Source organism: Spinacia oleracea, chromosome 6 (assembly GCF_020520425.1).
Source record: "Spinacia oleracea cultivar Varoflay chromosome 6, BTI_SOV_V1, whole genome shotgun sequence".
Classification (NCBI taxonomy): domain Eukaryota; kingdom Viridiplantae; phylum Streptophyta; class Magnoliopsida; order Caryophyllales; family Amaranthaceae; genus Spinacia; species Spinacia oleracea.
In genome coordinates, this window is record NC_079492.1 from 55,267,561 (window position 1) to 55,339,649 (window position 72,089).

Below are 72,089 nucleotides of genomic sequence, written 5' to 3' on the forward strand. Positions count from 1 at the left end.
ACTACACCAAGTTCTCCTATGAACTTCCTTAGCCATATAGCTTCCTTTGCTGCTTCATGTGCAGCAATGTACTCCGCTTCAGTTGTAGAATCCGCAATGGTGCTTTGCTTAGCACTTTTCCAGCTTACTGCTCCTCCGTTGAGGCAGAAGACAAACCCAGACTGTGATCTAAAATCATCTTTGTCGGTTTGGAAACTTGCGTCCGTATAGCCTTTAACAATTAATTCATCATCTCCACCATAGACCAGGAAGTCATCTTTGTGCCTTTTCAGGTACTTCAGAATATTCTTGGCAGCAGTCCAATGCGCCTCTCCTGGGTCTGACTGGTATCTGCTCGTAGCACTGAGTGCGTACGCAACATCTGGGCGTGTACATATCATAGCATACATTATTGAACCAATCAATGATGCATATGGAATCCCATTCATTCGTCTACGCTCATCAGGTGTTTTTGGGCACTGAGTCTTGCTTAGAGTCATTCCATGAGACATGGGTAGGTAGCCTCGCTTGGAGTCCGCCATCTTGAACCTATCAAGCACCTTATTGATATAAGTGCTTTGACTAAGTCCAATCATCTTTTTAGATCTATCTCTGTAAATCTTGATGCCCAATATGTACTGTGCTTCTCCTAGATCCTTCATCGAAAAACATTTCCCAAGCCAAATCTTGACAGAGTTCAACATAGGAATGTCATTTCCGATAAGCAATATGTCGTCGACATATAATACTAGGAAAGCAATTTTGCTCCCACTGACCTTCTTGTATACACAAGATTCGTCCGCGTTCTTGATGAAACCAAAGTCACTGACTGCTTCATCAAAACGTATATTCCAGCTCCTGGATGCCTGCTTCAATCCGTAGATTGACTTCTTTAGCTTGCATACCTTTTTAGCATTCTTTGGATCCTCAAAACCTTCAGGCTGTGTCATAAACACAGTTTTTGTTAAAACGCCGTTTAAGAAAGCAGTTTTGACATCCATCTGCCATATTTCGTAATCGTAATATGCAGCGATTGCTAACATTATTCGAATTGACTTTAGCATTGCAACTGGTGAAAAGGTTTCATCGTAATCCACACCGTGGACTTGCCTGTAACCTTTTGCGACCAATCTAGCTTTGAAAACTTCAAGTTTCCCATCCTTGTCCTTTTTCAGTTTGAAAACCCATTTGCTTCCAATGGCTTGGTAGCCATCTGGCAAATCGACCAAATCCCATACTTGGTTTTCAGACATGGAGTCTAATTCAGATTGCATGGCTTCTTGCCATTGCTTGGAGCTAGGGCTCGTCATAGCTTGTTTGTAAGTCGCAGGTTCATCACTTTCAAGTAATAGAACGTCATAGCTCTCGTTCGTCAAAATACCTAAGTACCTTTCCGGTTGAGATCTATATCTTTGCGATCTACGCGGGGTAACATTACTAGATTGACCATGATTCTCACCAGATTCTTCTAAAGATCTCTGAGTTTCATCCTGAATGTCATCTTGAGCATTCTCTAGAGTTTGTTGTTCGACTCGAATTTCTTCGAGGTCTACTTTTCTCCCACTTGTCATTTTGGAAATGTGATCCTTCTCCAAAAAGACACCATCTCGAGCAACAAACACTTTGTTCTCAGATGTATTGTAGAAGTAATACCCCTTTGTTTCCTTTGGATAGCCCACAAGGATACATTTGTCAGATTTTGGATGAAGTTTGTCTGATATTAATCGTTTGACGTATACTTCACATCCCCAAATCTTAAGAAAAGACACATTTGGAGGCTTTCCAAACCATAATTCGTATGGAGTCTTTTCGACATCTTTAGACGGAGCTCTATTTATAGTGAGTGCAGCTGTATTTAGTGCATGTCCCCAAAATTCTAATGGAAGTTCGGCCTGACCCATCATTGACCTGACCATGTCTAGCAAGGTTCTGTTCCTCCGTTCTGACACACCGTTCCATTGTGGTGTTCCAGGAGGAGTCAATTCTGATAGAATTCCACATTCTTTCAGATGGTCATCAAATTCATAGCTCAGATATTCACCGCCTCTATCAGACCGCAGTGCCTTAATCTTCTTGCCTAATTGATTCTCTACTTCACTCTGAAATTCCTTGAATTTGTCAAAGGATTCAGACTTATGCTTCATTAGGTAGACATAACCATACCTATTGAAGTCATCAGTGAAAGTGATAAAGTAGCTGAAACCACCTCTAGCATTTGTACTCATTGGTCCACATACATCTGTATGGATTAAACCCAATAGTTCATTTGCTCTTTCTCCAACTTTAGAGAAAGGTTGCTTTGTCATTTTGCCAAGTAAACATGATTCGCATTTACCATAATCCTCTAAGTCAAATGGCTCTAGAATTCCTTCCTTTTGAAGTCTTTCTAAGCGTTTCAAGTTTATATGGCCTAATCGACAATGCCACAGATAGGTGAGATCTGAATCATCCTTTTTGGCCTTTTTGGTATTTATGTTATATACTTGTTTGTCGTGATCTAATAAATAAAGTCCATTGACTAATCTAGCAGATCCATAAAACATCTCTTTAAAATAAAACGAACAACTATTGTCTTTTATTAAAAAGGAAAATCCCTTAGCATCTAAGCAAGAAACTGAAATGATGTTTTTAGTAAGACTTGGAACATGGAAACATTCTTCCAGTTCCAAAACTAGCCCGGAGGGCAACGACAAATAGTAAGTTCCTACGGCTAATGCAGCAATCCGTGCTCCATTTCCCACTCGTAGGTCGACTTCACCCTTGCTTAACTTTCTACTTCTTCTTAGTCCCTGTGGATTGGAACATAAGTGTGAGCCACAACCTGTATCTAATACCCAAGAAGTTGAATTAGCAAGTATACAGTCTATAACGAAAATACCTGAAGATGGAACGACTGTTCCGTTCTTCTGATCTTCCTTTAGCTTCAAGCAATCTCTCTTCCAATGCCCCTTCTTCTTGCAGTAGAAGCATTCGGATTCAGAAGTGGGTTGACTGACCTTCCTCTTTGAAGATTTGGCGCCAGTTTGCTTAGTTGGGCTGGCCTTGTTGCCACCTTTCTTAGCATTCCTCTTCTTTCCAGATTTCTTGAACTTGCCCCCACGCACCATAAGCACATCCTGCTTATCACTTTTGAGCGTCTTTTCAGCGGTCTTCAGCATACCGTGAAGCTCAGTGAGCGTTTTGTCCAGACTATTCATACTGTAGTTCAGTTTGAACTGATCATACCCGCTATGAAGAGAATGGAGGATGGTGTCTATAGCCATTTCCTGAGAAAATTGCTGATCCAGCCGACTCATATTCTCAATGAGTCCAATCATTTTGAGAACATGTGGACTTACGGGCTCGCCTTTCTTAAGTTTGGTCTCAATAATTTGCCTATGAGTCTCGAATCTTTCGACTCGAGCCAGATCTTGGAACATGTTCTTCAACTCACTGATGATTGTGAAAGCATCTGAGTTGATGAACGTTTTCTGCAGATCCGCACTCATGGTGGCGAGCATTAGACATTTCACATCCTTGTTGGCATCAATCCAACGATTGAGGGCTGCCTGAGTGACCCCGTCGCCTGCAGCTTCGGGCATCGCCTCATCTAGGACATACTCCTTTTCTTCCTGCATAAGAACTATTTGCAAGTTCCTTTGCCAGTCAAGGAAGTTTTTCCCGTTCAACTTCTCCTTTTCGAGAATTGATCGAATGTTGAATGAATTGTTGTTTGCCATATTAAAAACTACAATTGAAAAGAATAAACAAATAAAAAACCATTCACAGTTTCTCTTAATAAACTTAAATTCTAGCATACATGCATAATTCAATGTTTATTAAGCATTTTATTCAAATTATGTGTTCCGGCAGGTGTGAATAAAATGATTCCAAGATCCTAAAATCATTGAAGAACTAAGCACAGTTTGTCGACTTAATCCTAGAACATCTTAGGTAAGCAAAATCCTTTTGCTAATAGTCTAGAAACTATTCTTGGTTGATAGGTACGTCTAAGAACTTATTAGGTAAACCTATCGAATTTGCCACGACATAAAAGGACTCCTTACTTATATCGTTGAGTTTCACCAAAACTAACATGTACTCACAATTATTTGTGTACCTTGCCCCTTTAGGACCAATAAGTAACACCTCGCTGAGCGAAAACTATTACTAGATTGATGTAAAGGATATCCAAGCAAGTGTATATTTTGGCATGGCACCTTTTAACTCAATTTTTAAGTTTGGAACTTAAGGCTCTTACTATGTTGGTTAGATTTTAAGTGAACTAAAATCCTTAATCATGCAACATAATCAAGCTTTTGATCTCATGCATTTTAAGACATATTTAAAACAATAAATAACTTAAAGCATGCATAAGATAAATGTGATCTAGTATGGCCCGACTTCATCTTGAAGCTTTGACTTCAAAGTCCGTCTTGAAAATCTCCGTGGGAGGCACCATTTTCTTCAAATAGGATAAGCTATAACTAATTACAACTATTTGATGGTTCGCAGACCATATTTGAATTGAAAAACAACTTTGGTACTTTAGACCAATTACATTCAAATTAATGGTACGCAGACCATATTTTCTATCCTATTTGGGCCATACTAGTCACTTCATAACCTGCAAAACAGTACATATACAATATATACCATTCACCCATTCATTATCATGAATGGCCCACATAGCTGGTTAGTAAAACACATTATGCATCACGTAAACATTTGCAGCAATTAATCAAGGGCACCAATAATCTACCAATTATTCAGTCCTTATTAATTCTAATCAAGTTGTTTTAACCTTAAGGATTTGTAGACCTAATCAAGAGTTTATGACTAAAAAGCGCTCCCACTTAAACCAATAAATTTATATGCTTTACTAATTTTAAACATAAAAATGTATTTCTAGTCTAACCGGAAACATACAAATTTAATTAAAATTTAAAGCTCATATAAATTTATAATTGAATCCAAAAATTTAATTTAATTTCAGTCGTATTTAAATTAATTCATGATTTTAATTTTAGTAAAATAATTAGAATAAATAAAATTTATTATAATTACAATATTCAAAATTAAAATCCAAGAAAATAATTTAAATTATTAATTTTAAAATTAATTAAAATTACGTGAACTGGAATTTTCAAATTAAACATTCAAAACGATCTTTAATCGTAACGCAAACACCCTACGCGTTGCACGCCCATGGGCCGCACGCACACAGCCATTGCTGGCCATGTGTGCGCAGCCCATGCGCTCGTCGCATAGCTGCTGCATCCCCATCGCAAGCCTCCGCACGCATTGGTGCTCGCTGCGCGCGCCAGCGCTCATCGCACGCGAGCTATCGCTCGCAGTGCGGGCGCGACATCGCTCGCTGGGCGCGCGACATCGCTCGCTGGGCGGGCGAGCAATGCTGGGCGCAGCGCTCGTGGCACGCGAGCTTGCGCTCGCTGCGCGCGAGGCTGCGCGCTCTTGTGCGAGGCAGCGCGCGTTGTGGCGCAGCTCGCTTGCTGCCCACACGCGACTGCCTTGGCTCGCCCTTCGCCCATGCCCATTCGTCCATTGCTCGTGGCACACGACACAAGGCAGGGCTGCTGCCTTGTGCTCGTGCACTACGCCCTTGCTCATTGCATTCGTGCCGCACGGGCGACGAGCTCCCTTGCTCGTCGTCGCATGCCCGCATTATACAACACCCCTTAAGGGTAACACGAAGCGTCCATTGCTTCGTGCGTGCAAGTTTTATGAACAAATCGCATAAAAATTTAAAATTTATATTTAAAATTAATGACAAATTAATAAATAATATTAATTTCATAATTTTAGGGCGAAAAAATCGAAAATTTATTATCCAATTGATTTCCGATTGTTATGGATTCAAGTCTAGGTCATAAAAATTTAAAATTTATCATAAATTTACAATTTTTATGGTGGTTTTTAATCATAGGTTTCTAATTAAATTACAATTAATTATGAAAATCAAATTAATTCTAAATTATTCTAATTTTCAACAAATTAATCATAATTACAAATTAGATTGCATAATTAACAAGACTAGGCATTCAAACTTGTTAAACATATGCAGTAGGTCAATCAAAAATTCAAGATTTATCAACAAGAATCGCAAATATTTAATTTAACATCTTAAATTTACGAAATTTTGCATTCGAAAAACTAAAACCTTCGAAAAGTCATAGTTAGGCTTCGACTTTGAGAATTCTGGGTTCGGCAGAAAAATATTATTTTTGTCAAAATTTTAGAATGCCTTTTACATGCGGAATTGACACAAAAATCACTCAATTCGGATGAGTAACGAAGAAACTGCCGAAAAACTGCGTACGTATAATTAAATAAACGCAATTTGCAATTAATTAACAATTACGAAAATTAATCACCCCTTTTAATTCTTGCAAATTTGTAATATTTAACCATGTTCATGCAATTTAGATTATGAAAATAATAAGGGGCTCGTGATACCACTGTTAGGTTATGATACATATGACATTACATAGATCATGCGGAAACAACCATTAACCCAGGACAACATATTATTTACACATAATCATATAGCATAATTTAGATGCATACTCTTTGTTGCGTGCCCTCCCTAGCTGCGCCCGAACCGAACAAGAACAAGTCTTTAGGACTCCAAGTGTCGTCCCTCCGTAGATAGTCCACAGCACGTCCGGATCCACCTTAAGATTGACCAACTAGAATCGCCCTTAAGGTACTAGAAAATTTCGGCACTTTATGAGCAAGATGTGTGTTTTAATTTTCTCTCAAAAACTCACTTTTTGAATACTTTGAAAACTTGTTATAAATTGTGAGCCCTAGCCTCATATTTATAGGGGTATGGAAAGGGAATCGAAATCCTATTCAGATACAAATTAATTAAACCTAGAATCCTACAAGAACTCTAATTTAATTAATTTATCAAATAGAATTAGGAATTTAATCATTAACCGAACTCTGCATGTTTTAGGAAACGTGCACGAACACAAACACTTGCACACACACGCACGGCAGCCACGATGGGCCCCTATGCGTGCGCGCGAGCAGCAGCCCACGCAGCGCCCGCGCGCGCTGCGCGCTGCGCGTGCTGTGCGCGCTGTGCGCGCTGCGCAGCCTGCTGGGCCTGGCCTTGCGCTGGGCCTGGCGTGGCTGTTTGTGCGGCGCGCTTGGCTTGCTGGGCGATGGCCTGGCTTCGTGCTGGGCCTCGTCCGGCAGGCCTCGTCCGATGCTTATTCGTACGATGCGCTTCCGATTAAATTTTTCCGATTCCGGAATTCATTTCCGATACGAACAATATTTAATATTTCCGATTCCGGAATTAATTTCCGTTTCGAACAAATATTTAATATTTCCGTTTCCGGAATTATTTTCCGATTCCGGTAATATTTCCGATTCTGACAATATTTCCGTTTCCGGCAATATTTTCGATTCTGGCAATATTTCCATTTCCGATAATATTTTCCGATACGTACCATGTTTCCGTTTCCGGCAACATCTACGACTTGGATAATATTTATATTTCCGATACGATCCATATTTCCGTTTCCGGCAATATCATCGTTTCCGGAGTATTCATTTCTTGCCTGTGACGATCTTAGCTCCCACTGAAACCAAGATCCGTCGGTTCCGAATATTCATAGATGGAGTATTTAATGCCATTAAATACTTGATCCGTTTACGTACTATTTGTGTGACCCTACGGGTTCAGTCAAGAGTAAGCTGTGGATTAATATCATTAATTCCACTTGAACTGAAGCGGCCTCTAGCTAGGCATTCAGCTCACTTGATCTCACTGAATTATTAACTTGTTAATTAATACTGAACCGCATTTATTAGACTTAACATAGAATGCATACTTGGACCAAGGGCATTATTTCCTTCAAAGATGACTAGTAGTTCTGTTTCTTGAACTATGTGGACATGGCAATGTCATAATCATTTGCATAGATACTTACTTTGGGAAGACTAGTATCGGACAAGACCTATGAAACTTTACTGTAAGAGATGAAAATCTGTCATAAGTAAATTTCATTAAAATTATTAGACACTAAATCCTCAATACCTGAGTGATTTGAGATTACTTGTTTGAGAACTAGTTGCTTTGACGTTGACCAACCGTCGCACCGTAAAAGGAGGCTATAAAGGCAACGCTCAGGTAATCACCTATCAAACGAAGTCTAATCTCAAGATCGCAAGATTGGGAGTGTCCTCCCATAAATCGGGATGAGATGCTTAAAAGTTGTACAAGGCCACTCGGAGAGCTAGAAACTGTGAAATGCATGGCCGTGCTCGGATGAATCATAGGCTATGATTATCTGTTTATTTGATCAGTTGAACTTTGAAACCGAGGAACACCTCTGGACATAATAAGGATGACAACTCTTACCTTATGTTCAAGAGCAAGCATCGAGCGACAAAGGAATTAGGAAATGCACACTTGTCCCTAAGGACAAGTGGGAGATTGAAGGAAATAATGCCCTTGGTCCAAGTATGCATTCAATGTTAAGTCTAATAAATGCGGTTCAGTGTTAATTAACAAGTTAATAATTCAGTGAGATCAAGTGAGCTGAATGCCTGGCTAGAGGCCGCTTCAGTTCAAGTGGAATTAATGATATTAATCCACAGCTTACTCTTGACTGAACCCGTAGGGTCACACAAATAGTACGTAAACGGATCAAGTATTTAATGGCATTAAATACTCCATCTATGGATATTCGGAATCGACGGATCTTGGTTCCAGTGGGAGCTGAGATCGTCAAAGGCAAGCAAATGAATACTCCGGAAACGATGATATTGCCGGAAATGGAAATATGGATCGTATCGGAAATATAAATATTATCCAAGTCGTAGATGTTGCCGGAAACGGAAACATGGTACGTATCGGAAAATATTATCGGAAATAGAAATATTGCCGGAATCGGAAATATTGCCGGAAACGGAAATATTGTCTGAATCGGAAATATTATCGGAATCGGAAAATAATTCCGGAAACGGAAATATTAAATATTTGTTCGAAACGGAAATTAATTCCGGAATCGGAAATATTAAATATTGTTCGTATCGGAAATAAATTCCGGAATCGAGAATTTAATCGGAAGCGTATCGTACGAATTAGCATCGGACGAGGCCTGCCAGACGAAGGCCCAGCACAAAGCCGGGGCCATCGCCCAGCAAGCCAAGCGCAACAACCACACGCCAAGCATGCGACCAGGCCCACCGCAAAAGCCAGGCCCAGCCGAAGCTTGGGCGCGCGCGCGGGGCTGCGACGAGTGGGCTGGCGCTGTGCGTGGGCCGCAAGGCCTGCGTGCGGTGCTAGCGTATTACTCGAAGTGTGTTACTCGAATCCTAAAGCGTATAGAATTCGTTTAATGATTAAATTCCTAATCCTAAAAGATAAATTAATTAAATAAGAGTTCCACTAGGATTCTAATTTAATTAATTCGTATCCTAGTAGGATTCCAATTCTCTTTCCATACCCCTATAAATATGTGGCCTGGGTTCACAATTTATAACGAGTTTTCAAGTATTCAAAGTGAGTTTTTGAGAGAAAAATTCAGTCACATACCTTGCCTAAAAGTGCCGAAATTATTAGTACCTTAAGGGCGATTTTAGTTGGTCAATCTTAAGGCGGATCCGGACGTGCTGTGGACTATCTGCGGAGGGACGACACTTGGAGTCCTAAAGACTTGTTCTTGTTCGGTTCGGGCGCAGCTAGGGAAGGCACACAACAAAGAGTATGCATCTAAACTATGCTATATGATTATGTGTAAATAATATGTATTCCTGGCTTAATGGTTGTTTCCGCATGATTTATGAATTGTCATATGTATCATAACCTAACAGATATTTCTTTCTTCTTTACAGCAGTCTATGGTTTGCATACCATTGAAACTAGGAAGGATCTTTGGCACACCCTTGTGCTTATTCTCCCTAGTGTTGGTTCTCACCCTTGGCTCTTATCTGGTGACTTTAATTCCCTCTTGTCTGACACTGATAGGATTAATGGCTCTCAGGTTTCTATTGCTGAAACCAAAGATTTTAATGAGTTCATTTTGACTGCTGGTCTTTGTCCCCTGCAAAGTGTGGGTCACTATTTCTCATGGCATAAAGGTTCTGGTGATGGGAAAACAGCTAGTAGAATTGATTGGGGGCTTGGTAATGCTGGTTGGATCCATAAGTTTAGTGGTGTTCCTGTTCAATATCTCAACTCTTCCATTTCTGACCACTCTCCACTCTTGGTGAACTGTTTACCTGATAAAATGGAGGGAGGCAAACCTTTTAGATTCCTGAATTACCTTGCAGATCATAGTAAGTTTGCTTCTCTGATAGAGAATAGTTGGGGTACTAGAGGGAAAACAGGTTCTGCTATGTTTAGTTTGTGGTCTAATTTGAACCTTGTGAAGCACAAGTTGAAATCTCTGCATTCTGGAGAGTTTGCTGGCATCAAAGAGAGAATTGAAATGGCTAGATCTCTGCTAGAGATAGTTCAAACCTCTCTTCAAACTACTCCTTCTCCTGAGTTGTTTGAACAAGAGAGAACTTTCACTGATAATTTGAGGAAATGGCTTAGGGTGGATGAAATTGCTTTGAGGCAAAAATCAAGAATTCAATGGCTCCAAGTGGGGGACTCTAATCACCATTTCTTCTTCTCTTCTGTCAAGGAAAGGAATAGGCAAAACAGGATTACAGTTCTGTTTGATGATTGTGGAAACAAATTGGTTGAAGCTGATGCTATTCAGGGTGAAATTGTTGGTTTTTATAAAAAATTGCTTGGGTCAGCTGCTCAGTCCTTGCCTGCAGTTCACATTCCTACTTTGAGAAGTGGTAGTACTCTCAGTATTCCTGCTAAACAATGGCTATCCAGAGAGGTAACCACTTTAGAAATTGACCAAGCTCTTAAAGGGATTGGTGATGATAAAGCCCTTGGCCTTGATGGGTTCAATGCTGTTTTCTTTAAAAGAACTTGGCATGTTATTAAGGCTGATGTGTATAAAGCTGTACTTAAAGTTTTCAGAACTAACACTATGCTGCCTCAATTCAACTGTACTTCCATTACTCTTGTCCCTAAGGTTCCTAACCCTTCTAAGGTTAAGGATTTTAGGCCTATAGCTTGCTGTACTGTTATCTATAAGCTAGTGGCAAAGATTCTCACAACCAGGATGCAGAGTGTTATTGGTGATGTTGTGAATGAAGCTCAATCTGGCTTTATTCCTGGCAGGCAAATCTCTGATAATATTCTCCTAGCAACTGAGCTGATCAAAGGTTATACCAGAACTCACATCTCTCCAAGGTGTCTCATAAAGGTGGATTTGAAGAAAGCTTATGATTCCATTGAGTGGTCTTATCTGAAAAGTGTTATGGTGGAACTTGGGTTTCCTGTGTGCTTTGTGAGGTGGGTTTTCACCTGTATCTCTACTGTTTCTTATAGCATTTTGATCAATGGGAAGCCATCACAACCCTTCAGAGCAAAGAAGGGATTGAGACAGGGTGATCCAATGTCTCCATTTCTCTTTGCTATTGGTATGGAATATCTTACAAGACACTTACAGCAGCTGCAGAATTTGCCAGATTTCAATTTCCACCCTAAGTGTGAGAAGTTGGCCCTCACACACTTGATGTTTGCTGATGATCTTCTTATGTTCTCAAGAGCTGATACTCTGTCAGTTGAGATGCTTTTTGCTGCTTTCAATAATTTTTCAAGAGCTTCAGGTGTTGAAGCTAATTTGGACAATAGTAACATTTACATTGGTGGGGTTTCTGCTGCTACCAAAGCTGCTATTCTTGATGCAGTTCATATTCCAGAGGGGCAATTCCCCTTTAGGTATCTTGGTGTTCCACTTTCTACTAAAAAACTTGTTTATAACCAATGCAGAACTTTGATTGACAAGGTGGTGGCTAGAGCTAAGTCTTGGACAGCTAGGCATCTCTCTTATGCTGGTAGACTTCAGTTGGTTCAAGCAATCTTGCTTAGTTTGCAAGCTTTCTGGTGTCAAATCTTTATTTTACCTAAGAAAGTGTTAAAGGAAATCCAGAACTTCTGTAGGATTTTCCTTTGGACTGGTCTTACTGATCCTTCCAAAAGATCCCTGGTGGCATGGCACTCTCTTTGTCTTCCTAGAAGTACTGGTGGGTGGAACCTTAAGGAAATGGGGTTATGGAATAAAGCTGCTGTGTCTAAGCTGCTTTGGGCTCTAACTCACAAAAAAGACAGATTGTGGAGCAGATGGGTTCACACCTATTACATTAAAAACAGGCCTCTTTCCACTCAATGGCCAGCTACAATCTCTTGGTCACTGAGGAAGATTCTGGATTCTCACACTCTGATTGATGATGTTGGTGGATGGGATGCTGTTGTGCAGAAAGGGAAATTCTCCATTAAATTGATGTATAAACATCTCCTTGGTGTTCATGAAAAAGTTCCCTGGAAAAGAGTGGTCTGTAATAATAAAGCTTCCCCTAAGAGTGTGTTTATCACTTGGCTTGCACTGTGGAACAGACTTCCCACCAGAGATAGGCTGCTAGCTTGGAAGATTGTCACTGCTAACAGTTGTCCACTTTGCTCAACCATGCCTGAATCTACTGGTCACCTATTTTTTGAGTGCTCATATTCTGCTGCTGTGTGGGGAAAGATCCTTCAACAGTTGCAGTTTCACAGAAATCCTGCTCCATTTGATCAGGAACTTGCTTGGATATTGAAAGCTACTAAAAGAACTGGTGATAGATATAAATTGCTGCTGATGTTCTTCTCTGAAAGTGTTTCTAGCATTTGGCTTCAGAGAAATGAGATGGTGTTTAACCAACAATGCAGAAGCCCTGCTGATTTAGTGCATGATATCTAGTTTAGGGTGGCTTGTAGGGCCACTGACAGTCAGAAGCTGCTATGCTGAGTTTGTGTTAGAGGTGTCCTTTTTTGCTAGTGTTTAGCTTTGTGCTTGTTGTTTTTTGGTGTTCTGGTGGCTTGTGCCTAACACTGTGCTAGTTCTTTTACTAGCCCTCTCCTTTTGGTAATAAAATAACTTTATTTGCCAAAAAAAAAAAAAAAAAAAAAATAAGTAATGGATAAAAAGTAATAATAAATAATATATAATAAAAATATTAGTAAATAATAATTTGTAATAATAAATATGGTAATTAGTATAAATTATTAAATCGGTTAATGTTCAATAATGCACTATTTAATAAATACCTTTTTAATATTAGATGGTGGGCTTTCGTTATCTAAACGTTGAAGTTATAAAACGTAAACGTGTCCAGGACTCCGGACAACGACATACGAGATCGCGAAACGTGACAGCTTTGCGTAGGCGGGAAAGACAACCTTCGGATAGCAATGTGGCGTCGCAGTTTCTGTCCGTTCCTCAGCAACAACAGCAGTCTGTGTTATTGCCTCAGCAGCAGCGTCATGGGAGAGTGTGAGGCAGTTGCCCGGATTTAGGCTGCCGCAGGTTGCTCAGCATGCGGATATCCCATATGACCCAGCACATGTCACCCATTCAGCGCAGTCCTTCCATTCTTCACCGTCCTTGCACTCGTCACATTCGTACCATTCTTCGGAGCGCAGATCTTCGTCTCATCGGTCAGGTGAAGAGGATGAGGTTGCCGATGATGCGTATGATGATGATTACGATTCTGGGATTGGTCAGGGGATTATACTTGATGTTAGAGGTGGTCAGGATCAGGTTGAGGGACAGGTTCAGGATCGGGGTCAGGATCAGGATCAGGGTCAGGGTTTGATTTTGGATCTAGGGCTGGGTAATCCGGGACATTTTTCGGCGGGTAATCCGGGACATTGTTCGGTGTACCCGAAGGCGGTAAAACCAGTGGGGAGATCTGTTCTTTGTAGATTTGTTTCTTTAGCTGAGGAGGGCGCCATAGGCGCGGGGGGTAGTACGAGGGCGAGTAGGAGAAGGGACACGAGTTGGTTAGTTTCGGGACCGATGGGTGGAGGTCCTGAGGATGGTAGTGTTATTCCATGCTTCGCGGGTCACATTGCATCTCGCTTATGGGAGGGCCCATTAGAGGGGGAAGACAGCGTAGATCGAGGTTGTATTAGGTGCCAGAGTCGAGGCTTATTGTGTGCTGAGCTACAGACCTTGTTCGAGGGGATGCCTGAAGGGGTGAAGAAACTTATAGCTGATACCGGTTTATCTCACCTGCCGTGGGTTACGACAGGCCGTCAACTAGGACTCGAAAGTGATCTGCATCCTGTGCGGTCTCCTCGAGGAACTGGGGAATATTCTCCCCTTCCCCAATCCCCAAGGTCTTCCAAAATGGATCAATCAAATCAATGTACAATCCAACACCACCTTGAATAGCTGTGAAAATGGTGCAAGCACATGGGAGTCCGTGGGTCGTCAACAAAGCACAACCGCAACGCTCATACACTTCAACACTCAACTCCCACATCCTTTTCTGCTCTTCTAAAATAAGGTGCAAAGCATGATGTGAAACACGACCGGTAAGATGTTGAAACAGAAATCCGTCGTACTTCACACCATGTTTCCGTCTCGAGCTCTCTAAGCGATTTTTAATCTCAATGAACTGGTTCTCAACTGCAGTATGCACCTTTCTGAACACAGTATCCAATGCCCCATGTGAACTGCCAAGCCAACTCTTCAAAACTGAATGTTGGCTCTCGACCCTACAAGTTGTTCTGTTTCCGAAGTGAAGAACTTTGTTTGTTTCATATCGAACGAACTTCTCTTTATGTTTAATCCATGTACCATGGACATATGTCATAATTGCCGGCCATCTTGACCAATTCTCTTCCATGTCTGCGACTGCCGCATTATACGCAGCCTCTGAAGTAGCATTCATGATTCTCTTCCACACCCCGTTCTTGAAATATTCACCATTCAACTTGTTTCCACAAATCTTCCCAACATGAGCCTCTACATCATTGTTGATATGCCATGTACACAACAAGTGAGCTGTGTTGGGAAACACCTCAGCAACCGGTTTCAACAGGCCCGGTTCTTTATCCGTCAGGATTGCCTTTGGGCTCACCGAGGCCCCGAGGAGCATCTTCAACTTTTCCAACACCCATCGATAGTTGTCTGTCGTCTCATCTTTCATAATTGCATAAGCGATCAGAAAATTCTGATTTGTCGGTGTCACACCAACAATCTCCAAGAAAGGAAATCCATATTTGTTAGTCTTGTACGTCGTGTCCATGCCAATGACCAATGGGTATGTACGTAGAACTTCCACCATTGAAGGGTGGGCAACGAACGCGTGAGTTACCGCCCTACTCCCCTCTTCGACGGCGATCCATTGAACATACTTGTGCTCTTTCGCCAGGTGCAAGAATTGTTGAGCGGGATTTCTTCCTTCATTTGCATCCCGTCTAATTTAATTTTATCGTTGTAGTTGTAAATGTGCCTCATATTAGGATGATCATCTGGATACTCTGTTTGCATGGCGGACATAATCACTTTTGGCTTGGCGTGCGCATTGTTCATCTGACGAATGAGATTCTTAGCTCCTGGACTTAGACCACTTATGCCTCGATGACCCTCTTCATACACAACCAAACTGTGATTGTGCGTGCCATGACCTTCACGCTTAACAATTTGCCACGCAAAATCCATGCGTTGGACACATTTCACTTCAAATTTACAACCGCACGCCTTAGTTTTCGTGTCTAGTCGTTCCGCCGCCTCCATATCTCGAGCACTTTTTCTCCTACCTCGGTCGCATTTCAAATAACGATACCCTCGACCATCCTTGAATTGTTTGTACGACATTTTTGTCAACAAGAAACCCAGCCCAATAGCCACTTGTTTAGCCCATTCTGCCGCTTCTTCAAAACTCGGGAAAATGTCATTTGTAACAAAATGATCAGAATAGTCTTTACCATCACCACCATAATCATCAGGCAACGGAATCTGAGCATTAAATAATAACCCAAGTTATTAATGCACAATAACTTAAAACTATATAATTCGATATTAAACTTTTAAACTTAATTTAAATAATAACCCAAGTCATTAATAAAATCAATTTACATTTTTTTTTAACAAAACATATTTAATATTTTTTATATCAAATAATTATATTTTTTTTATTTACCTGAAAACAAACCAATATGATGCACGTAATACATATTAGTCGACAAAAAACTTAATTCTAGTTAGCGAGTAAACAAACTAAATGTTACAAACTAATTAAGAAAAAGCCAAAAATTAAAGCCTATGATATCTTTCCTTAAAAAAATAAACAAAAAGCCAAGAATCTTAAACAAGTATGTCGGTGGAGTCGTGGACACATGAATAAAACATAAAAAGAATGGAATAGGGCTCAAACCCCTATTCCTTCCCTAGGACAAAATAGGAGTCTCAACCCTATTCCCATCCTAGGCTGGAATAGGGATCTGAATCCTATTCCATCTTTTGTTTCCAATTACCCAACACGGAATAGGGCTCATTTCCCAATCCCACCCTAGGACAAAATAAGAATCTAAGCCCTATTCCGTGCTATCATTTTTGTCGCACCCACCGACACGGAATAGGGCCCTTATTCCAATTCCAGCCCTAGGACAAGATAGGGATCTCATCCCTATTCCGTGTTTAACATTTTTTTTGTTCCTATCCAAAACACGGAATAGGGCTCCCAACCCAATTCCCACCCTAGGACAACAAGATAGGGATATCAACCATATTCCGTGTTTTTTTTATTTTTGCTACCTGCGTTCCTTAACCAATTCTTTGTCAAATTTATTATAGTTAATATTCTAATATTTTTTTATTATGTTTTCATAATTTATTATTAAATAGGTTATTTTTAAAAAGTCATTTATTAATTTTATCATCAATAAATAATTTGTCCAAATAAATAAAACTGAACATTTTTTACTTATCTAATTATTAACTTAGTTATAATCAAGAAATAAACAAACAATTTTAATCATGGTCAACAAATAAACAATTAATTTAATTCTAGTCAACAAATTAACAAAACTAAATTAAAAACTAATTAAAGAAATTAAGGAAAAACGGATTTTATATTTCTGAAATGGGATTATCATCCTTATTCCTTGTCTAGGAAGAATTGGAAAAACAATCCCATTCCATTGAATTAGATTCCCTCTTATGCATGGAATAGGGTTAGTAATACTACTTCTATGCCGAGGAGGAATGGGATTTCCAGCCCTATTCCCTTGTTTTCTTGGAAAAAAATTATTTTACCTCCCAAGTTGCTGCTGAAGCCGACGACAACGACAGAGGCGTTGAAGGAAGGTCGTCGTCCATTTACGTTCTCAGCCTAAATTTCACTACAATCACAATGATGACGACATCGGTGGTGGTGGTGGCGGTGGCGGCGACGGTGGTGGTGCTAGTGGTTGAGCTCACTGAGTGGAGAGAGTGACAATAATATGAATTGAGGTGGTGGTGGTGGTGGCCCAACCAATTATGGCGGTGGCTAAGGTGGAGACGACAAAAATAGTGGTGGCCGGAATTTTGTGTTGGGTCTAGTGAGAGAAAGTGGGGTAAGTGGGGTAAGTGGGTGGGAAAGTGGGGTGAGTGAGGGTGAGAGGGACAAGAGGGACATTTACTTAAATAGAGGTGGGCGTTTTGCATAAATGCTGGCGACGAATAGTAACACCCATAATTTAAACTACTACGGAGTACGTAGTACATAAGTCGATAGCACGAGATTATACTCTGGATTATACTTTATTTTTATTTTTAAGGGCGTACTCTGAATATTATCTAAATGACTTGCAATAAACTGTCACCTAATTTGTGATCGACCTCTTTCTATAATTTGTCTCTATTTGCTTGAATTCAACTCCCTCTAACAACTTAATGAATGTTCTAATAATGCATCCAAAGAGTAGGAACTAGGAAGTTGCAAGAGAACAGAAAACTGTTAGGTCCACCTGTTTATTTGGTCCACCTTGGTTATCAATAACTCAATAAGATAAATGTAATCCCAAATTTAATTTCCAATCAAATATTATTTCCTATACTCGCAAAATTAACTTCTCCTGATTTTCATTTACTCCGGTATTTGATTATTAAGGCCCTGTTTAGTTTACCTTATTTCTCTGATCTGATCTGAACTTATTTTTTCTGATCTGGTCTGAACTTATTTTTTCTGATCTGATTTGGTCTGGTCTGGTCTGGTCTGATCTGATCTGATCTGATTCTTCAGAATTAAGTTTAAACAAAAATCTACATTTATTAATATTAAACGACTTACGTGTAAAATAAATGTTACACAAATTTATAATATTGTTATTATTTACTTGACTTTGCTGATGATTTAACTATTCCTTATATTAGATAGACCTATACATGATCTAGATAGATCGGTTATGATCTAGACATATAAGTTCTAATCTGGATATGATATGTACAGATCGGTTCTGATCTAAACATGATTTGTACAGATCAGTTATGATATGGACATCATGTCCAGATTAGTTCTGATCTGGACATGATATGTACAGTTCAGTTATGATCTAGACATGATCTGGACATGATCTGTACAGATCAGTTCTGATCTGGACATGATATGTATAGTTCAGTTCTGATCTAGACATGATCTGAACATGATTTCTACAGATTAGTTCTGATCTGGACATGATCTGTACAGATCAGTTCTGATCTAGACATGATCTGTATAGATTAGTTCTGACCTGGACATGATATGTACAGTTCAGTTCTGATCTAGACGTGATCTGGACATAATCTGTATAGATCAGTTCTGATCTGGACATGATCTGTACAGATCAGTTCTGATATGATCATGATCTGTACACACTAGTTTTTATCTGGACATGATCTTTGCAGATCAATTCGGATCTGAACATCTGTATAGAGTCGATATCTAGACCAGTTATAATTTGGACATATCGATTCTGATCTGGACATGATCTGTACAAATCGGTTTTGACCTGAACATATTGGTTTCGTAAGGATCGGTTCTGATGTAGACAAGATCTTTGCAGATTTGAACATGATCTGGACATGATCTGTACATATCAGTTATGATCTGGATATTATCTGATCCTATCAGTTCTAGTCTGGATGTGTAATGGTTCTGATCTATAAAAATCAGTTCTGATATGGACATGACCGACCTGATCATATCGTTTATGATCTGGACTTAATGGTTTTAATTTGGACATGATCAATTTGAATGTTTTGTTAATGTTTTTTTATGCCTTAAATAATAATTTTAATTGCACCAACAACAACAATATTTTTTATAAAAGCAATAATAGTAATAAAATATTAAATATAATAACAATGATATAAACATATACCAATAATAATAATAATAATAATAATAATAATAATAATAATATGGTCTGATCTGGTCTGGTCTGATCTGAACTGATCTGATCTTATTTTTTCTGATCTGATCTAAACTTATTTTTTCTGATTTGATATGATCTGGTCTGGTCTGATCTGATCTGATTAGATCTGAAATAAATAATAAAGTCCTGAAATAAGATGAACTAAACAGGGCCTAAGAGTTAAAAGTTACCCGTATTTAGAAGGGTATTCTAACTATTCCTAATGACTACACGTGTATAGGTTTTCTTTAAAATGTTGATATGATCTCAATATATATTGCAAAAAGGAATAAGAGAAGGAAAAAACAGTTGTTGCTGCCCAGGATCGAACTGGGGACCTTTAGTGTGTAAAACTAACGTGATAACCACTGCACCACAGCAACTAATTGATAATTTATTTTTTGAGGGAATTAATTGTTAATTATAATACTTATATAGTTATACGCATATAATCAAAAGAGTGATCTTATATTCATATCTATTATTTTTTTCTCATCTTTTACGTTGAAGTAACTTTCACTGAATACCTCATGTACCTTTTCTGAAATAGACAAAAACAAAGTTGTTATGCCATCCAATAAAAAAATTCAATACACAAAATAATTCGTTTAAAAAAAGAAAGGATATAGTACTTCTTTCTAGTTTCGACATTAAAAATCAATCTTAGACACTGTCTGATTTAACTTACTTTGAACGACATAAATTCTCAACATATAATGCTAATAAATACCAAGGGCCCAAATCTTATCAGAGTATATCTCAATTCTTAAAAATGACCTTTGAATCTTTGCTACTAAAAACTTCAATTAAAAGCTGGCTACCTGGAGGCTGGAGCTCTTTCCTCCTCTCTTGGTTCACTTTTAGTGTAGGGCTCTTTTTCATTTGAAGTTGAAATGAAAGGAACAAGAGGTAGTATAACCAAAATAACTAACCTTTTAACTAACTTCTGCCTCAAAAGTCAAAACTATAAAAGTTCCATCGGTTATTAATTTATTATGTGCTTGCCTAACATCCAAGGCAATGTTTTATCATGAAATATTATTATTCATTGTTTCTTGGAAATTTCTATACAATACCTCAATCTTTAAAACATATTTTTTTTTTAAATGATATTAGAGGTGGATAATTACTAAAAATATATCAATTTAACGTGTCATGTTCATCTTGACTTTAGAGGTAATTAATAGCCAGTAGCGAATCTAGAAATTCTAGATAGCGGGGTCACTATTTAAAAATAGATGAAACTTTCACTAAAATTATATATTTTTAAAAAAAAATTGAAATTTTAACTATAAAAAAAGAAAAATAAAATTTCAACTGGGGTCAAGGACCCCTCAAAGAGGTATGTGGCTCCGCCACTGGTAATAGCTCGATCAATTTAGGTTTAACGAATGTTGGACTAAAAGCGTTAGAGACTAATTAACTACGTATAGTGCAATGACAAGTAGCGTACCTAGTATTTCCTCGTATTTTGTAAGCATGATCAAACTTTTCAAACTTGATCAGAGTAAAATCTTAACTTTGCACCCGGGCTGCTTTCTATATATGGGTACACTTCCTACCCTCCATGCTTTCTTCAACCCTCACTTTTACGACTTAACCAAACTTGAGGCGAGGTGCGAATGTGCGATAAGCCGATTCGCACCTCGCTAATTCCAATTACTACCCTTAAATGTAACTCCCTAAGTTAATTAAGAGGGAAAAAGCAGAAGATGGGCCTCTGGATTTAGTATTGCAAATTGTAGCAGCCCAATCCAAAAAACTCATGGAAGTGGTTTGGCAAATCCAGACAATCGGGTGATCTATATCTTAAGGCCCCAAGTACCAAACGAAGGATATGAACCTACTGAGCCAGTGAGCCCAATCAACAAGTACATTTGTATGACTCTATGTCTCTATTTTTTTTTTATTTTTTTTTTAAGGTAAGATGAAGTGCCCTATCGGGTCGGAATCCCGTACGGGCCAACCCGCTCGGGTTAGCAGGCTAGAAACTTTGAGAGTGGGGGGGGATGATAAGGGGAATCCACCTTCAAAGTACCCCTAGTGGGGATTGAACCCCCAACCTTTTTGTTGGAAGGTGGAATCTTTTCCGCTAGGCCAAGACATTGCTTGGTTCTATGTCTCTATATGGCTCCAATTTTATTTACTTTTTTGTTATTTTCTTGTGTCAATAATCTATACTATTATCTATACTAATATATTAAAAGGCGTTGATAAACAAGCCTATGTGTCACGTGGCACTCGCACTAATCTCATTTCAATGTTCCATGTCATACACAATTATTTTAAAATGATAAATATGTGTGGTGCAAGCCTTGAACCGTGACCTCTAATTGTAAACCAAACAATTAACCACTACTCCAAATCAAATTATATGTCATTTTTTCATAACAAAATATAATAAATGACAATTTAATAATACAAAGTATTGAATTTATTTAAAGTTTTTATACGTGTATCAACCTGGGGCATCGCCCGGGCCCAAATACTAGTTAAAACTTACATGTCGCCACCATTAGATGGCAAGTGACATGACACCAAGTCATAGTCACATTGAGATAATATTTTCTTACAAAAACATGAATAAATGCAAACATCAATGCTTGAGCCCATGACCTCATATTCATGAGCTTGAACTTTAACCACTAATCCAATGACACAACTTATGATATTTAAGCAATTCAAAACATATAACTTATGTTTATTAATACTATATATTAAAAGTTTAATGCCTACCATAATTATACATTTTAATAATATTTTATGAAACTAAACTATACTTACATTTTTTTTTTCATTTATATATTCATTTAGGTTTATTTACGATTACGATTTTTTCGCAGGCCAAGTCATTTACATTTACAGACCTATAAAAAAGAGTAATTGCAATTTACACATAGGAAACAAGTACTCCGTCTTCTATCTTTAATTTAAATTTAGTTTGCTAAGATATTTAACCATTTATATTGAATCACCCTTACATAAATAAAATATAAAAATAAATTATGCACAAATATTTATCTCATATTATATGTAAATATTTAAATATCAAAATATTGTAATTATTTTTATTTATGTAACTCAAATTTTATCAATCAATTCTAAAAATCATCGGGCATCTCTCGGGTGGCAATAACTAGTTATCCTTTATTTCCGAGTCTTAAGATTCTTAACGGCTTTCATGTTTCATATGACAACATGTGGGCCAGATTACCAACATATGGTCATAACCAATGATGTTGAATTGTAACGTTGCTCAAGAGGAACTGGTTTGTGACGATTCTTCATGTGAAAAATGATACCAACAAGGGTTGCCCACGGTCTTGATGATATTGCGCGAAGGATGTCTATAGCCAAGGCTTATCACTTCCAGCCACCACCTAATGTTCGTGAAGATTATGAGAAGGAGTTGGGGCCTCAGACAGATGCCTAACTTCGGTTATATTCGGAGTGGCAGGATGAAGTACAGTACGTGAATATAATATAATGCTAACATGTCTAACTTCTCCTATTTTGCTTTTGTATAATGCTAAACTCTTTAGGCTAAGTATTCCTCTCAGTCATGGCTTTATCTACTAGTTTTTGCGATTAGCCATGAGCTGCTTTTGCTACTTATGTAAGACAACTTCTTTTGCTACTTAGGTAAGACAACTACTTCCCTTTTGAGGTTTTAATCACCTCTTTATAATATATTTTCTACTCCTGTGTAAATAAAAAGATTACCAACATATGATTGTATATATTAAGTGGTAAGCAACTTGATGTCGTTTGAGTTTTACCGTATGCAGAACCTCTTATTGGGAGATTCGCTCACCCATTGTTAGGTGTGTGATCCAACTATTACTTATAGATGAAAGTTATATTATAAAAATAAAATTTTGTTGAGCTATCTGACTTTGAGAACCTAATCTTTTGGGATTTTTTTATTTTACCAATCACGACCACAACATAAAATTATAATAATAGATCATCCATACTAAACGAATTATACCTAAATCAATATCAGACGAAAATACAAACAATTGAAGACTTGATTAACCTATATTAAACACCATTTGGTCGAACAATCAACATAAATCGACTATAAAACCGTTAGTCAGACCAGACAAGTGAAACAACCGACAACTGATTGTCAAACAAGACCGTAATAAAACTAACCGGGTTTTTTAACAATAGTTTGCCAAAATCGTACCTCTCACATAACATGGATTTGGATCCATCCAGGATTCAAACACCAAAAATAGACCTAGAAATAGTTTGTGATAAAATTATGGAGAGATGATGAACTTCCCATCTAGAGAAACGCAAATTTGATGGTGCAGGCGTGTGCACCGTGCTCTAGGTGCACCTGAAACAAAACGACATAAAAAACACATAAAACGCGCGTGTTTCATTAAATCCTGGGAACAAAAGAACATTTTCCTTGAACAAAAGAACAATACCCTAGAACAAAAGAACATTAAAGGCTCTGTTCTTTTCAGCTCTGTTTTTCGCGATTTTTATTCGATTTGCTTTCTTCTTGCGATATATATTCTTCTAGATTTTATGTTTTGAACTCAAATTGTGAAGAGGAAAGAGAAAGTATGAACTAGGTTTTCTAAAATAGTTCTTAGAGAGAGAAAGTAGTGAAAATTCCCAAAAATTCGTTGATTTTTCTGCTTCAACATCCAATTAAATCGATTCTTCTTCTTCAAATCTGAATTCTGCAGCTGATAATCAGATTTTGGGAGGTAATTTTTCAATTTTGAAAAAATAAATTCTAGGTTTTGAAGATTTTGATTTTGTAATAATCGTATGTTTGATGATTTTGATGATTTTGTTTTTGTAATAATCGAGTTTTGGTGGTTTTGATGATTTTAATGAATCAAATTATGTAACAACACGTTGATTTCATTGAAATCGCTGATTTTGAAGATTTGGATTATGTAATTACGATTTTTTTCCAGAAATGAACAGTTTTACGTAATAAAGAACATATGCTTGTATTAAAAGAACAGTTTCTTTATGCTCGTATTAAAAGAACAGTTTCATTATAGTAGAAAAATAGACCATTTTCGTTTCATAATTTGTTCTTTCATTCTATTGTGTTCTTCTTTTTTATTATTTTCAATTTCATTTGTGTTTCATAACTTGTTCTTTTTATTTTATTGTGTTATTTTTCTTCTTACTTTTTATTTATCCTTTGTTCTTTTGGTTGCGTTCTTTTTCTTGGTTTAATACATGTTAACCTATTATTTTTTCAGATATTATGAATAATGTGCTTGATAATTCATAATAGAATGATGAAAATGATGATTCCGAATCATATATTATTGTTGAACAAGGTACTTGACTTGTTCTTTTAGTCTCTCTATTTGTTCTTTTAGTCTTTTCATTTGTTCTTTTTATAATATTCTGTTAAAAGAACAAAATAAAAACACGTGCATAGTTCTCATTATGCACTCTTTAAGAATTTTTTCTTTCTCCTTCTCTGTTATTCTTTGATTCTACTTCCTATTTTTTTCATTTTCTATTTTTCAGCAACTATATATATAATAATTGTACTTATGGATCATAACCATTAGTCATTTTATAAATACATTTTAGAGACCGAAGGAGAAGAGGATTTATATTCTCTCAACATAAGAGAGATTTTTTGAGAGAGAAAGAGTGAGATGGTGAGTGAAAGAGTAAAAAATATATTTTCTCCTTATTCTCTCTCTAAAATTCCTTCTGAATGTTTCTCCTTTGTTGAAAAATGAGTGAATTAAGAAAAACATTAGTTCAATTTGGCTAGTTTTCAAAGCAAGAGAATATCTGGAGAGCGTGATATTTTTCGAGGATTGAGAACAGTTTTTTAAGATTTATTAAAAGATATTGCTGCTCCTGATAAATGTTGATCAAGTGTTTAAGGTACGTTTCCTTGTTCTTTCTCTAATGTTCTTTTCAAATTGTAATGTTCTTTTCACAACTTTACTTTTATTGTGGCATCAACATAGTTTGTTCTTTTAAATCAAAATAGTTTGTTCTTTTATATCAACGTACATATATTGTTAAAAAAAGAACATATAATGGTTTGAAAAGAACAGATAACACTTAAAAAAGAACATAGTCTGATTCGTGGTAAAAGAACAAAAATACTTTTTTTTAAAATATAGATTTAGTTTTAAGTGCATCAAAAAATCGTCGTTTCGTCTTTTTTTAATTAGAACATAAAATCGTTTGAATAGAACAAATAACACTTAATAAAAGAACATAGATATGATGCGTTGGATAAGAACAAAAATACATTTAAATATAGATCTCGTTTTAAGTGCATCAAAATTTCGTCGTTTTTGTCTTTTTAATTAGAACACTAAGTGGTTTGGTTTGAAAAGAACAAATACAACTAATAAAAGAACATAGATTTGTTGTTCTTTTCGTCCCTTTCATTATGTTCTTTTGTTTGATAAGGAAAAAGAAAATGTTGTTCTTTTTCATGTGTTTTGTTCTCTTGTTCTTTTTTTTGTTGTCTTTTTCTTAATTTTTTTTGAGTTTTTGTTATTTTATTTTTCTTTTGATTTTGTTCTTTGTGTTTTCTAAAAAAGTTGTTGTTCTTTTTTTAATTATTTTGTGTTCTTTTTAACTTTTTAACTTTTTTTACTGTTTTTTAATTTTTTATAATATTATCGATAATATTTTTTTTTTCTGTTGCATTTTTCACATGATGTTCTTTTTGTAAAATAATTGTTCTTTTTATAGTGTATCAGAAGAGAGAATATGTTATTTTCAATTTTGTACATTTTCTTTAGTTTTTTAACATTAGTGTTCTTTTCAGCTTTTGGTTAATGTTCTTTTCGTTTACTCTATTATGTTCTTTCTGTTTAGTTTCTTATGTTCTTTTTGTATTTTTTTATTTTTTGCGTTTTGGTGCAGGTGCACGTAGATCTACGTGCAGGCCCCTGCACGTACCGCGCGTTGCTAGAGAAAGGCTATAGTAGGCCTATGAATATGGTGTGTGACAGGAAATGGCGTAAGCAAAAGTAGACTAACAATGCCTTGCCTCTAATCTTGATCCCCACACGCAACCTCTCTGTCCTCAAGCGTACATCTTTCCTGCTTTCACCTGCTGCATCTCCCTCCCCTCCTCTAAACCGCGTTCTTTCTCTCTCCTCGTCCGTAAGTCTTTCTTTCTCTCTCTCTCCTCCCCTAACTCTCTCAATTTCTCCCCGAATTCCCCCCCCCCTCCCCTTTAGAATCAATTGCGTCTAAATCATGTTCATTTCTTACCTTATGATATGAATTGGGTGGTAATTTTGTGCTTTTATTACCTAATTTTCGGTAATTATAATTGGGTTTTCTTTGATGTGTTCAGTTTTAGGAGAAAATTGAAAGAACCCCACTTAAATTTTGGCCAAAGATGTGATCTTTTCAGTCTGAATTTTTGTGGGGTTTTCTTGTTTGATGTTGTTCATGTTTGTGGGTGTTTAATTGATAATTATGATCTATGATTATGTAGATTTGGTTTTGATTAAAATGTAATCTGACAATTGTGTTATTGGGTTTTTTTTTTATTGATTGTTGTTCAGTTGTGACAAGTATTCTCTGCGCGTGTCCCATTCCTTCTCCAATTTGTTCTGTATCCCACAAAATTTCAATTTCGGAAACCCTAACCCTAAAAAAAAACCCCAAATTTTTGTAACGAGCTTTTCCTAAAAAAACCCACATAGTGTAACCCAAGATGGAAGTGAAACTATGGAATGATAAGCGTGAAAGAGAAATGTATGAGAATTTTGCCGAGCTTTTCGCCATTATTAAAGCTACTGAGAAGCTTGAAAAGGCTTACATTAGGGATGTTATTGCACCTTCAGACTATGAAACTGAGTGCCTTAAACTGATTGCCCACTTCAAAACCCTTTCATCATCGTTGAAAGACACTGTCCCAAGCATTGAGAGCTTTGCTGATACATATAAAATGGATTGCCGGGCCGCGTTAAATAGGCTGGTAACTTCTGGGGTTCCTGCTACAGTGGAACACAGATCAGCTGCTGCTTCTTCTTCCACAAATTCAGCTGCCACTGTTGCAGAGTGTGTTCAGAACTTCATCACATCCATGGACTCATTGAAATTGAACATGGTGGCGGTTGATCAGGTTTATCCCCTGCTTTCGGACCTCTCAACGTCGTTGAACAAGCTCAGTTTATTGCCGCCTGATTTTGAAGGGAAGACCAAAATGAAAGAGTGGCTCGGACGGTTGTCTAAGATGGGAGCTTCTGATGAGCTGACTGAGCAACAAGCAAGACAGCTTCACTTTGATCTCGAGTCTTCGTACAACTCTTTCATGGCTGCGTTGCCTCATGCTGGAAATTGATTCGTTTGGGGTGAGCTTGTAAATAATAATTATGAATCTATTTATTTATTTTGCTCTTTGTATTAATTAAGTAGGTGATTCATATGTTGTGGTTACTTTTGCTAGAATGGGAAAAGATGGTGTTGTTTCCTTTCAAATGGATTTCATGATGCTGGTGGTGGTGTGTGTAGGAGAGAATTTTTTGTACCTGTGAATTGACCTCATATGTTGAATACACTTTGCTCCTTGTTCTGATCTATATGTCTTTCTGAGAGTTAAAAGCAGTCCGATTTGAATTGGTTTTTATCTTTGCAAGTGTTGCAAAAGTGCGCTTAATCCGTATGCGTTCTCTCAATAATTGTAAAAGCCAGCCTACATTTGTGGTATATTGTTAGTATAATTAGTTATGTTGATACTCTCGTATGCGTTCTTTCCCGTTCTTGTTTTTCCCTTTATTTTATATATCCTATGAATTGGCTTATATTGCTACCTTGGAAAAGATCATCATTGTTTCTAGAAATGATTTCCTGGATGTTCTTGCCCTGTTCTTTAAGTTGATGAGTGGAGTTGTACATTTCAGTTTGATGAACTTTATGTTCATCTGGTATGCTTTGGAGTGATTTAGTGAATTGGTAAAGTTTGTAATTTGGCTGTCTTGTTGGTTACTTGGATTTTCTTGTATGTCTTTTGGAACTTAGAAGAAATCCCTCTTTTAAAGCTGGGTCCGTGAAAGTGAGTCGTTGCCGGCCCGATTGGGCCCGAGTACAATAGAAAGCTTTGACGCCGCGCCTTATCGCATTGGCGCGAGTATAAATTCAGGAAGTTCATATTATATCGGGCAAACTCTCCCAGCCCCATCTGGCCCGAACACCAATCCTTGGTTCATGGACTTCTTCCTTTGCGGCCCAACTAACTCCATTGGGCCTTGCATTTGCTTCCAAGGGTCCTTAGAGATGACTGATGGTTTGTGGCTATGTTTAGTTATCACTGGTTGGGAATTTGGGACGAGCAAATGGAAATCTTTTAGGGTCTTCGACTTTTCCCCTCCCTTTTGGGTCTTTTCGATTTTACGGAATCAAATCTTATTAAAGCACTATTTGTGCATGGAGGAGTATATGATTTGTATGTTAGTATTGGTAATTTTTATTGCATACTTGAGCATTTTAAAATATTTGCACGTATCACGTTCTAGTAGTGTATTGATAATTAGTGGAAAATGTGTAAGGGATGGGGAGTGGTGAGTGGTGAGTGAGGTATGTGAATTTTTAAATGATTTTTTGTAAGGAATAGTGGTGTAGGTGGGTTAGTAGTTAAGTGTGAGAAATAATATAATATTGGTGATAATTTCCATTTATAGAAACGATGCAAATATTAAGGGACGGCCCGAAAAAAAAGCGGTGCAAGTATTAAGGGTCGGAGAGAGTATTATTGTACATCGGGAAGCTTCTAACTTATGCCTGAAAGGTAGTGGTAAAATGACCAACACAATGCCATAACCCTGTCACAACTCACAATATAAACAGTTACCAACAATTAAAACTTGGTGTTTTAAAAGCTTTCTCAGCTTTCATGGAATGAACTAAGATTGCAAATTGACTTCCATCAAACTTCAAAGGTACCCCTTTTCCCCTCAGTTCTCCTTCCAATCCTCGAGCGCCTCTTCCTTCCACCGCACTCATTTGGTAGTTTCCTCCTCCCTTAGGAGCCTTCAAACTCAACTTTGACGGTTCAAGCAAAACCTCTTCCGCGACAACATGCATTGTCATCATCAGAGATTCACAAGGTGTGTGTCTCATCATGCACTTTCAACCTAGGTACTATTCAAGCATTTATGGCTAAAGCACTTGCTAAAGAAATTCAAGCTCTTAATCTGAACATCAAACATCTTCACATTGTCAGCCTTTTCTTTCATAATTTAGATAAAGGATTTTTCTTTACTTAATCTAGACAACTAGTAAAGAAAAATCTTCTGTTCATATCCAGACCAATTGGCTAGTCTCCATTTCATCTCTCATTTGGGGTAAATCTAGTTGACTGTCAATTTATTTGAACTTGGTTCAAATATATTGTTTTTTTTGGAATTTGTCATGAAGGTTTTGCCATGTTTGGCTTGGCTTTGGTTACATCAGCCCCACCCCATTGACATCCCTAGTTAGTTATGCAGATTGGTTTTCTTAGTGTATTTTCTTGGTTTACATCTTCTATAGTGTAGTGTAGTGTCAGGCTTCGGATTTGTATTCTTCCGGAGGATGGAGCGTCATCATATATCGTTCGGCTAATCGTCAATCTTTGAAGTCCATTCACCAAATTTACTTGGAACTGGGGCTGGGGTAGTTCGAGGTTAGAGCGTAATTTCATTGTATGTTCTATTCTACACGTATTTTATTAGCGCGAAATCATTGTATGTAATTCACCCATTCGAAAAGATGGTGTCAGGTAGTCTGCCTAGATTTTCTTTCCTTATAAAAAAAATAAAAAAAAATCTTCACATTGTAGGGGACAATCTACTTGTTATTAATTCCATAAAATTATTGTAGTCCATCCCCTGAAAACTACAGCACGTCATCATTGCCATCGAGACTCTGCCACACTCCCTAAATTCTTGGGAAATCAAGCATGTTTTCGAAAAGCTAACAAAGCAACGGATTGGATAGCAAAGCAAATGTAAGACACTTAAGTTGTAATGGTATATAAATTGATCCTTATAAAAGTCCAGAATTATCTTTGATTGTTCAAAACAATCACTTGGAAATTCCCCTCGTGCGGAGGGTTTTCTAAGTTTATTTTTCTTATCTTATAAAACAAAATTAAAACATCTATTAACTCTCCGGTACACGTACACCACACCTGGGATCTCCTTTAAATTATTTTTCGAATTCTCTGGATATTAAAAGTACACCACAATATACTGATGACTTTCATTCATAAAGATTTAATCCAATTACACCATGAATATGTATCATCAGAAGTCTACAACCGTAGTTCGAATGTAAATGTCAAATTTATAAGCAATTACACACAATCGTTGATCAAATGAGGCATCAAATTGATGAATATTGGTAAAAACTCGTGATCAATTGTTAAATCAGAAGGGGGGATGTATTGTATACAATTTACTTAAAGCGGGGGACAAAATAGAGTAGCTAAACCCTGATCAATGGTAATTTGAAGATTACCATAAGACATCAAGGTTTTCTCGTCACACTTGTATGTACCATTACCTCTGGCCAACACCTCGCCGTCAGAGTCTATGATTCCTCCCTTTGTAGAGTCCTTGGTACGGGAACCAGGCTCCAAAATAAAGGATTTTACCTAATACCAAAACAAACAGTAACATTAAGTTTCTATTTATTTATGGACATATGTGAAAATAAGGTATTTCAATTTGTAACTTGACAGTTCCTATTATGAATGAAGAGAGGAGTTCAGCTTATATCTGCTCTGTAATGGAGAACATGAAGATATGTTAGAATCCCAATTTCCTACGAGCATCTAATCCTGCTTTTTTTGACACCCCACTCGTTATCGCTTTTGGGTCAATTGGAAACAACCTCTCTGCAATTGCAGGGGTAAGGTTGCGTACGTCCGACCCGGCGACCCCCCCTTACCCCACTTCTTGCGGGAGCCTCTTTGAGGCAATGGGGGTAATGATAATGATGAACTCTCTCAATAGTAGATGCATTAGTTATTACTTAAACTTAGTAGCCATTGTTTAAGCCAAAGGATGGAACCATCCCAATTGAGGGAAAAATGAAACAAGAAAATAGCATTTTATAGTATGACAACCAGAAGAACTCACCTTAAAGTACAAGACATGTGGCGATTTCACATGATCTCCGTTGCTCAAACTAGTCAATATTGACAGCAAACCCAATTTCGGGCAATCTTTCATAAGGATTACATCTAAATAACCATCTGAAAACTGCATGTTGCCAGAGTAATAAACAAGAGGTGTGAATTGACATACAGAGAAAGAAAATTAGACATTTACTAGATATAATCACAAGAGTAGAAATGCAACTCAAACTAATTCCTTGATAACTCCTATAGAGGAATATGGAGAGAGTGTAAATCCTTGACTTTTCATGTTATACAATACTCAAAAGAGACTTCACCAGCATATAAGATTTCGCCATGGTTTCAAATAAAGAGTAAAAGATGGCATCAAAAAGTGAGTTAGCTTTATCTGTCAAAGAATACCAACCTTGGCACTAGGAGCTGGCTTTGAACTTTCACTACCCCAAGGTACATTTTGGATCCAAACTGAAATGAATGGTCCTTCTATGGTCTGCCAGTTCATGTTTTCCAGGTCAACATTAGGCCCTAGATAGCCACTTTCTTGAGCATTGGTCTGCTTTTTACTCGAACTGCAAAACGGCACGTCTTGAACTGATGTAACTTTATGGCTTATTTTCTCTGTATAATCTTCAAAATCAGGTGCTGGGACGAAATGAACACGTCCATTATATTTCCTCAATTGAAGTATTCTTTTTACGGCCTAGGAAATAAGAAAAAACGAACAGTGTTACACTGTCAGGAAAGCCATACTTTCATGCAAGAGAAACTATTTAAACCAAGCAAGTATAGAATATACAACTTCAAGGACCAAATAAAACAGCTAGACCAGTAATTTGAGTTATTCAGGAAATGTCGATTGCTAGCTACTAGCTAGCGTCTGCTGTTATTACTTCCCTATGACTAACATTAGTAACTTACATTTGACAAGATATCTACCTCAGTAAGTAATGCTGTAGATCTACCAAGAACCCAATTTTTCCTTCAAAAGCTTGCAGAACTTAAAAACTTATTTTTAACACAAATAGACACTATTCTAGTCTCAACAGAAAATATCCCCTACAACCGTTGTAAATGCCAAGTGGTACACGCTTCTCAACCAAGAAAAAAAAATAACCAATTTTTTTATAAAACAAAATTCTCAAAACCCCCCTATTTTTCCTGCTATGTGAGAGGGTTGTAAATCAACGTGGCGCAACAGTTGTTTGAGAAAACCTTTGTATTCTCAATTGCAAACACCTCAGCATTGTAGTAGAGCTCATTTGGACACAATGGTGGAGGAACCTAAAATTCATATTTACAATTTACACTAATCCTTCATTGACCATGTACTAACCAAATAGACTGATAAAATCAGCAATATCATTTCTCAGCCATGAGAATGAGAAGATAAGAAAGGTAGATGAGGTAATCATGGTTACAGTAAAATTATATTAATAATGAGTTAATGACCCATAATTATGGCCACCACCACTAACCACACCCCTTATGATCCCACTGTTGGCAAATATGCATAGGTCAACATGCATTTTATGCAGTATTACCATAAACCAGTTTAAATCAATAGAGATTTGAAAGGATTACAATGCTAGAAGAGAAATTGAGAGGACTTTAGTACAACATACATATAAATCTAAACGGGCCCCTCCCATCCACCTCCATACTTCTGATTCAATGTCTATGTCTGCCACAAGACCTAGCACAATCAACATTCAATGAAAGGGGGTAAATAATTGAAGCACGCAAAGATACTTATAGAAGCACACATGACATAGTACCGATTTCGCTATGTTACTCAAACTCAGCTTTTTTTTTATATACAATTTTGCATGTTCTGTGTCCACAAATAGAGTCAACTGTCCATACAAAAACCAGGATATCAAGTATCAAAACAGATACTTGAAGTCAAAAGAAGAGTTTGAGTAACATAGCACAGTACAACCTGAAAGAATGGCCATCTCATACCCCACGCAAGCATTAAGACACTATAAAACCTTGTTTTCCCTTGCGAAATAGTAGCAACATCGAGGGATGTTTTGTGCCCTGTCACAGAAGAAACACCAATTCATTGGACGAGAAATTAACACGAAGTGAAAGGCGATATTGTTTTACAGCAGAATAGTACTAACCCCGAATGATAGCAACAGTGGCATTAACTACAGTACAAGGATCTCCAACTGAATCCAACAAAGATTTTGCCACACCATTTCCAGTACCTACATCCAGCAAAGGTTCACCAGAAGTGTGAAAAAAGTATAGCTACAGACTACAGTATTGACATTTCTTATCCACAGCTAATCAATTCATGCCGAGCTATATGCAGTGAAGACCATAAGAAGCACCATACTGAATCCTATATTATATACACATTAAACATATGACTGTTTATAAAGTTCAGATGGGTTTCTAGAACTTATGTTGTGGTGAAATCTAGAGATCTGGTAATTTCTCCAAAAAACTATGACATTAACTTCAAAGTGAAATTCAACAGTCCGACTTGGTTACTGTTTCATTCTCTTTGGCCAGTTGTTAAACTCTTAGAGCATGTACATTGGTTGGCTCTTCAAAAGAGCTCTTGGAGGACTCTCCCCTCTCTCTCTACCACTATCTCTCTACAAGACACACTCAAGAATTCATTCTTAAAAACACCCAACATTGGTTGGTTACTCAAATGAGCTCTCCATTATCATTTTTACCATTTGGTGGTCCATAATTAATTGTGTTTTTAACCAAAGTTACTATCCAATTTTCAAAGTTACTCCCCACTTTTCAACAAGAATCAACTCTTGGAGGGCTCTTGGGCAAGAGCTACCTTGAAGTAGCTCTCCATGAAGAGCTACTCAAGAGCCCCTCAAGAACCACTCAAGAGCCCAAATGTTGGCCAAGAGATAGTTCTGGTTAGAGAGCTACTTGGAGAGCCACTCCAAGAGCCCCAATGTACATGCTCTTAGTTTTCACGACCAATGAAATTTAAAATAGATGTCCAAAACTTATCAATGCACTCAAATTGACAGCTTCCCAAATTGCACTTTCAAACAAATACAGAATACTAATGTGCTTCATGAATCAGTGCAGAATCCATACAACAAAGTTTACACCTTTTGATAGGATTTCAAGAATACAACTAAAAAATAAAAACAGGATTTCAAGCATTAACTGAGATGTTCAACTCAGAGTCACAGATACACATTAATAAGAGAATACAATAAGTACCTGCAGGAATCACTCCAATAGGCATCTTTATTGCAGTATCCCAATCATCTCTTTGCAGCAAGCCATTTACTACCTACTAAAGTTCAGAACGCCTGTAAATAACACATCTAATGCTGTAAAAAAGAGCATTTATATCAAAGAAACTGAACATTAGATCTAAAATATGCTGAGATTTCTTGGTGCTACAATTGTAGTTACGTCGTTTCATAGTGATTGCCCTACTCTCCATGTTAGTTATGTTACCTGACTCATGTGAAGGTATCGTGTATGGAACGGCATTGAGTGTGTGATACAGTAACTATATAGTCATATCCTAAGTTAGCCATGTATTGTTAATATAAGTATAATTCCCTATTCAACAAAGTCGATGAACAAAAATGTCTTCCACAAGTCACAGTGTAACCTAAAAGGTTGAGCATGAAAGCTGAGCAAGATGCTTTTTTAATCCAAATGGCACTCCTTGTAAAAGAAATCTTCTTCCCCATCCCTGTGCACATTTCTACATAAGGAGTTCGAAACGTCCCAACATTTTGATCCTTTTCTATATTTATGTAATACTTTTAATACTTTTAATTCTTCCATATTCGAGTTATCCAATGATATCCTTAACCAAATAATCTAACAACTCTAATACATACTATTGGTGGCATGACGTGCAAAAACTAACTTAAAGAGAACAGTTATGGTACTTCTACTCGAATCCTTAAAAAATGACTTTCAATCAATGACGCCAATTATTTAGGGTGGAGGGAATAGTATATTTTGGTGTGGCGCAATGTAACATAGATTAATCTTTACAATGAAGCATACAGTCTGCAAAAGGAACAATAACAATTGAGAGCACGATTTCAAAGATGAAATTAACATATTTCCCAACAAAACAATTACATCAGTCAAGAGGTGGAGACAGAGACAAAGAGACTCAGGCAACATTAGCAATTGGACCTTCATTTAGCCTCTAAAATGCAAATTTCTCATACTGTGTATAATCTCAAATGCCATAACAAGCAACGAATAAATCTATATATAAGGTCTTCTTTGGTATAGGTTTATGTCGCCCTTTTAATAATTTTAATATTAATACTTCTATAGCACCTATGAAACAAAAAATGTATCACCAAACCCTACAATGCACACTACTCAAAGTATCATGCACACAGATTTCATGTGTAAATTTTATTTGAAAACGTTAAATGATTAGCTAGTGCCCAACAACATACCTCAACCAAGATGCCATCCCCACTAACACAAACGACACCATCGTACTTGGTAAGATCTAGTTCACAAGCAAGTTCCTTTGCATGTAGCTGATGTTTAGTTTCTATTCAACAACATCAACACAATCACCAGCACAACATAAGTAAACTAAGGGATAAACTATCCACGCAACAGAATGTAACTGAGGAAAACAAATGTACAAACCTTGCAATGTAAATTGGATTTCGGCATCCTCAAGCAATGGCTGCATGGTCTCAACAAATATCTTTGATGCGGACTTCTTCCCACCATATGGGTTCACCAAAATATACAGCCTTTTTGGTCGACCTACATTCAAGTTAACAGAAAAACCGTTTCCCTTAATGATCATATTTGCAAGATTTGCCAGATTATATTAGTACAACCTATATCAATTAAGAATGCCCAAATATCACATTGTGCTCCTAGCCTGTTATCAATCCCTAAAGAATTACATCTTGGAAGTAAAGTAGCTGAATTTATACTCCCTCCGTTCTAGAATAGGTGTTACAGTGCAATGTTCTCCTAAGATCTTGCTGGATTTGTTTCGATATATATTTTCAAAATCTCACGCTTTTGTTTTAAATTCCGACTCATACTGTCATACATTGTATAAATTGATGGTTAAAGGTGTGCATTGACCACAGCGGAAAATCAAGTAGAACAAAAATCAAACAGGCAGTAGTGAATCACACTAGAACAAAAGATAAATCACACTCATAAATAAAGTTGATTAAGTACAAATAACCAACAAATCAAAGAGAAATTACCAAGAGAATCTATAAATTCTCGAAGCTTCCGAAACCAAATCTGAAGAGCCTCCTGGGACGAACTCTCCAAAACTAAACTCTTCCTCACCAAATCTTCAGTGGAGGAACAATTGAGAATCCCACCACCACTGCCACTACTCTTAACAGCACATTTCAGGATAATTCTGGAATCTTCCATGGAAACTCCTAGAACCTCCTTCTCTAACGACAAACACTTTTCATTGTCGCCATCAACCCACCGGAGGGTTCCGTCGGAGTTGAAGGTCAACGGAATTAGGGTTCCGTTAAGTGTGATGCTTTCGGAGTTGATAATTAAAGTCTCTTCTTCTGATTTATCCATTGATTTATTAGTTTAGGAGGAAATCAGGGTAATATTGAATTGAATTGGGAGAAATTGGATGATGATTTTGAGGTGGGTTTCAGATTGAAGGAGGAAGTTGGTGGAATTTGGGGGAGTTTGAATGAAAAAACACGACATTTTGGGGGTTTATAAATTAGGAATTTTAGCCGGCAAAATAGGAAACAGTGATGAAGTTGCACCCACGCAATGATTGTATTGAAAGTTGAAACGTTCGAAAACTCTATCTCTATCTCTATCAGGTGCTTCTAAAATCTGAAGTGGTAAGTTCTACAGTTGTGTCTCGTGTGACCTGCGTTTTAGACTTTCTTCAGGTCACCCTTTGATCCTTTGATTACGGTGGTCCACTCTCACCCGAGTGTAATATGACATGTCATGTGATTGAAGTTTTATTCATGGAAAATTCTCGAGGAATTGCAATGTTAATTGGGGTATTTTGACGTTGTTGATTTTACTTCAAGTGCAATTTCACTTATCTAAGGAACTAGTTAATCACATCCTAAATGTAGATCGAATTATTAAATTGGAATTGTAAAGTGGAAAATAGCATAGTTGAAAATATGAATGTACTTTTAGTGAATGGTTAGACTAAATCCTCTCTCTATGCACCAAAGAAAGAGTAATCAAACTTGTTTGTACTGGAGTATATAAGATTTGATTCAGAATGTGGATTGATTTTATAGTGATTGTCCATATTAGAACTTTATACGACTAGGTAAGTCTAACATCATACATTGTTTGATTTATTTTTATTATTTTAGAGGGGATGGTATGAGTTTTATTTAAATCAATACAAAGGATGAAATAAATAATTGATCCAAAATCAATAATTATTAGTGAATTTAAAGGAGTTTTGGACGACCAATGAAATAGGAAAGATAATATTGTTACCAACTCCAAAGCATTAAGTAGCATTTCGTGGATTACGTTCCCACAACATACTACATCGATCAATCAAACTTTACTTTCGATCAATCAAACTTTACTTTATTTTTCTTAGATAAAAATATTTGGAAAAATTGACATAAATAATCCCAACTTTCACACATCTTCTAAAAATAATCTCAACTTTGGATTATTTTAGAATAATCCAAACTTTAGGGGTTACCTTCTCAAAATATTCCGAAGTCTTTTTTTCTTGTCATTACTAATCCATTTTGGGTCTATTGTAAATAGGCAAATTGATAGTTTGGATTATTTTGAGAACGTAACCCCTAAAGTTTGAATTATTCTAAAATAATCCAACGTTGGGGTTATTTTGAGAAGATGAGTGAAATGTGGTATTACTTATGTCAATTTTTCCATTATAAAAAATAAAAAGCAAATCATGCAAGACAAACTTTGTCCGGCGACTAATGAAAAACCAACTGGCGAACTACGACCTTCCTCAATCTTATGAGAACTCTTACTGTTAGAAGTCAAAAAAAGTCTCATCAACCATCCCATTCCATCCCATTGAATGGGATCAAGCACATCTTCAACTTGATCCTTCTATTTAGGAAACCGAAGTCCACTAACTTTCATTTATGTAAGAGAGGCACGATCCGAAAATAACACGACTTTTTCTCAGGTACGAGGCACACGAGGCACGTGGGCTCACTGTTTGATAAAGTGAGACCCTAATTTGTTTACCTTATTTCCACTTATTTTAGATAAAATAAGTTCGGATAGTACAAATTCAGAAACAAATAAGAATCATACGAAGTATAATTTATAACTAAAATAGTTCATGATCGATTATAACTATATAAGTGAAATTAGGTAAATGTAGGATATGTATGGAAACTGATGCAATTAACGTGGTAGACGTTGTTATGAATGGTAAATGTGATCTTACTCCGATACATCTCATCTATGATGATATTAAGAATGATAGTTTATATTTCGATTCTTTGAATATCTCTCATGTGCATATAATAGTGACATAGTGTATATATCTAGTGGCAAGGTGGGACACTAGTGTTTATTCTGAATACGTCTGTGTTGATACGTTTCCACAAATTATTTCTATTTTGACGAAAATTAATTTTAATTAATAAAATGCCCGTGCAATCTTCACCTTCTGGAAAAAGAAAAAAAAATAAAAAATGTACCGCCTTTAATGTCACACCATCTTTTACACAAGAATGACAATCGGGCTCTAAGGAAAGCTAGGTCTAGAAGGCCAAAAACCCAAAAGAAAAACCACAAACAAATTTCACTCCTTCCTTCCCCAGTCTCTCTCCTTCTTCTCATTCTTCTGGGAAGGTGGCAATGAAATCGGAGGCGGAAGGCGCGGTGGTGGGGAAGCCGCCGGTGAACAACTCGCAGCATATCAGCAAGAGAGCTCTTCGCAACAAATCTCTCTCCGTCTCTTTCAACGAAAAAGATTTAAGGTAGCCCTCAAATTTTCAATTATATTTGAATTCATGGTTGTTAACTTATGTGTTAATTAAAGTGATTCAATGGTGAATTTTATGAGTTTCTAAACCATATTATTAGTTTTAAGAAGCATAAATTATGCCCGAGATAGCACTTAATTTATTTTTATTAATCACTATTTAGCTCTAAATTGAACTGTGTTGATGAGGTATGATTTGGGTTGGTTTATAAATTTTTGATTACTGGGAGAAATTATTGACAAATGCTGATTTTGTTTCTCGAATTAGGCTAAATACTTAAAAAAATTGATTGTGTTTGCTTAGAATTGTTAGGTTATTGATGAATATTGGGTTATTTGAAGAAAAGTAGTAAGGATTGGAAGAAGGTTAATAGCAATAGCAGTAACTGGAAATGCTAGTGGAAATTACCAAACTGAATGGTGAGGTGAGGAACATGACAATATATTGAAGAATGATAATATCGAAATAAGTATAAATTGATGAAGTAATATTCGGTAACGATGATGGTAAATCATCTCCTCTGCCTTTGGATAACAGGCTCCATCAGCTTGACTCTGGTACCAATATTATTCTTATCTTCTTGAAGGGTTGAAAACTCAAAATACAGCATTGTTCGTAACTTATAGAAAAAGGAGTTGAAGTACATTACAAGTTCTGAAATATAGCTGAAACTGTGGAACTGAACAATCCAACTCAATTTGAGTTTCATGACAGTAACAAAAAGTAGAGTTACATTGAAGATTAATAGCGCGGAGTAAAAAATTAGGAAATAACTGTTGCAGCAGAAAGCTTCTACCTTTCATCTTGTTTTTCAGTCGAAATTCAGTGGATCAAGCTTGGATTTGTAATTAGAGTTTCGTTCTTGAGTAACTACTGCATTCCCCAGGACTAGTAGTCTAGCACTCGTAGCATGGAGCATTGCTTCTCAAAAGTGTTCAAAACTTCAAATCTATCCTGTCTTTAGGATTACATTTCTTCATTCTATTCTTTCTATTATGACCATGAACCCAAAGTAGCTTCTTCAGTTCCTCCATCAGTATCTTGTGGTTTTGTGCACGATTAAGTTTTAACAATATGGATAGCGAATAACCTGTGTGTCTCAGCCTGGGTTCACTTGCTTACCTTTGCTGAAATAAGAAAATTTGGCTCAGGTCTTTAGGCGATATGAATTTAAGGATTTGATGAGCGAAGAACTTGTTGAGGCTTGAGAGATAACTATGGTTTCAATTGGAACAGGGACTATGTAGGTGGATTCCACAAACGAAAGAAGAAGAGGAGAAAGGAAGCTCTAAAGCAGCAAGGAGAAGCAGAAAGACGCAAGCGCCTCGAGAATCGTAAGAAGGTGGATATTTATTCTGTTTAATGTCATTATAACCCTTTTTTTATGTGACTATTGGTGTACTTTGACTGTTCATTTTCCAATTATCATACATTTTGAGTTACTGAGAACAGAATGCTGAAAGGCGTACTTCAGTATAGATTTTTTTGATATTTGTATGGATTTTTAGCCATACTTGAGATACACTCCTTGTTGTTATCTTTGTGTGTGTATTGTAATTGTCACGGAGGCTTCACTATTCAATATATGTAGGAGAGGAAGGGAAAAGACGCACGCGCTCGCAAAACTTGCCTTGGTTCGGGAAAGAGAAAGGAAAATGATAATTAAATGGAAAGATTTGACTCTTTTGGGGTGATAAGTCTCTAGGGAAAAAGGCTTCCACAAGAGGTTAGCTGAGTACAACACCTAGTAATTAGGAACTAGGCTAACCCATGGTCATAACAATATTTTGTTTGATTATAAGCTCACTGGGTATGAGGTTTCAGTGAATGATTTCAGCTATCTTAACTAAGACATTCTTTTGGTTATGCTGTGAAAGGCATCTAGATAATCTTGAGCTATAAGAAATAAAGGGATATGAACTGAAGGAACTAAGGATATAACCAATAGAACTCCACCTCCTCAGGTAATTCCTTCAATGAATCACTGGTTCAGACAACTGGGCGATTAACCTTACTGGAGAAAGCAAACACTCTTAGGGGGCGTTTGGTTCGCAGATTTTCTGGAGAAAGCAAACACTCTTAGGGGGCAAAATCTATACCTTGTGTTTGGTTTAGAAAATGAAAATTTCTAAACCCATACCTCAAACCCACAAGTATGGGTTTCAGAAACCCAATGGGAAGGTGGGTATGACTCATACCACACCTTTAAGTATCAAATAAAACAAAAATATTCATTCCCGTATATACCAAACACATGGAATTGGGAATGAAGTTCCAACTCCATACCACCATTGTTTCATTCCTGATTCTAAACCCATACCACTATGCGAACGAAACGCTCCCTTAAGGGTATGAGTGTATAACTTATGGCAATAAGGTTACTTATTTGACCACCCTAATTTTGATTTTTAGGATTATGATTTCAGAATTCAGTTTCGGAGAACATGTTCGCAACTCTTTTCATATATTCACCTCATCTCACTGAAAAATAATCTTGGGAGTTGAGCTACCAAATCTTCTTGAATCCTTGTGAAGCTCTAATGATATCATCATTTCTTCTTAGTCTGTCCCTTTGTCCCTTCAGGGTTGATTAAAATTCATATTGTGAGCTTCAAAACTCATTCATCATCCTAAAGCGTAACCAAGTTAGATTAGATGAGCATGCTAATCTGGACCTGCATGCTTGAGTTTCATGGGACTGTTTTAACAGTTAACACCTGTTCCATGTTTGTTCTTTCTTTTTTGTAGGAACTGCATCATTTATCTTTTTATCTCCATATTGTCCCATTTCAGATCTGAACTAAGTGTAACTTTTACAACCTCTGTTTCACAATACGTGCATTGTATTTCTTTTTGGGATGTTTCATAACACCTACATTGTTTCCTTTTTTAGTACTTCCTTTGACCCAGAAAGGTGTTTGCACTCACCTTTGCCCATTGTTTTAGTTGTAAGTGGTTGTTTGATTGAACGAGAGAGGTTGTCGAGACCAAACATTTTAGTAGTGGCGAGTAGGAAGATAGAGGTATTAAAATATTGGTGGTGCCGTTCCTAAAATGGAAGTGTAAACAATATTTTGCGACGTTTCAAAAAGGGAAGTTAAAATAATATTTTGGGACGGGAGGGAGTAATTTATTTTGGTGAAATGACCTAACTACCTTCACTTTTCCCTTTATAAAAATACTTGCTTTCTCTCTCCTCCAATCACATGGGCAAAGAAATGGTGCAAGTATTGTGAAATGGTGGTAGTATTTTGTATGCTTGAAATCTTGCTTATTTATGTTGTTGAAAGATTTAAGTTAAAGCTTTGGAGGTGGAATTGTGTGGGGGCAAAGTGATGTCCACCAGAGAAATAAAAAGAAGTTCCTTGAGATTTGTTTGTTTTTTCCGTATTGCTTTGTACTCCGTATTTCACTCTATGAGAAAGTGAATGTATGCCAAATTAAACATGGATGTGTGAAGATCCTTGTGTTTTTAGATGTCTAGTTCCTCCACTACCTAAATGCATTGGAGCACCATACTTTAAGTTTTTGATGTATACAACATCCAGCTCCTATTACGATATCGTGTCTTTAGGATACAGGCTGACTAACACCACGTTTATGAAACTTGAAGTGTAAATTGTGCTCTGCCTTGTCATAAAGCGCAATGTTTAGACCATATGTTGGTGAACTATCGACCTTAGGGAATATTCTTCTTATTCCTTTAGGAGATATAATAGGCATTACAGGAATATTTTTGGAATTTCTGGTAAGTTGGGCAATGGTTTGTCGGCCAAAAGAAGAAGAGGGTCTGGGCTTTGGGAAGGTGGTGTCAAAAAATATCACTCTGGTGGGGAAATGGTTGTGACTCTAAGTCATAAAGAGCAAACATGGCTTGCAACCAAATGGGTTTTGTGCTCAAGTTTTCAGACTTATCTTTCCTTTAGTGAAGTTCAAAGTGGGAATGGTTGTAGTGTCGTTATTGGGAAAATGTTTGGAGGGGAGAGCAACCTTCATGCGTTCAATTTCCTCAATTATTCCGGTTGACGTTTCTACACAACTCACACTCAGTTTCTATGGTGACAACGCATGGGATTTACATTTTTGAAGGCCACCACTTGATAGGGAGTTAGAGGAGCTTCCTTCGCTGCTAGGGGATCTGGATCTACAATTAGCTACAGTAGCGAATGCTAGAGTGGGGATTCATCAGGGTTGTTCTTGCAAATCTTTTCTGGTTCACTTGAATCGACCCCCTAAGTTCCACCTTTTTCTAGTAGCAAATTTCATTTGGAAGGCCAAGGTACCTGCAAAGGTAAGGGCCTTTGTGTGGAGATTGGCGTTAGGTATTATCAACACTAATGACATGCTCCAAAAGCGTAGGCCAGGTTTGGTTATTTCACCGGATATGTGCTTGCTTTGTCGCTCTAATAGTGAGTTATGTTCACATGTTTTCTAACATTGTAAAATGGAAAGTTACCTTTGGAGGAGGTTGTTTGCGCCTCATGAGGAAAATTGGGCTTTCCCTTTCAAATATTCTTCAGGGGGTTTGGTAAGGGTAAGGACAAGAGATTGTTATGGCACAATGCTTTCATGACAATTGTGTGATGTGTGTGGTTGGATAGAAACCCGAAGGTCTTTTCATGTGGCTCGTTACCTTCCGAGTTGTTGTGGAACAAAGTCACTTTTTTAGGCAGGCGCCTTTTAGCATCTTTATGGGCCAAGGCCAGTGGATCTTTCAAAACTTACTCGGTTTGGGAGGTATAAAGAAATTGGGGAAATCTGTAATTTTGCTTTCTTGTTCAGAGGACAGCTTGTCCTCTTACTGTTAATATAATATTATCTCTTTTCTTATATAATTTTTTTTATTACTCGGAATATGTTCTACAAGGTTTCGTTTTTAAAATTGTATATTAGCTTGCAAAATGGGCTTAAATGTTGTATAGCTTTTCCAGTCCTATTTTATGAACAAATGAAAGCTCTGTTAGATAATGGAATTGCCTATCAGTTTTTTTGCTTGATTCAGCTCCTTGCTTGAAGTTAATCCTTTGAGAGATGATGATTTCTAAGCAGATCTAGACCAGCCTTTTATTTTTGGTGTTGTAAGACTTGAAACTTGGTTTCCTCTTTGTCACAGATGAGGGCGGATAAAGAATTTGCACTTTATGGTGGTGCACCTCCTGAAGATGATGCTAAATCTGTTGGTGAAGATCCGGAGCAAAATGATGCAGTGGAGCTGAACCCATTGGTTTCTGGTATTGTCTCATAATCTCTGGTTCTTTAATCTTTCATTATACAAAATTTCTTCATTTTGTGTGCGGCTTTAACGAAAGAAATAACTGATGCCATGTTCCATTAATTGTTTTTGACTCGTATGATTGATTGTAGCTTTTGGTCAATATTTCAGTGAGATGTCTCTTTTAGATGGATCGCTTTAACATCAAAACATGGGAGTGTTGGACACTCAAATGTTAGGGTTTCAAGTTTTAAGGTCTAGTAGAACGATAACATCGGGAAATTGTAGCATACATTAGTAAATAGTACGGAGTATGATTTAAGCATATTTCATCATATAAAATGACAATTTTTAGTTTGAGTATTATTAAAACTGAGTTATTCTGCTTAGGGGTTCCGAAGTATTGAACCACAATCGAGTATCCATGTAACTAGTAGAATTAATGTTCCATTCATCTCTCTATGGTAACGTTGAGAAATAACGCACTTATTGAGGAAACCCATGTGACGAGAGAGGGATGGGAAACTTTTCCCACGTATAGAGACGGACATAGAGAAATCATCTACCAAAAAAGTATGTTAACTCTATTGTGAAACAAACAAAAGACAAAGTTTACTTAAATTAAAAAGACAAATAGAGTATAATGTATGTTTAAGGAATTTGTATGTAATCACATCTATAGTACTCACTGATATTTTTGTGTCCCATTTGCTTATTCGGCTCACATCTGACAGTTAATATCTTTAATTGTTTCAATAAAATTATAAAAAGTTGATAATACACATTAAAACAAACTTAACAAGTCCCAATTTCCACATGATGTTTTTTTTCTCTTCTACATCCAAATAATTGAGGCTGAGGAGTAGGGTGTCGTAGTATTGTCTTTAAGGGAAGGCAATCCAACGCTTCGACTTGGGGAGAAAAGCTTTTTCTTATATAGTTTAAAAGTTTCTTTCCGTTGCTTCTTTTGGTAATATTCCCCATATTTCGAAGTCAGCAATGAATACTTAGATCTTCTTACTGATGACGGTAAACCAATCAACAACGAATACCTAGATCTTCTTACTGATGGCAGTAAACCAGTCAGCAATGAATACTTTGATCTTCTTACTGATGACAGTAAACCAATCAAAGGTACTTGAATGATTCATATATATTTTGTATACTCCAGTCCACCGAACTTTGATGTGTGTCGTCGTTGGCAACCTCGAAAAGAAACTTTTGTTAAAGTTTCAGATGCCAAAGTTGATAGTGACAAGATTCTTATCTAAAAAAGCAGATTATATATCCTTTCAGATGAATGATTTCCTTCAAATTCTCCTAGGATACTCTTGCTGGGATTTTGTGTTTTAACATAACATAGTTGGGGTGCATGTGAGAGATATAAGTCTCCTTTAGCAAAAGTAGATGCCTCAGATTGAGGGATAAAACAAAATCATCTATTATTCCTAGTCTGTGGAGACTTGTGCTTTACACGATTAGATTTTAAATTTAACACCTTTTTTTTGCACTTTCTTTTTTTGTTTAAAGGGACAACATCATATGAAAATGGTGATACGATGGTCACAGTTACTACAAGTGAGATCTCACACAAAGAAGAAGATAATCCAATTGAAAAGTCGGCGCCACTATCAGTGGTGTCTGCTGGAGCAGCGGTTAAAAAGCAAAATATTCCTGTAATCAAGACGAAACCCTTTAAGAAATCGACTAAAGGTAAAACCCGGACAAAGCTAGTTAACAAAAGGGAGAAAAGAAAAGGCAGGATACATGGTAAGAAGAAGAAAAAGCATTAGCTTGTAATCTCTATTTTGTAACTTTAGAATAGTTATTGAAGGCCTACATTTTCTTCATATTTATGCTTGCAAAAATTACCAAGGGAATCAACAAAGTTTGTGTAATGAAAATTTTTCTTTACACAATGTGGTCCATGAAGGATATTGTTGATTTGGTCGACCCATTTGGCAACCATGCCGATGACATTGAGTGGCAATTTGATGTCCGTGTTACACGACTAGGGTTTGGTTTCCCCAGCTTAGGTGGACGACTGGACGGGCATGTAGCTTACGACCTCACCGTGTAGTTGACTGCTCAAAAGGATCTGGCTGCCATTAAAGTTGGGCAACCTGTGTTTAATCTAGACTGTATTTACTTGTTTGACATCGGCGAAACTTACAGAGAACACGTATTTGTAGAAACCAATAGTCGTGAATCGTGATCGTTTTTGAACTAGGTTAAAACTAGTACATCTGATGCTATCCTTTTATCATGACAACAACAACAACAAAAACATGCAAGTAAACCAAATCCCGTATATGAGATAGTTATGGACTTAAGACCATTTAAAGTGCGTATTCCTTTGAGGGGGAGTTTGGTATGCAGAATGGGAGTTTGAGGATTAGAGGATGGGATGAAAATTACGAGTTAGTTGTTGGGAATTCATGAAAATATGACAAATACTCCATACATCCTTTGGTGGTTGATGGAAATATGTAGGAATAAATGAAGAATTTACAAAGTTAACCTTACTAACAATTTTACTCTACTTTTCTCATTAATGGGCCTAATGCCGATTTAGTCTTTTTTTAGTGTTAACACCCGGTTCACCCTTAAAACTAATCCGGATTCGGGGCGAGTTATGGGTGAATAGGTTTCAGTCCTCTCTCAATTGTTGTTGCGGGAGATCACACACGCGGTACTCCCTACCAAGTTTAGTCTCAATCACCACTGAACCAACATACGATTTTCGATTTAGTCATTTTGTCCCCCTCCTAATTCTCATCTCATGATGCCATCCTCCCTAGGTGTTATTTCGTATTTTTCGGGGATGTAAGGTTTTTATTCTCAATTCTTCCCTCCCTTATAATTCCAACTCACATAACAAATGTGATGTTTTGTTGCAGTTGGAATTAAAACTTTCATTCCCTCAAAACAAACACCCCCGAATCTAGAGGCGCCCTACACCCTGCGTTCCACATAACAAATGATTTTTGTTTTCAACACATCCTATTGGGCTACCATTTCTCATGGCACACCCTCTAGAGGCACCCTACGCCCTACCCCGTTGGTCAGAATCGAACCCGATCCATAGCCACTCCCATATGGGTGGAGAATGAATGACTTGCCATTCTTTGTTGTTGACTTGTTGGCATGGTGAAATTAATGTTAATTGGTGCACACAAGTTTCAGAAAATATTTCCAGTGATATTGTAGGGTTGCATTAATAGGTTGCGCATCTGGCTTCCCAATTTCTAGGGTTAAAATAAACGCAATTGTATCCTAAAGCCAAGCTGAATCCACATGCACAACTAAGTTTGTTTATTAGGAACCTAAACCCTATGCTTTGAATGTGCATCTGTCAAATGTCAATCCCATTCTTCTCAATTAATGCCTTCCGCATCTTTACACCAAATATTATCATGATGGATTGGTGGGGGTGGCTGCAAATCACTATAACTTGATGTAATCTAGGGAGGACTATTTATTAGTTTTATCTATCTTTTAAGCAACTAATTATAAGGATTGACCTATCTTGACTTGACTAATACTTTTATTCAACCAACCAACCAACCAACTAACTAACTAACTAACCCTTTCTATTGAACCCAATTTTAGAGATTTAGTAGACCTGTCAGATGGGTCGATTGATTCGGGTTTTAATAAATTACTTTCGGGATTGGGTTAATTCGGAGCGGCGACTTTTGGGCTCTGGTTTATAAATACCTAGAAATTTCGGGTTTGGGTCGACCCAACGGGTTAAGTGATTTTAAAACTTGGTGATATGTTTCATTAATTTGCGTAATAAACATAACCAATATCTTAATATAATATATAACATATGTGCAGAAAGTTACAAATGATCCTATATGAGTTTATATGTAGTCAAATTCAACCGTAAAATTGCATATAATTTCAAATCAAAATCATATTACACTTAACTACGTGTTATCTCTAGCGACATGAGAACAAACACTAGTAACAAAGCTCAAATAAGGTAATTGTGTATAAAGTTATTCATAATTTCATATATTGCTACAAGTATTTTTCAATCGGTTGGGTCAAAAATAGATTCGGTTAATATTGACTCATTACTTTTTGGATTGCTTAGGTTCAGATAAAATCCTGCCTCGGGCACAATCCATAAGCTTAGCCAAAAGGTTATGAGTATAACCTTTTTTTGTAGAAAATTTGTAATTATTAATCCAACATTTACCCGGTTTTCTTTTATTAAGCCTACCTATGCGATATTTCTAAATAATCCAACCTTTATGACCCAACTACTATTGTTAAGCCTGGATGACCGGTTACCTGCTACAAAATCAATGTTAAAAACGTACGTTAAAAACGTTGACAACCTAAAGTTGGTTTCCCTCCTAAAATATTGGACACGTCATCATCACTTGCTACCTAAACAAGGATTTCATTTTTTTTTCTTCAAAAAACCCTTAACCCTTCTCTTCTCTGTACCGTGTTTCAATTCCTCTCTCCTCCATTACTACTGCTTCAATCACAATTGTACTGGTTCATGACATTATCAGCGATTTTCTTGTGGAAATAGGTGACTTTATCCACACGCATTCAAATTTCGTCTCCAGAATCGTACAATTGAAGGTGAACTTACGAACCCTTGCGCTTTTGTTCCTTTGTTGGTAAATTTTTTAATATTGAGCTTCCTTGATGATCAGTTCATAAAAACTCTAGCTGTTGCAATAATATAGTTTTTTTTTTTTTATGTTGTGGGATGTTGGTTATTGTGGTCTTGTTGAAAATTTAGAAAAAAAAACCTTGAATTTGAAGAAGATCCAGATTCATTAGGCAATTGCTTTACCCCAGCCATAACAATTGCTGAATATTTTTGATGAACTTCGAATGGGGAGGCATGAGGGATCAACAATGGCGGAGAAGAGAAATAATGGAGAGGAGTGCAGAGATGAAGTAGAAAATCGCAGAGGAGAGAAGAACGAAAATTAAACAACAAATAAAGAAAAGGAGGGGAAAAAAAAATTATAGTTGTTATATGCCACGTAAGGATGAATACCGCATACAACAGGTTAGTAACTTGTTTGGCTTAATAATAATAGTTGGGTCATAAAAGTTGGATTATTTAGAAATATCACATAGGTAGACTTAATTAAAGAAAACCGGATAAATATTGGATTAATAATTACAAATTTTCCTTTTTTTTTTTACTGGGGTTATGAGTACAAATTAAGAATGACAAAATCTACTCGTATTAATTAATCTATTGTGACTTAATTAGTGCCACAAAGACTATTATTATGTTCCTGTGGGGAGGTCATGTGCTCCAATGTGTTTAAAAATATTTAAATATTCAATAATTAGCCACCCCATTTGAAGGTCTTCTTTGGACAATACGCCATCATCATTATTAAGTACTTCCTCCGTTGTTTTTGTTTTTCTATTTTGACTGTGATATGTCAATACATATTTTTACTATTTGTATTATTAATTTCATATTACTTCCTCCGTCCCTTTTTATTCTTTACGTTTGGTATTATACATGTGATTTAACGAACAAAAGTTTTTGTGTAAGACCGTCTAACGGTTAGACCACTTTTTTGGTATTAACTAAATTAGTGTAAAACATAACTAAAAGTAATAAAATCATAACTAATTGAATAACAAAATAGTTAAGGTATAAAGACAAATAGTAAAATTTATGAGTTGAATAATTATTATTTTTTAACAAACTTATTATTAACTAAAACTCATAAAATCTTAATTAATTGATCTCATTGCTTAACTAATCAGTTTCATTGTTTAACTAATTGGTCCAGTGCTTAACTAATTGGTTCGGTTGCATAACTAATTGGTTTCGTTGCTAACTAATTAAATTTCAGACTTAACTAATTGGCTATTAGGTGATAACAAGGCGGTGTTGTTGTTAGATTGTCTTTCCTAAAAGTTTGTATTTAACGAATAATTTGCATTGAAATTTCTCTATTTTTATTATTTAAACAAGGCAAATTGCATTTATTTATAATGTTTTCATTTAAATCAAATATCTAACATTGGGAAAATGAGAAAGATTTAGTGTCCCAATAGAAAAGTGTGAGAGATTAAATGCCCCAATGAATTTAATTGGTCGAACTAATTATTCGGTAGAAATTTGATAGAATATTAATATAAGAGGAAAGATTCTCAATGTAAAGAACAAAATGAGACACCCGAAATGAAATACGTAAAAAATAAAAAGGGACAGAGGGAGTAGTAAAAATTATTCCCTTCGCCTTTTTTTTAAGAGTCACACCGACACAAGTATTAAGGAAACATAGTTGAATTTGATATAATGATGATGCAAGTGGGGAGTTGACAATAAAGAAGTATATATATATATATATATATATATATATATATATATATATATATATATATATATATATATATATATATATATATATATATATATATATATATATATAAGGAGAAATAGTACATTATGAGCCCCTCCGCACAAGGGTTACTCCTAAGTAATCACTATCTAAAATGGAAAGTAACTAGGGGCTAATACAAGAATCAATGCACATAGTGTTGCTAACAGGATGACCCACATTTGCTATCCAATTTGCGGCTCGATTGTCTTCCCTGAAGACTTGCTTTATATCCCAGTTGTCGAAAAAGTTGAGAATATCCAGAATGTCTTGAATAATGAACTGGAGTTTCCACGGGATTCTCCAAGTTCCTTTTACTGCATTGATGACCATCAGGTTGTCCACTTCAATGCTTAGATGCTTGATGTTGAGCTTTCTTGCTTCTTCAATACCTTTGTGAAGAGCACAAGCTTCTGCCATGAAAGCTTGCGTATTTCCTAGATTATAAGTATGAGTGCTGATAAGAGTGCCATTGTAGTCTCAAATGATGAAATTAACCAACAGCCGTTGAATAACTTTTGCAAGAACCGTCAAAGTTGAGTTTGAAAGTTCCATGAGATGGTTGGTACCAGCGAATTAGAACCAGAGAATGAAGTGTGAGTAGGTGTTGTGTTAGTGTGTGAAGTGAGAGAGGTACCCTCAAGTTGATGCAGGTCAATAATAGTTCGAAATTGTCATTCTTTAAACGCTATACTAGCATTAAAGAAAACTCGGAACGCATAGAAGTTGTTATTGTTGAAAATACAATCATTTACCTCTTTCCATAGAACCCATATGGTGAATAAAAATTTGTAGACAGTAGTTTGGTAGCTTTTTGGATAGAGAATAGAATCGAAAAGTCATGATGGGGGTTAGAAAAATCTAACCACTTTTTCATATGGTCAAGATTCCATACTCGATTAGTCGTTGGACATTGAATAAAAAGGTGATTGATAGTTAATGTAAGTATTGCAAAGTGGGCAAACATCGAAAGGAATGATTTTTCTTCTAAAGAGTGTATCTCTCGTAGAAATATTGTTATGACAAATTTGCCAAAGGAATATCTGAATTTTTGGTGGGAAATCAAGCTTCCAAATCCACCTATATTCCCATCTGGGATGGTTTTTCGGGATATCGTGGGCTAACCACGTTGCTGATTTAACCGAGAAAAGGCCCGACGTCATAGGTCTCCAGATAAGGGTATCACTTATGTCGAGCAAGGGGATAAGAAACCCTTGAATTTTTTGAACCACTTGTCGGGGGACAACTATGAGGAGTTTGGGTATATCCCACTCTTTAGTTTGGAGAACAAAATCGGAGACAATTTGATTTGTATCAACATTATTTAAGTTCTTGTTGAGAATAGCCAGTAGATTATTCTGAAAGGCCCAATCATCAAGCCAAAATTTAATGGAATTTCCATTCTCGATTTTCCACCGAATTCCCTTTCTAAATATCTCTCGCTGCTTTAAAATGTCATGCTAAATCTGAGATGTTGTTGATTTGGTTTGCACTCGAAGAAGGAGGTGTTTGATAGTTATTACTTTCTCATTATTAAGACCCATAGATTGTTTGTGTTTTATAAAATTTCCAACCTAGTTTATCCAGAAAAGCCCTATTTAGGGGTTTAGTTCATCGCAAACCTAAGCCACCCAAAGACTTAGGTTTACTTATATGACACTAAGACGGTCTTAGCTTATATAAAAATTTGTATTTCGCTCTTGACGTTTGGTATCATGCACACGATTTAACGACTAATTAAGAATTGAAATTCCTTTATTTTTTATTAAACAATGCAATTACGTTTATTTATGATATTTTTACTTTTTTCAAAAAATTTGACATTGAAAAAATTTGAAAGATTTAATTTCCCAATGGAAATGTGTGAAAGATTAAATGCTCCAATAAATTTAATTGGTTAAAATAATCATTTGTCATAATTTTTGATAGATATTAAGGCATTTAGAGACATATAAAAGGAAAGATTCTCAATGTAAATAACAAAGAATGACATTTTAAATGGAATACGTAAAAACAAAAATGGACAAAAGGTGAGTCCCCAAACATTATCTTAACTCATGTAAAGAACAAAAAGGGATAGAGGGAGTAGTAGATTTTCTCGATTTTGAATGATTGCAAGATTTTAAATCGGATCCGTATTATAAATGGAGGGAATACCAAATTTATGTAATAAGGTCAAATAATTAATTTGACAGCTGATTAATAGCTCGTGTACTTTTTTTTGCAAAAAACAAATGAAATTAAAGAAGAGAGAGAAAACTTGGATCAAGCCGACAAAAGAATCATGAAAATCAATCATACGGCAGGTAGCCCAATTATGGTAACACTAACTTCAGTAAAACTAACCCCAGCGTAACATCACCTAGTCACAATCACACTTGATTAGAACCCCATTATTTAAATTTAAATAAAATAAGTACGTCCAGTAATAAACCCACGTGCATTAATCCTTGAAATCAGCAAAATTATTTGTCAGAAATCAACGGCTCTGATGTACTTGTTCACTGCTTTTATAACCTGTAAATAAGATCTTCATTAAAATAGGAACATCTGACTCACCATAAATCATTACTCCTTTTGACTTTTGTAGTATACAGTTTTTTTTCTTCTAATTCTAGTAAAAAATTAAGACAGCTGAAAGTTCAAAATTTTACTCAATTTGATCAAAGAATTATTATGCTTCACAATTATTCTTTTCTCCCTTCCATAACCCCAAATTCTTATATGAGACTGTCCTCACCATCAACTGATGGTGAGACCAGTTCACACTTGCGAATTTAGGTATGTTACTTCTATATTTTAGATATGTTACTCTTTTTTTATAATGTTAGAGAAGGTACTTTTTTTAGTTTAGGTATGTTACTTCTATAGTTTATACATGTTACTTTTTTTATACGGAGTAGTTTTAGGGGAGATACCTTCTTAGTTTAGGTATGTGACTTCTATAGTTTAGACATGTTACTTTTTTTATATATATAATTTTAGAGGAAGTACTTTTTTAATTTAAGTATGTTATTTCTATAATTTATACATGTTACTTTTTTTATACGGAGTAGTTTTAGGGGAGATACCTTCTTAGTTTAGGTATGTTACTTCTATAGTTTAGACATGTTACTTTTTTTTTAATAATTTTAGTGGAGGTATTTTTTTTAATTTAGGTATGTTATTTCTATAGTTTAGACATGTTACTTTTTTTTTTATACGGAGTAGTTTTAGGGGAGGTACCTTTTTAGTTTAGGTACCTTTTTAGTTTATGTATTACTTCTATAGTTTAGACGTGTTACTTTTTTTTATAATTTTAGATGAGGTACTTTTTTAGTTTAGGTATGTTACTTCTATAGTTTAGACATGTTACATTTTTTTATACGGAATAGTTTTAGGGGAGGTACATTTTTAGTTTAGGTATGTTACTTCTATAGTTTAGACATGTTACTTTTTTTTAATATAATTTTAGAGGAGGTACTTTTTTAGTTTAGGTATGTTACTTCTATAGTTTAGATCTGTTACTTTTTTTTATAGTTTTAGGGGAGGTACGCTATTGGTTTTGCGCTCGTCACACCATCAAGTTGATGGTGTGACTGGTCTCACAGGAGACGCGCTGTTCCATAACATAGGGTACGATTGATATTTTTCACTGGGATTCAGAATTATGAACAAATATCACGGGAGTAGTAATGTTGTACATTACTATTATGTACTCCCTCCGTTCCTTTAAGTTGTATCCATTTGGGAAAATGGAGGGTTTTTAAGAAAATTAGAATCTTGGTTTGTATTGGTATAAATGTAATGATTGGAAGATGATACATATACCCTCAGGGTATGGAATAGTACCATACCCTGGGCTCCCATTGGCTGTTGCCACATCAGCAACGCCACATGGGCTTGAAATTTCAAGTTGAGTTTGAATTTGAAATTCAAATCCTATTTTAATTTGTTTTCCCTTTATCTTTTTATCAATTAGGGTTAGATTAATTATTTTTTTTACTTTGGGGGAAATGAATTAAGAGAGATAAAATGACGATTAATTTGTTAATTAGGTTTTCAAATGAATTAGTTAAGAGAGAGAAAATGACGATTATCCGACAAAATTCCGATCACATTTGACTGATTCCTATTCAATATTGAGTTACCGTAACAGTAGGATTAGTGTCCCGGTCCTCCGGCCGTCGTTTAGAATCCACGTTATTCTGGGTGCGTTTAGAAGCGCCGCTCTTCCGGGGGCGTTTAGAATCGCCGTTCTTTTGGGGGCGTTTAGAATCGCCAATCTTCTGGGCGCGTTTAAAATCGCCGCCTTTTTGTGATCGATTAAGCATCGCGTAAATGTGGATTTGGAGGTTAGAAGTTTTAGAAGTTAGAAGTTTCGCAAATTTCTGGGCGGGGGGTCGGAATTTCTGGGTTGGGGGGTTCAGATCTGGATTGCGACAGGGTTGGTAACGAATGAACACGTTTGCCTGATTGGACAAAATTTAGTATGTATTTTTCTATACTTTGTATATGTATCAAACGTATATATCGTTTATACGTTATTAAATTTCAATGGCTCACGCCTCATGTCACAGTGGTTACTCTCATATTAGTCGCCCCTCTGGTCACGGGTTCGATTCCTGCTTAACTTGGTCTATTCCTCCCCCCTATATCTTTAGGTTTTTTTTCTTTTGTATATAACGAAAATTGTGTACCTAATTTTTCTTATGGTAATATATCGTTTTTTTTAATCTAACTAGATTTAAAGCTCGTGTGATGCACGGGTTAATTTTTTTTTTAATGAGATTGTCTTTCAACTCTAAGCGATAGTTAGAACAATAATTACGGTCATCTAAGTTTATAATCTAAACTTTTTAACGTTTACCTAATATAATTTTTTTTTTCTTTTGTATATAACGAAAATTGTGTACCTAATTTTTCTTATGCTAATATATCGTTTTTTTTTAAAATAACTAGATTTAAAGCTCGTGCGATGCACGGGTTAAATCTTTTTTTAATGAGATTTTCTTTTCAACTCTAAGCGATAGTTAGAACAATAATTACGATCATCTAAGTTTATCATCTAAACTTTTTAACGTTTACCTAATATAATATTAGAGTGTCACGTAGGAAATCTAATGGTTTCGACCAATAAGATTTCTAAATTATTTTTGAATTAAAAAAGATAGAGTGCCACGTAAATAAATAATTAGGTGTCCCGTAGATATTTTAATTAACTAATTACGAATATATATATATATATATATATATATATATATATATATATATATATATATATATATATATATATATATATATATATATATATATATATATATATATTTCCATCCAAAATCAAACACTCTAATAATTCAAATAAACAAATAAATAATGAAATTCAATTCAAAATCAAACACTTATTTAATCTAATCTAATATCTACTCCGTATATATATACTACATATATAACGGAGGCGTATTTTCTGAAATATTAGAGCGCCACGTAGGATTACTAATGGTTTCGGCCAATGAAAAATAAGATTTCTAATTTACTTTTGAATTAAAAAAAAGCGAGTGCCACGTAGTTAATTTAAAAATTAATTATTAATATATAAAACACCATCCAAAATCGAACTCCTATAATAAATAAAACACTAATCTTAAATAAAATTCATCCAATTAAAATAAAAAACTAATCTAAAATTAAATTCAATCCGAAATTAAACACGAATCCAATATTAGAGCGCCACGTAGAAAATCCAACGGTTTTGGCCAAGTAAAAGTAAACTTTTGAAATTATTTTGAAATTATAAAACAAGTGTCATGTATATTAAAAAAAATAGGTGACACGTATATATGTTTATTAATTAATAACTAATATTAAAAAAAATCAAACACTCAAATAATACAACTTCATCCAACTTCACTCAAATAATTAAAAAAATAAATCTAAAAGGAAATGAAATCTAAAATAATATATCGTTTTCACTGTAATGCCCTCAATACATATTGACTCCCCTCTGGTCATGGGTTCGATTCTTGCTGAACTTGGTATATTCCTTCCCCCCTTCTATTATAATTAATGGAAATTCTTTATCTATAATTTGTTTTTTTTATGCTAGCTGCATATAAAATATATTTCTCACATTTTATTTTTGTACCCATAAAATCGTTTTCACTGTAATGCCCTCAATATATATCCGGTCACTCCTCCCACCTCCCTACCCACCTGTTAATTAATATTTTTAACGCTATGTACATAATTCTTATTTTCATGTTTTTATAATCACATTAGATGATTAGATGTATCACAATTTTCTAGTCATAATTAACTAGTAACATTACGCAACGCAGAATATACAATTCATAGAGTTAATAACGAGTATTTGAAATACACCGCTAGCGACACTACCTATACTTCAAAGACGAAGAACAGAAGGTAATGTTGCTACCATAATTACAATACCCAATCAAAAAGTATTTTAACCCAAAACAAAGTTTCAAGATGTATGATTTCACAACAACATTAAAAACCCACAGTCTTTGGGGTATCGGTCACTGCACCAAAACCTCCAGAGTTTCCAACACTTCGTTCATATTGAGTTCATTGGAGGCGTGTGTAATTAGGTGTGCAGCCAGAAATTCCCGAATGTCGCTGGAATTGTGAGGGTATCCCTTTAGCTGCAATTGCAAATGAGTAGTACTGTGTTAGAAAGACATCCAAAGATGTTTACTATTTCAAACGGTAGAGTGTTTATTAGAATAAAATCTTACATCAACAAGCTTATCGTTTACGCCCGCAAAGGTTAAGAGAGACACCATACAAAGTACACCATCGTCCTCTTTGCGTTCTCGAATCGTTTGACCCAACAACGGTGTAAATCCCCAATAACGTTTCCTGGCCGGGTCACTCAATGGACCCCTCAATGGATGGCCTACTTCCTCGTTAAACATTTTGTTCAAGTATTGATCCTACAAGTTTTGGGCATACATTATTAACGGTGCAACTAACTGAATGGATATTGAGAAAAAGCCTCAAAGAAATTGCAGTGCTTACCAAAACTGCGACTTTGCAACCTGCCGGCGTCATAGAAATCGATTTTGCATCCATTCCTTCCAGGTCGCCCTCAGGACTGTACACACTGAAGTTGGGTTTTGCCGTGTCCTTGCACTCCATAATGCACACCCTCCAACTTCCTCCTTCGTTGTTCGGTATTAAGAACTGTGAATGTAGAGTTTGTAAGTGATAGTTATTTAATCAAATCCCTTCCCACTTATCTGTTGAAAAAAATGTGAACACTAAAAAAGTAAACACAAAAGTCATTACCTTCCATTTCTTTGTTATGTCAACTCCCTTGTCTTTAAAATCCTTCACAAACTCACGAGTGAGTGTAATATTGTTGTCCATGTTATCCTTGGAGGAAAAAATATAGGTGAGTTTGATGATAATGTGAAAATAATTGCTGGTAATGATAGTGATAAATCTTACTATTAGATAAGGGGGGATGGCATAAGCATGTTGTGAAGGAAATAATGCCCTTGGTCCAAGTATGCATTCAATGATAAGTCTAATAAATGCGGTTCAGTATTAATTAACAAGTTAATAATTCAGTGAGATCAAGTGAGCTGAATGCCTAGCTAGAGGCCGCTTCAGTTCAAGTGGAATTAATGATATTAATCCACAGCTTACTCTTGACTGAACCCGTAGGGTCACACAAATAGTAAGTAAACGGATCAAGTATTTAATGGCATTAAATACTCCATCTATGGATATTCGGAATCGACGGATCTTGGTTTCAGTGGGAGCTGAGATCGTCACAGGCAAGAAATGAATACTCCGGAAACGATGATATTGTCGGAAACGGAAATATGGATCGTATCGGAAATATAAATATTATCCAAGTCGTAGATGTTGCCGGAAACGGAAACATGGTACGTATCGGGAAATATTATCGGAAATGGAAATATTGCCGGAATCGGAAATATTGCCGGAAACGGAAATATTTTCAGAATCGGAAATATTATCGGAATCGGAAAATAATTCCGGAAACGGAAATATTAAATATTTGTTCGAAACGGAAATTAATTCCGGAATCGAAAATATTAAATATTGTTCGTATCGGAAATATATTCCGGAATCGGGAATTTAATCGGAAGCGTATCGTACGAATAAGCATCGGACGAGGCCTGCCGGACGAGGGCCCAGCACGAAGCCAGGTCATCGCCCAGCAAGCCAAGCGCGCCACACGAACAGCCAAGGCCACGCCAGGCCCAGCGCAAGGCCAGGCCCAGCAGGCCGTGGCAGCGCGCACAGCGCGCGCAGCTACGAGCAGTGGGCTGCGAGCATTGCTGCAGCTCGCGTGGGCTTGTAGCTCGCGTGGGCCGTGCGGCCGTGTGGGCTGTGCGCGGGCATGGCCTGCACGCTTGCGGGTCATGCTCGCGTAAGTGTTTGTGTTCGCATACGAAACCTAAAACGTGCAGAATTCGTTTAATGATTAAATTCCTAATTCTATTTGATAAATTAATTAAATAAGAGTTTTATTATAATTCTGATTTAATTAATTCGTATCCTAATAGGATTCCAATTCTCTTTCCATACCCCTATAAATATGTGGCCTGGGTTCACAATTTATAACGAGTTATTCAAGTATTCAAAGTGAGTTTTTGAGAGAAAAATTCAGTCACACATCTTGCTCAAAAGTGCCGAAAATTTATAGTACCTTAGGGGCGATTCTAGTTGGTCAATCTTAAGGCGGATCCGGACGTGCTGTGGACTATCTACGGAGGGACGACACTTGGAGTCCTAAAGACTTGTTCTTGTTCGGTTCGGGCGCAGCTAGGGAAGGCACGCAACAAAGAGTATGCATCTAAACTATGCTAAATGATTATGTGTAAATAATATGTATTCCTGGCTTAATGGTTGTTTCCGCATGATTTATGAATTGTCATATGTATCATAACCTAACAGTGGTATCACGAGCCTCTTATTATTTTCATAATCTAAATTGCATGAACATGGTTAAATATTACAAATTTGCAAGAATTAAAAGGGGTGATTAATTTTCGTAATTGTTAATTAATTGCAAATTGCGTTTATTTAATTATACGTACGCAGTTTTTCGGCAGTTTCTTCGTTACTCATCCAAATCGAGTGATTTTTGTGTCAATTCCGCATGTAAAAGGCATTCTAAAATTTTGACAAAAATAGTTTTTTTCTGCCAAACCCAGGATTCTCAAATTCGAAGCCTAACTATGACTTTTCGAAGGTTTTAGTTTTTCGAATGCAAAATTTCGTAAATTTAAGATGTTAAATTAAATATTTGCGATTCTTGTTGATAAATCTTGAATTTTTGATTGACCTACTGTATATGTTTAACAAGTTTGAATGCCTAGCCTTGTTAATTATGCAATCTAATTTGTAATTATGATTAATTAGTTGAAAATTAGAATAATTTAGAATTAATTTGATTTTCATAATTAATTATAATTTAATTAGAAACCTATGATTAAAAACCACCATAAAAATTGTAAATTTATGATAAATTTTAAATTTTTATGACCTAGGCTTGAATCCATGATAATCGGAAATCAATTGAATAATAAATTTTCGATTTTTCGCCCTAAAATTATGAAATTAATATAAATTTATTAATTTGTCATTAATTTTAAATATAAATTTTAAATTTTTATGCGATTCGTTCATATAACTTGCACGCACAAAGCAATGGACGCTTCGTGTTACCCTTAAGGGGTGTTGTATAGTGCGGGCATGCGACGACGAGCAAGGGAGCTCGTCGCCCGTGCGGCACGAATGCAATGAGCAAGGGCATGGTGCACGAGCACAAGGCAGCAGCCCTACCTTGTGTCGTGGGCCACGAGCTATGGACGAATGGGCATGGGCGAAGGCAAGGCATGGCAGTCGCGTGTGGGCAGCAAGCGAGCTGCGCCACAACGCGCACTGCCTCGCGCAAGCGCGCGCAGCCTCGCGCGCAGCGAGCGCAAGCTCGCGTGCCACGAGCGCTGCGCCCAGCGTCGATCGCGCGCAGCGAGCAATTGCTCGCGCACAGCGAGCGATGGCTCGCGTGCATCGAGCTATGGAGCGCGCGCAGCAAGCGCTGGCGAGCGCGCACAACGAACGATGGCTCGCGTGCATCGAGCGCTGGAGCGTGCGCAGCGAGCACCAACTTGTGCGATGGCTTGCGATGGGTAGATGCAGCAGCTATGCGACGAGCGCATGGGCTGCGCGCACATGGCCAGCAATGGCTGTGTGCGTGTGGCCCATGGGCGTGCGATGCGTAGGGTGTTTGCATTACGATTAGATCGTTTTGAATGTTTAATTTGAAAATTTCAGTTTACGTAATTTTAATTAATTTTAAAATTAATAATTTAAATTATTTTCTTGGATTTTAATTTTGAATATTGTAATTATAATAAATTTTATTTATTCTAATTATTTTACTAAAATTAAAATCATGAATTAATTTAAATACGACTGAAATTAAATTAAACTTTTTGGATTCAATTATAAATTTATATGAGCTTTAAATTTTAATTAAATTTGTATGTTTCCGGTTAGACTTGAAATACATTTTTATGTTTAAAATTAGTAAAGCATATGAATTTATTGGTTTAAGTTGGAGCGCTTTTTAGTCATAAACTCTTGATTAGGTCTACGAATCCTTAAGGTTAAAACAACTTGATTAGAATTAATAAGGACTGAATAATTGGTAGATTATTGGTGCCCTTGATTAATTGCTGCAAATGTTTACGTGATGCATAATGTGTTTTACTAACCAGCTATGTGGGCTATTCATGATAATGAATGGGTGAATGGTATATATTGTATATGTACTGTTTTGCAGGTTATGAAGTGACTAGTATGGCCCAAATAGGATAGAAAATATGGTCTGCGTACCATTAATTTGAATGTAATTGGTCTAAAGTACCAAAGTTGTTTTTCAATTCAAATATGGTCTGCGTACCATCAAATAGTTGTAATTAGTTTTAATTATAGCTTATCCTATTTGAAGAAAATGGTGCCTCCCACGGAGATTTTCAGACGGACTTTGAAGTCAAAGCTTCAAGATGAAGTCGGGCCATACTAGATCACATTTATCTTATGCATGCTTTAAGTTATTAATTGCTTTAAATATGTCTTAATTATGCATAAGATTGTGGCTTGATTATGTTGCATGATTAAGGATTTTAGTTCACTTAAAATCTAACCAACATAGTAAGAGCCTTAAGTTCCAAACTTAAAAATTGAGTTAAAAGGTGCCATGCCAAAATATACACTTGCTTGGATATCCTTTACATCAATCTAGTAATAGTTTTCGCTCAGCGAGGTGTTACTTATTGGTCCTAAAGGGGCAAGGTACACAAATAATTGTGAGTACATGTTAGTTTTGGTGAAACTCAACGATATAAGTAAGGAGTCCTTTTATGTCGTGGCAAAATCGATAGGTTTACCTAATAAGTTCTTAGACGTACCTATCAACCAAGAATAGTTTCTAGACTATTAGCAAAAGGCTTTTTGCTTACCTAAGATGTTTTAGGATTAAGTCGACAAACTGTGCTTAGTTCTTCAATGATTTTAGGATCTTGGAATCATTTTATTCACACCTGTCGGAACACATAACTTGAATAAAATGCTTAATAAACATTGAATTATGCATGTATGCTAGAATTTAAGTTTATTAAGAGAAACTGTGAATGGTTATTTATTTGTTTATTCTTTTCAATTGTAGTTTTTAATATGGCAAACAACAATTCATTCAACATTCGATCAATTCTCGAAAAGGAGAAGTTGAACGGGAAAAACTTCCTTGACTGGCAAAGGAACTTGCAAATAGTTCTTATGCAGGAAGAAAAGGAGTATGTCCTAGATGAGGCGATGCCCGAAGCCGCAAGCGACGGGGTCACTCAGGCAGCCCTCAATCGTTGGATTGATGCCAACAAGGATGTGAAATGTCTAATGCTCGCCACCTTGAGTGCGGATCTGCAGAAAACGTTCATCAACTCAGATGCTTTCACAATCATCAGTGAGTTGAAGAACATGTTCCAAGATCTGGCTCGAGTCGAAAGATTCGAGACTCATAGGCAAATTCTTGAGACCAAGCTTAAGAAAGGCGAGCCCGTAAGTCCACATGTTCTCAAAATGATTGGACTCATTGAGAATATGAGTCGGCTGGATCAGCAATTTTCTCAGGAAATGGCTATAGACACCATCCTCCATTCTCTTCATAGCGGGTATGATCAGTTCAAACTGAACTACAGTATGAATAGTCTGGACAAAACGCTCACTGAGCTTCACGGTATGCTGAAGACCGCTGAAAAGACGCTCAAAAGTGATAAGCAGGATGTGCTTATGGTGCGTGGGGGCAAGTTCAAGAAATCTGGAAAGAAGAGGAATGCTAAGAAAGGTGGCAACAAGGCCAGCCCAACTAAGCAAACTGGCGCCAAATCTGTAAAGAGGAAGGTCAGTCAACCCACTTCTGAATCCGAATGCTTCTACTGCAAGAAGAAGGGGCATTGGAAGAGAGATTGCTTGAAGCTAAAGGAAGATCAGAAGAACGGAACAGTCGTTCCATCTTCAGGTATTTTCGTTATAGACTGTATACTTGCTAATTCAACTTCTTGGGTATTAGATACAGGTTGTGGCTCACACTTATGTTCCAATCCACAGGGACTAAGAAGAAGTAGAAAGTTAAGCAAGGGTGAAGTCGACCTACGAGTGGGAAATGGAGCACGAATTGCTGCATTAGCTGTAGGAACTTACTTTTTGTCGTTGCCCTCCGGGCTAGTTTTGGAACTGGAAGAATGTTTCCATGTTCCAAGTCTTACTAAAAACATCATTTCAGTTTCTTGCTTAGATGCTAAGGGATTTTCCTTTTTAATAAAAGACAATAGTTGTTCGTTTTATTTTAAAGAGATGTTTTATGGATCTGCTAGATTAGTTAATGGACTTTATTTATTAGATCACGACAAACAAGTATATAACATAAATACCAAAAAGGCCAAAAAGGATGATTCAGATCTCACCTATCTGTGGCATTGTCGATTAGGCCATATAAACTTGAAACGCTTAGAAAGACTTCAAAAGGAAGGAATTCTAGAACCATTTAACTTAGAGGATTATGGTAAATGCGAATCATGTTTACTTGGCAAAATGACAAAGCAACCTTTCTCTAAAGTTGGAGAAAGAGCAAATGAACTATTGGGTTTAATCCATACAGATGTATGTGGACCAATGAGTACAAATGCTAGAGGTGGTTTCAGCTACTTTATCACTTTCACTGATGACTTCAGTAGATATGGTTATGTCTACCTAATGAAGCATAAGTCTGAATCCTTTGACAAATTCAAGGAATTTCAGAGTGAAGTAGAGAATCAATTAGGCAAGAAGATTAAGGCACTGCGGTCTGATAGAGGCGGTGAATATCTGAGCTATGAATTTGATGACCATCTGAAAGAATGTGGAATTCTATCAGAATTGACTCCTCCTGGAACACCACAATGGAACGGTGTGTCGAAACGGAGGAACAGAACCTTGCTAGACATGGTCAGGTCAATGATGGGTCAGGCCGAACTTCCATTAGAATTTTGGGGACATGCACTAAATACAGCTGCACTCACTATAAATAGAGCTCCGTCTAAAGCTGTCAAAAAGACTCCATACGAATTATGGTTTGGAAAGCCTCCAAATGTGTCTTTTCTTAAGATTTGGGGATGTGAAGTATACGTCAAACGATTAATTTCGGACAAACTTCATCCAAAATCTGACAAATGTATCCTTGTGGGCTATCCAAAGGAAACAAAGGGGTATTACTTCTACAATACATCTGAGAACAAGGTGTTTGTTGCTCGAGATGGTGTCTTTTTGGAGAAAGATCACATTTCCAAAATGACAAGTGGGAGAAAAGTAGACCTCGAAGAAATTCGAGTCGAACAACAAACTCTAGAGAATGCTCAAGATGACATTCAGGATGAAACTCAGAGATCTTTAGAAGAATCTGGTGAGAATCATGGTCAATCTAGAAATGTTACCCCGCGTAGATCGCAAAGATATAGATCTCAACCGGAAAGGTACTTAGGTATTTTGACGAACGAGAGCTATGACGTTCTATTACTTGAAAGTGATGAACCTGCGACTTACAAACAAGCTATGACGAGCCCTAGCTCCAAGCAGTGGCAAGAAGCCATGCAATCTGAATTAGACTCCATGTTTGAAAACCAAGTATGGGATTTGGTCGATTTGCCAGATGGCTACCAAGCCATTGGAAGCAAATGGGTTTTCAAACTGAAAAAGGACAAGGATGGGAAACTTGAAGTTTTCCAAGCTAGATTGGTTGCAAAAGGTTACAGGCAAGTCCACGGTGTGGATTACGATGAAACCTTTTCACCAGTTGCAATGCTAAAGTCTATTCGGATAATGTTAGCAATCGCTGCATATTACGATTACGAAATATGGCAGATGGATGTCAAAACTGCTTTCTTAAACGGCGTTTTAACAGAAATTGTGTTTATGACACAGCCTGAAGGTTTTGAGGATCCAAAGAATGCTAAAAAGGTATGCAAGCTAAAGAAGTCAATCTACGGATTGAAGCAGGCATCCAGGAGCTGGAATATACGTTTTGATGAAGCAGTCAGTGACTTTGGTTTCATCAAGAACGCGGACGAATCTTGTGTATACAAGAAGGTCAGTGGGAGAAAAATTGCTTTCCTAGTATTATATGTCGACGACATATTACTTATCGGAAATGACATTCCTATGTTGAACTCTGTCAAGATTTGGCTTGGGAAATGTTTTTCGATGAAAGATCTAGGAGAAGCACAGTACATATTGGGCATCAAGATTTACAGAGATAGATCTAAAAAGATGATTGGACTTAGTCAAAGCACTTATATCAATAAGGTGCTTGATAGGTTCAAGATGGCGGACTCCAAGCGAGGCTACCTACCCATGTCTCATGGAATGACTCTAAGCAAGACTCAGTGCCCAAAAACACTTGATGAGCGTAGACGAATGAATGGGATTCCATATGCATCATTGATTGGTTCAATAATGTATGCTATGATATGTACACGCCCGGATGTTGCGTACGCACTCAATGCTACGAGCAGATACCAGTCAGACCCAGGAGAGGCGAATTGGACTGCTGCCAAGAACATTCTGAAGTACCTGAAAAGGCACAAAGATGACTTCCTGGTCTATGGTGGAGATGATGAATTAATTGTTAAAGGCTATACGGAGGCAAGTTTCCAAACCGACAAAGATGATTTCAGATCACAGTCTGGGTTTGTCTTCTGCCTCAACGGAGGAGCAGTAAGCTGGAAAAGTGCTAAGCAAAGCACCATTGCGGATTCTACAACTGAAGCGGAGTACATTGCTGCACATGAAGCAGCAAAGGAAGCTATATGGCTAAGGAAGTTCATAGGTGAACTCGGTGTAGTCCCCTCCATTCAAGGACCAATAGCCCTGTATTGTGATAATAACGGAGCTATTGCACAGGCAAAGGAGCCTAGACACCACCAGAGAATCAAGCATGTACTTCGTAGATTTCACCTTCTACGAGAGTTCGTTGAAAGAAAAGAAGTCGAGATAAGCAAAATTGGTACTGATGACAACATATCAGATCCATTAACTAAACCTCTGCCGCAGGCGAAGCACAACTCGCACACTGCAGCTATGGGAATCAAGCATATTGGAGAATGGCTTTGATGTCTCTGTTTAATGTTTTAAAGTTTTAGAGTTTAAATTTTTGTAAAACATTATTGGTTAATCATTCACAATAAATGAAAAGAATTCATTTTTCCATTTAATTTGTGGTTTATTAAATGATGAGTCCCTTCAATTTGACGATATATTCAAGATAGACTGTCAGGACCAGTCCTGTGACTAAGAAATGTCTATCAAGTGAACTTGAATGTCAAAGGTTGAAAATGGTCCCTAGTCGGAGTTTTCTATAAAATTGGACGCATAGAAAACGTTAGACGATTAGAATGCAAGATGACTAGTAGTTCTGTTTCTTGAACTATGTGGACATGGCAATGTCATAATCATTTGCATAGATACTTACTTTGGGAAGACTAGTATCGGACAAGACCTATGAAACTTTATTGTAAGAGATGAAAATCTGTCATAAGTAAATTTCATTAAAATTATTAGACACTAAATCCTCAATACCTGAGTGATTTGAGATTACTTGTTTGAGAACTGGTTGCTTTGACGTTGACCAACCGTCGCACCGTAAAAGGAGGCTATAAAGGCAACGCTCAGGTAATCACCTATCAAACGAAGTCTAATCTCAAGATCACAAGATTGGGATTGTCCTCCCATAAATCGGGATGAGATGCTTAAAAGTTGTACAAGGCCACTCGGAGAGCTAGAAACTGTGAAATGCATGGCCGTGCTCGGATGAATCATAGGCTATGATTATCTGTTTATTTGATCAGTTGAACTCTGAAACCGAGGAACACCTCTGGACATAATAAGGATGACAACTCTTACCTTAAGTTCAAGAGCAAGCATCGAGCGACAAAGGAATTAGGAAATGCACACTTGTCCCTAAGGACAAGTGGGAGACTGAAGGAAATAATGCCCTTGGTCCAAGTATGCATTCAATGATAAGTCTAATAAATGCGGTTCAGTATTAATTAACAAGTTAATAATTCAGTGAGATCAAGTGAGCTGAATGCCTAGCTAGAGGCCGCTTCAGTTCAAGTGGAATTAATGATATTAATCCACAGCTTACTCTTGACTGAACCCGTAGGGTCACACAAATAGTACGTAAACGGATCAAGTATTTAATGGCATTAAATACTCCATCTATGGATATTCGGAATCGACGGATCTTGGTTTCAGTGGGAGCTGAGATCGTCACAGGCAAGAAATGAATACTCCGGAAACGATGATATTGCCGGAAACGGAAATATGGATCGTATCGGAAATATAAATATTATCCAAGTCGTAGATGTTGCCGGAAACGGAAACATGGTACGTATCGGGAAATATTATCGGAAATGGAAATATTGCCGGAATCGGAAATATTGCCGGAAACGGAAATATTGTCAGAATCGGAAATATTATCGGAATCGGAAAATAATTCCGGAAACGGAAATATTAAATATTTGTTCGAAACGGAAATTAATTCTGGAATCGAAAATATTAAATATTGTTCGTATCGGAAATATATTCCGGAATCGGGAATTTAATCGGAAGCGTATCGTACGAATAAGCATCGGACGAGGCCTGCCGGACGAGGGCCCAGCACGAAGCCAGGCCATCGCCCAGCAAGCCAAGCGCGCCACACGAACAACCAAGGCCACACTAGGCCCAGCGCAAGGCCAGGCCCAGCAGGCCGTGGCAGCGCGCACAGCGCGCGCACAGCGCGCGCAGCGCACGCAGCTACGAGCAGTGGGCTGCGAGCATTGCTGCAGCTCGCGTGGGCTTGTAGCTCGCGTGGGCCGTGCGGCCGTGTGGGCTGTGCGCGGGCATGGCCTGCACGCTTGCGGGTCATGCTCGCGTAAGTTTTTGTGTTCGCATACGAAACCTAAAACGTGCAGAATTCGTTTAATGATTAAATTCCTAATTCTATTTGATAAATTAATTAAATAAGAGTTTTATTATAATTCTGATTTAATTAATTCGTATCCTAATAGGATTCCAATTCTCTTTCCATACCCCTATAAATATGTGGCCTGGGTTCACAATTTATAACGAGTTATTCAAGTATTCAAAGTGAGTTTTTGAGAGAAAAATTCAGTCACACATCTTGCTCAAAAGTGCCGAAAATTTATAGTACCTTAGGGGCGATTCTAGTTGGTCAATCTTAAGGCGGATCCGGACGTGCTGTGGACTATCTACGGAGGGACGACACTTGGAGTCCTAAAGACTTGTTCTTGTTCGGTTCGGGCGCAGCTAGGGAAGGCACGCAACAAAGAGTATGCATCTAAACTATGCTAAATGATTATGTGTAAATAATATGTATTCCTGGCTTAATGGTTGTTTCCGCATGATTTATGAATTGTCATATGTATCATAACCTAACATGTTGAGCTTCTTCGCCAAGTTGATCATTCACACAGTGACACCAAACAGACATAACCTAATACAGGGGGAATTAGGCAAGCAACAAAAAATTCTATGAATGGGTGGGTGAATGTATTTACATAGTATAACAAAAGTGAGGTATAGTGTACGTACATCTGTTGTTATTTTTCCTCCCGGCTTCAGCGCCTCATAGAGAACTCCTCTTTCCAGTTTGAAGTTTTTGTATTGAAAGAGCATCTGGTTCGCGAGGCCGCTATTAACATAGAAACACACGAATGATTATTTTGCATGTACTCCGTATATATAATTCAAATGACTATCATGTACCAAAACTTACGTATTTGGACGAGTAAAAAAACTCGAGATCATTTTGAACTATTCAGGGCTATCATGCTCGACCGTGTTCCGCCGGGGGGGGGGGGGGGGTGGCTGTTCTTTGTAGGGGTCTTACTTTGGCCTGACTCCTCTGAATCCATATATTTATCAAGAAAAGATGCAGAAACATCCGTATCAGAATGTTCTGAAGCCTCCGGTTCAGAATCAATGATGTTCTTCCCTCTCACCTTCTTCTTCTTATTCTGTTCTGAACCTGGGGCTGTACTACTTGCCTTTCTCTTTCGGTCACCTTGTTGTGTTTCCTTTTGTGTTTCCTACAACATTAAAAAATAATTTCATACTAAAGAATTATTAAACTAAATCCCTAAACAACGTATCTAGAATCTTGTGAAAACTGGATTATGATGTTACCTTGGCTGCTTTATCCTTGGATATCCTGGCTATATCTGATAATTTCCTCCTACGCTTTTGCTTAGGCTGCAACACAGAGAATATAAATAAGTGTTCTTGTTGGGATAGGATCAACACATTAACGTTAATAAGGACAAACCTTTTCTTTGTCATTGTTGTCTCTTTTCTCTACAGCTTTCTTCTTTGGTTTGGCCATTGAGAGTTGCTTCCTTTTTCTAGGGTCTGGTGTTTCAGGGGTTCCTCCTTGGACTTCAGAGGTATAAGCACTTTGCCACGGATTAGGGGTCACTGGAGCCCCAATCGGGTAAGGTTTTCCATAGACAACACCCTTAACAACCTACACATTAAAATAAATAATAGTTATACCCAATTCTAATTGTCACCACAAACCAAATAAGTGTTAATAAAATAAGATAATCAAGAAAGAGGGTTTTTCAAGGTTGTTGCACCAATAGATATTTACCCAAAAAAGTATATGAAATGAATACCTCGGCATGGCCAAAACGACCATCTATACCCTTATCCGATTCGATTACCGCTTTGATGTCCTCCGTAGACCAAGCTCCGAGTCTCGGGGCGCCAAGTATCCACCTCATACCCTTGCCCTTAAACTTTATTCTGTCGGCGTATGCAATCTGGAAAAGGCATAGTGTGACGTATTAATAAAATCGTTGAAGAAAACACATAGGTACAAACACAAAACTTAACAAGGGTCGTGTACGTTACCAACAACACTAGGGCCGACGTTTTCAGACCGTCCCCTTCAGATTTTTTGATGATGCCTCGTCTCACTAGCCAATCATGAACGTAGCCTCCCCAATTCCAATTGTAGGGTTTTTCATTGAAATACTTTCTCCTCATCAAAAATAATAGACTCGGGCTAATGCCATTGTTTTTCGTCATGCAAAACAGATTACCGAGGGTGAGTAGGGAAAAATTCCTCTGAAACTTCCACCGCTCTTTACATTCATCGTAATTCATGTTCCGCACTAATCCAAAATCAATCGACCCGTTTAAATTCTTATCAAATTCTGTTGCTAAATCATCTATCTCCTGGTCATACACTCTCTTCTCCGGAAACGAGAATGTTTCACCTGCAGTTGGTAGGCCAGTGATTGCCCCCACCATTTCTTCATTAATTTGTATCTCATAATCATCTCTGATGCGAAGCACTCCTGTACTTCCATCCCAGCAACTTTGTAAGTAAGACATGAAATGTCTATCCAGTTTGTCGATCTTAAGGTCCAAGATTGACCCAAACCCTGCAGCCTTAACCCAACTTCTCCTTACATCACAAAGCTCATCTACCAAACTTATGACATTTTGAGGATACGCCCTCATTGGAGGATACTATGCAAGGAAAAAATAACATGAGTCTAAAATAATCTATTTAAATGAGATTTGGCGTTAATTAGTTTAAGCACGTAAATAACTTACGTCCTTCATCAGTTTTTTGATACTTAGATCCACGGGTTTTCTCCCTCTTTTCTTTTTTTCAGCTGTATTTTAACATCAACCAAAATTAATACTAGTGTACTTAATGAATTATAAAATTATTAGCATGCAATCCTAACCTTGCTTTGGTGCTTCAATCCTAACTTCGCCTTCTGCTTCATCTTCATTCTTTTCTGCAATTTGTACGTCCACCAAACGTAATTGTTAGTATGCACAATTAATTATAAGAATAGTAAGCATGAATTCTACATGGGTAGAAAAATTATAATTTCAAACCTTGTTCATCCTTATCTTCTTCAGCTCATTCTTGTTCTTCTCCTTCACCTCCTTCTTGTATATTTTCTTCAGCTCTTTCTTGTTCTTGTTCTTGTTCTTCACCTCCTCCTTCTTCTTCTTCTTCTCCTCCTTCTACTCCTTCTCCTTCTCCTTCAACTCCTTCTCCTTCTCCTTCTCCTTCTCCATCTTCTTCTTCTTCACTCTCTTCTTCACTCTCTTCAGCAGTTTTTATTATGCACAATTTAATTAGTCTAAGAATAAAACCATGATTTCCACAAAAAAGTAATACTAGAATGCGTGAAAATCAGTTATAAAAAATGAACTTGTAACCTTCTTCTGCCTGCTTTTGTGTAGCTGTAGCCTCTGCTCCTTTTTCTTCATTTAGTTCTGCATTTTTTATGTCCACCAAAAGTGTTTGTTAGTATGCACAATTAATTATCAGAATAAAACCATGATTTCCACAACACAAAACAATTAAATAATAGTATGCATGACAATCAACTATAGACTAATAATGATTTCTACAACACAAAACAATTAAATAATACCTTTTTCTACCTCTCCTTCTTCATTTTCTTCTTCTCCCTTTTTATTTTCTTGGTCCTGTACTTCATCATTCTCGCCCTGTGTTTGTGATTGCTTGGGTGCTTTTGATGCA

The 72,089-nt window shown here is 36.8% G+C and overlaps 3 protein-coding genes and 1 non-coding gene across 8 annotated transcripts; 2 read left to right on the forward strand and 2 right to left on the reverse strand.

The window, feature by feature from the left end:
* Positions 1 to 19,586: 19,586 nt before the first annotated feature.
* TRNAV-UAC (transfer RNA valine (anticodon UAC)) lies at positions 19,587 to 19,659 on the reverse strand. The gene has a single exon. It is a non-coding gene; the product is annotated as a tRNA-Val (tRNA).
* Positions 19,660 to 26,242: 6,583 nt separating this feature from the next.
* On the forward strand, positions 26,243 to 27,843 carry LOC110793433 (vacuolar protein sorting-associated protein 28 homolog 1). 2 transcript variants are annotated; one of them, XM_021998306.2, is made up of 3 exons: positions 26,243 to 26,413; positions 26,824 to 27,615; positions 27,711 to 27,843. In XM_021998306.2, the coding sequence occupies exon 2, from the start codon at positions 26,976 to 26,978 to the stop codon at positions 27,603 to 27,605; it is 630 nt and encodes a 209-aa protein (XP_021853998.1). In that variant the 5' UTR covers positions 26,243 to 26,413; positions 26,824 to 26,975; the 3' UTR covers positions 27,606 to 27,615; positions 27,711 to 27,843. The 2 variants fall into 2 exon arrangements, with proteins under 2 accessions (XP_021853998.1, XP_021853997.1); XM_021998305.2 differs by having other exon boundaries at positions 26,245 to 26,413; positions 26,824 to 27,843.
* Positions 27,844 to 30,478: 2,635 nt separating this feature from the next.
* Positions 30,479 to 37,245, reverse strand: LOC110793434 (sphingosine kinase 1). Of its 4 annotated transcripts, XM_021998307.2 has the most exons (10): positions 36,599 to 37,245; positions 36,015 to 36,137; positions 35,813 to 35,913; positions 34,593 to 34,665; positions 33,509 to 33,595; positions 33,345 to 33,422; positions 33,005 to 33,075; positions 31,789 to 32,082; positions 31,384 to 31,506; positions 30,479 to 30,896 (listed from the first exon to the last, which is right to left on the reverse strand). In XM_021998307.2, exons 1-10 carry the CDS (start codon positions 36,936 to 36,938, stop codon positions 30,702 to 30,704), a joined length of 1,485 nt encoding a protein of 494 aa, XP_021853999.2. In that variant the 5' UTR covers positions 36,939 to 37,245; the 3' UTR covers positions 30,479 to 30,701. The 4 variants fall into 4 exon arrangements, with proteins under 4 accessions (XP_021853999.2, XP_056687000.1, XP_021854001.1 ...); XM_056831022.1 differs by lacking the exon at positions 33,005 to 33,075 and having other exon boundaries at positions 33,322 to 33,422; positions 36,599 to 37,214; XM_021998309.2 differs by lacking the exon at positions 36,599 to 37,245 and having other exon boundaries at positions 34,593 to 34,668; positions 36,015 to 36,039.
* A 1,846-nt stretch (positions 37,246 to 39,091) lies between these two features.
* Positions 39,092 to 46,504, forward strand: LOC110793435 (uncharacterized). The gene is made up of 4 exons (XM_021998310.2): positions 39,092 to 39,331; positions 40,574 to 40,679; positions 44,451 to 44,568; positions 46,080 to 46,504. The coding sequence occupies exons 1-4, from the start codon at positions 39,210 to 39,212 to the stop codon at positions 46,340 to 46,342; spliced, it is 609 nt and encodes a 202-aa protein (XP_021854002.1). The 5' UTR covers positions 39,092 to 39,209; the 3' UTR covers positions 46,343 to 46,504.
* The last annotated feature ends 25,585 nt before the right edge of the window (positions 46,505 to 72,089 follow it).

What these genes read in the sequence shown, in the direction of transcription:
- LOC110793435 (XM_021998310.2), top strand. Translation starts at nt 39,210, where the DNA reads ATGAAATCGGAGGCGGAAGGCGCGGTGGTGGGGAAGCCGCCGGTGAAC. An exon ending in TTCAACGAAAAAGATTTAAG is followed by an intron (nt 39,332 to 40,573) that starts GTAGCCCTCAAA and finishes CAATTGGAACAG; the next exon opens with GGACTATGTAGGTGGATTCC. An exon ending in GCTGAACCCATTGGTTTCTG is followed by an intron (nt 44,569 to 46,079) that starts GTATTGTCTCAT and finishes TTTTGTTTAAAG; the next exon opens with GGACAACATCATATGAAAAT.
- LOC110793434 (XM_021998307.2), bottom strand. Translation starts at nt 36,938, where the DNA reads ATGGATAAATCAGAAGAAGAGACTTTAATTATCAACTCCGAAAGCATC. An exon ending in GGGATGGCATCTTGGTTGAG is followed by an intron (nt 34,666 to 35,812) that starts GTATGTTGTTGG and finishes GAACTTTAGTAG; the next exon opens with GTAGTAAATGGCTTGCTGCA. An exon ending in AGCCAGCTCCTAGTGCCAAG is followed by an intron (nt 31,507 to 31,788) that starts GTTGGTATTCTT and finishes GGCAACATGCAG; the next exon opens with TTTTCAGATGGTTATTTAGA.
- LOC110793433 (XM_021998306.2), top strand. Translation starts at nt 26,976, where the DNA reads ATGGAAGTGAAACTATGGAATGATAAGCGTGAAAGAGAAATGTATGAG.